Here is a 69,358-nt window from a genome sequence, read left to right on the forward strand (position 1 = left end):
AGTCAGAGAGAGGGATAGACAGGGACTAAGAGATGAGAAGCATCAATCATTAGTTTTTCGTTGCACATTGCGACACTTTAGTTGTTCATTGATTGCTTTCTCATATGTGCCTTGACCGCGGGCCTTCAGCAGACCAAATAACCCCTTGCTCAAGCCAGTGACCTTGGGTCCAAGCTGGTGAGCTTTTGCTCAAACCAGATGAGCCCGTGTTCACGCTGGCGACCTCGGTGTCTCGAACCTGGGTCCTCCGCATCCCAGTCCGACGCTCTATCCACTGCGCCACCGCCTGGTCAGGGCCCAGTCATCTAATTCTTATCAACCATTGGCTTAAAACTGGTTGAAAATGTTACGTGGTCAATGAGATTTTGACTGAGTAAGAACCGTGGAATCTCACTGAGGCCTGGAGCATGGTGGAGGTCGAGGGAGTACTTCTGAGCTGGGTCCTGACTGCAGGTCTGCTATGTTGGAGGCTGGCACTTGTCCAGGCTCAGGGACACTGAGCAATGGAGTGGGGCTCTGCAGGGTTTTCAGAAGTGTGGTTTTCCCCTTGGATGACCTCTCATGGTGGGCTGCCCACTCCCTACTCCACTGAGTCCCTCTGTGCTGCTGTTTTGGTGCAGGTTGGACACCGACATTGGCAACTTCCTGAAAGTGTGGAAGGCTCTTCCTCCCAGCTTGGCCAGCAGCTCTGAGCTAAGTGACACTGCCAGTCCAGGGCCCCTAGAGAGTCCTCAGAAAGTGGAAGAAGTCAGGGAGGAGAAGGAGGACAGACAGGATGAAGAGCCAAGAGAGAGGCAGGATGCGGGGCAGAGGGAGGGGCAGGGCACGCAGAGCCCTGCTGAGGAAGAGGACTTGGACTCCTCGCTGGCGTCGGTGTTCAAGACCGAGTGCCCTTCCCTGTCCGAGGAGATCCTCCGGTGCCTCAGCCTGCACGACCCTGCCGACGGAGCCCTGGACATCGATCTCCTTCCAGCAGTGGCTGCTCCCTCCCTAGGCATCCCCTGGGATGGGAAGGCTCCCTGCCAGCAGGTTCTTGCCCACCTGGCCCAGATGACCATCCCTAGCAACTTCACTGCGCTCTCCTTCTTTGTGGGATTCATGGACTCCCACCGGGATGTCATCCCTGACTACGAAGCCCTTGTGGGCCCTCTACACAGCCTCCTTAAGCAGAAGCCAGAGTGGCAGTGGGACCAGGAGCATGAGAAGGCCTTCCTGGCCCTGAAGCGAGCCCTGGTGTCTGCCCTTTGCCTGACGGCCCCCAATGCCCAGCTGCCCTTCCGCCTGGAGGTGACGGTGAGCCAAGTGGCCCTGACGGCCAGTGTCTATCAGGAACACTCAGGGAGGAACCACCCCATTGCTTATACCTCGAAACCCCTCCTCCCCGATGAGGAGAGTGAGGGCCCTCAGTCGGGGGGAGACAGCCCCTACGCGGTGGCCTGGGCCCTCAAGCATTTTTCCCGCTGCATCGGAGACACCCCGGTGGTCTTGGACCTTTCCTATGCTGCCCGCACCTCGGTGGACCCTGAGGCATGGGAGGGCCACAGGGTTTCCAAAGCATGGTTGATCCGATGGTCCCTCTTGGTACAGGACAAAGGCAAGAGAGCCCTAGAACTGACCCTTCTCCAGGGCCTGCTGGGGGAAAACCGCCTGCTGACGCCCGCATCCTCCATGCCTCGCTTCTTCCAGTCTCTGCCTCCTTTTTCTGACCTGTCCACTTTCGTCTGCATCCACATGTCGGGCTATTGCTTTTACCATGACGATGAGTGGTGTGCTGGCTTTGGTCTCTACGTCCTGTCTCCCACCAGCCCACCTGTCTCCCTTTCCTTTTCCTGCTCTCCTCACACACCCACCTATGCCCACCTGGCCGCCGTGGCCTGCGGCCTGGAGCGCTTCGGCCAGTCCCCCCTCCCTGTGGTTTTCCTTACGCACTGCAACTGGGTCTTCAGCCTCCTCTGGGAGCTGCTGCCCCTTTGGAAGGCCCGGGGCTTCCTGTCCTCCGATGGGTCCCCACTACCTCACCCGGACCTGCTCTCCTACATCATATCCCTCACCGCTGGCCTCTCATCCCCTCCATTTATCTACCGAACCTCCTACCGGGGCTCCCTGTTTGCTGTGACGGTGGACACTCTGGCCAAACAGGGCGCCCAGGGGGGTGGGCAGTTTTGGAATTTGCCAGCAGATGTGCCAGTCCCCATAGTGTCTCCCCATACCATGGGCAAGAGGCCCAACTTGCGGGCATTACAGCTGAGTGACAGTACCCTGGCAGATATCATTGGCAAGCTGCAGGCTGGGCAGAAATTGTCTGGCTCCTCACCCTTCAGTTCTGCCTTTAACTCACTCAGCCTGGATAAGGAGAGCGGCCTGCTGCTGTTCAAGGGAGATAAGAAGCCCAAGGTCTGGGTGGTCCCGCGGCAGCTCCGAAGGGACCTGATTTTCTCTGTGCACGACCTCCCCGTGGGGGCCCACCAGAGGCCTGAGGAGACCTACAAGAAGCTGCGGCTGCTAGGGTGGTGGCCTGGGATGCAGGAGCATGTCAGAGATTACTGCAGAAGCTGCTTGTTCTGCATCCCCCGAAATCTCCCAGGCAGTGAGTTGAAGGTAATCGAGTCCTTGTGGCCCCTCAGGTCGACTGCCCCTTGGTCGAACCTGCAGATTGAGGTGGTGGGCCCCATTACCATAAGTGAGGAGGGCCATAAGCATGTTCTGATTGTGGCTGACCCCAACACTAGATGGGTAGAAGCATTCCCGCTGAAACCCTACACGCACATGGCTGTGGCCCAGGTGCTGCTACAGCACGTGTTCGCGAGGTGGGGCGTTCCCGTGAGACTGGAGGCCGCCCAGGGCCCACAGTTTGCCCGGCATGTTCTGGTGAGCTGTGGGCTGGCTCTGGGAGCCCAGGCTGCCTCCCTGAGTAGGGACCTCCAGTTTCTCTGCCTGACAAACTCAGGGGCCTACTGGGAATTCAAGAGGGCCCTCAAGGAGTTTATCTTCTTGCACGGCAAGAAGTGGGCAACTTCCCTGCCCTTGCTGCACCTGGCCTTCAGGGCCTCCTCCCCACAGGCCACACCATTCCAGATCCTGACCGGGGGCCAGGAGAGGCTGATGGAGCCCCTGTGGTGGGAGATGAGCAGTGCAAACATCGAAGGGCTCAAGATGGATGTCTTCCTGCTACAGATGATGAGGGAGCTGCTGGAGCTTCACTTGAGGGTGGCTGACAAGGGCGGTGAGAAGGCAGAGAACAGGCGTTTCAAGCGGGAGAGCCAGGAGAAAGAGTGGAATGTGGGCGACCAAGTACTTTTGCTGTCCCTCCCCAGGAATGGCAGTAGTGCCAAATGGGTGGGTCCCTTCTATATCGGGGACCGGCTGAGCCTGTCTCTCTACAGGGTCTGGGGCTTTCCAACCCCGGAGAAGCTTGGGTGCATCTACCCTAGCAGTCTGATGAAGTCTTTTGCCAAGAGTGGAACCCCCCTGTCCTTCAAGGTCTTGGAGCAATAAACTGAAGCAATGGGAGAGGCCACACCCCCAGGGTCCTGGGCTGCTGCTTTTAGGCCTCTCCCTACCCCCATCAGTGTTCTCAAAGCCCCCATGGGGGCCTCCAGTGCGCCTTTTGTGGAGATGTTACTTCATAAAGCTTTGCTGAATTGCCTTGAACTGAGGACCAGAGTCCCTCTGGAAATGTGCCCAGATTGGGATATTGGGAGAATCTGCTGTCAGATACGGGCCTCTGGCAGTTTCATCCTGGGGACTGAAAAGCCCCCTCACTGAGGTAGGCCAGGCTCAGTGTCTTTCCCCAAGTATCCCCTTCGCCCTGTCACACGTGTGCAGGTGTGCACCCAGAATCTGACTCCTGGCTACCTAACCATGAAACTGTGGCTCAGTACCTCAGAACCAGAACCACATTTCCCTCTCAAACAGAAACCTCAAATGTGGACTCCTCTCCCCTGACCTTCATTTGGGGACCTTTTGCCATTGAAGTTGTCACAGTTGACACAAATTCATGCCAGCTTGGAGAGACAGCCTGTTCCCAGTCTCACGGTCAGCTTTTTCAGGCCACGGTAGGCCTGGCCAGCTGTCCGGAGGCTCAGAGCTGGGGTGGGAGTGTGGCCAACCACGGACAAGCTTGTCAGAAAGGCAAGGCAAGGGGGGAGATTGAGTCAGCCTACCTCATTTGACTCCAGCCAATGGAGACAACCCTGACCCTTGCTGTGATGGTCTCAAACCCACAGAAATCAAGGATCTTGGTGCCAAGTGTGGCATCTTTGCCCAAAGAGCTGCTTCAACTAGACCAAGGGGCCCAGGCCTCTGTTTCAAGGGGGAAGACTGTCTGAAATGAGCAGTGTGGCAGACGGTGAGGTGCTGATGTGGCTCTACCTCCCAACCCCTCCCCAAAGCCCACAGCCCTCTCCTTGTCCCGCCTCCACTGCGCCCTGCATCCCCAGCCCCCACATAGTGTGCGACTGCTGTGGTTGGATCACCCCCCCCCCCATCCCCTGGACCTGCTTTCTGTGTAGAGCAAAACCTGGGCTCTGTCAGAGCACTCTGCAATGATTGCTCTTGCAGCAAGAGTGAGTTCCTGTAGGTGCGTGCACTCATACTCACCCTCTGAATCGCTGCCCTCGCTGACAAAATGAACTTCAGTGAAAGCCAGCACCATATACCTCTGGCTGGGCCTGTGTTTATTTTTCCAAAGCTGAGCCAATCACCCGGCCTAGGTCAGGTTGCCAACACACTTGGCATTGCAAGAGCCAGAGTAGAACCTGCCGTAGAGTTGAATTTGTTTCATAGCCAAAGAAATGCCCAGAGAGGGGAAATGACTTGCCCAAAGTCACACAGCTAGTTTGTGGCTGAGCTGGGGCCAGGACTAAGCTTCCTGATCCTTGGTTCACCATAGACAAGTTCAAGCGAGAGAATCCCTGAAAATCCTATACTCATTCCCTCCAATTCCCCATCTCCCATATCTTGTAGACAAACTACTAGATGTTGCCCCTAAACCATTTCTAGCTGTTAATTCTGTCCAGGAACGAATGATTGGGTGACATGAGAAATTGAAAGGTGAGCTGTGGGAGTTTTAGTGGATTCCTTTTTTCCTTTTCCCCTCCCCACTTCTCTTCCCCCTCCCTCTAAATGGTATGGCCAACCTCATTCTCCCTCCTCAGTGCTATACCCATTCCCCCTGTTAACCACATTTATGACATACCCTTTTATTTGGTTTTTCAATAAACATCGATGTGGAGCCAATGTCCAGTTCTTTTCTAGCTTCAGTTCAATTATGGCAGTGAGGAGGGTCGAGGCCAGCTGTGGGGTGTGGCTGCTTCATTTTACAGGCCAACTTGCAGATTTTAAGACTTGGTTGGCATCTTTTCAAGTTCATCTGACCTGAGCTCTTACTTTACAGGTGAGACCAGCATTCAGGAAACTGATCTGAAGGCCCCACAGCTGGTTCATGGCAGGGTTGGGAGGGCTGGTGTAGGAGCATGGCGCCAGCTGAGTTGTATTGGAACAAACTAGAATTAGGTTTGAATACTGACTCTTATCAGCTACCTATGTGGCCTGTTTCCTGAGGTCTCAGTTTCCTTATCTATCAAATGTAGGATAACCATTTCTAAATTATGGACGGTGCAAGGACTATATGAAATAATCTGTGCAGAGGTTACTGTGGTGCCCGGTGTGGAGTAAGCATTCATCACTGTTATAGATTGCATGTTTGTGTCCCCCCAAATTTATTGTTGAAACCCTAACCCTGAATGGGATGGTATTAGGAGGCAGGGCTTTGGGATGTGATTAGGTTTAGGTGAGGTCATGAGGGTAGAGCTCCCATGTTGGGATTAGTGTCCTTATTAGAAGAGAAAAAAACACTAGAGCTTGTCTCATTATCAACCTTGTGAAGCTACAATGAGAAGATGACCATCTGCGAGTGAGAAAGTAGACTCTCCTTAGAAACTCGATTTGTTGGCACCTTGATCCTGAATGTCCAGCCTCCAAGACTGAGAAGAATTTTTATTGTGTAAGCCATCCAGTCTGTGACGGTATGGTTATAGCATCCTGCACTGACTAAGAGGATCACATGTTAGCTAACATTTCTCTTTTTTCTGCCCCTGGAACTCTTGCTGCTACAGACCCTCAAGCTCAGAGATAGTTGCGCTGGCAAGAAAAAGGACATGTCGTTTACTGCACCAGATGGGGAAAATGTCACGATGAGGAGGAGGGTGAATTTCTGGGTGTGGTGGTAGGAAGGGTACCTGCCTGGTTTTTGTACTGTTTCAGTCAAATGAAAGGTGAGGCCATTTGCTGCTGACAAGTAAGGGCAAAGTTGGTGGGGAAAATGTTTTAGGGAGAAAACAGAAGGCTTCACTTGGATTCTAGGAAGGGTGAGTAAAGAGGCTAGCAAAGGAAACCACGGGAGAAGTGCTTGCAGGATTGAGGACGGGGTGGCTGGAGACCGTGGATTTAGACCCACAGTGAATTCTTCATCAGCGAGACTTCTCTTTGCAGTAATGAGCTGCCAGGGCTGGGTGCAGGGAGAGCAGGGCAGTTGGGTTCTATTTTTTTTTTTTAAAGATTTTATTTATTCATTTTAGAGGAGAGAGAGAGGAAGAGAGAGAGAAGGTGGGGTAGAGCAGGAAGCATCAACTCCCATATGTGCCTTGACCAGGGAAGCCAGGGTTCTAAACTGGTGACCTCAGCATTCCAGGTTGACGCTTTATCCACTGTGCCACCACAGGTCAGGCAGTTGGGTTCTATTTTTAAGATCCTTAAAGTTTGAGGAGCTTTTTGTACCTGAAGGGGAACACAAATCCCCATCTGTATTTTATTTATTATTTAATCTATTTACTTCATATATCCATTTAAGCAAAAATTGTCTAAACATTTAAATGTGATTTATATAACATACAAAAAGTCTACACATTTTACAAATCAAATTATTTAATCATTAACTGCAAACTTAAGTCCTCTTTAGTTTGACAGAATCACCAAGATAATATGTTAGCTTCTCTAAAAACATCAAACATTTTGGTAAAGCACACGTATCTCACAAGGCTTATAAAATTTATCACATTGGCCTGACCAGTGGTTGTGCAGTGGATAGAGTGTTGACCCAGGAATCTGAGGTCCCTGATTTAAAGGCCCAAGGTCGTCGACTTGAGTGTGGACTTGTCAGTTTAAGTGAGGGGTTGCTGGCTTGATGCGGGACCATGGACATAATCCCAAGGGCACTGGTTTGAGGCCAAGGTAGCTCGCTTGAACAAGGGGTCACTGGCTCTGCTGAAACCCCCTCCCCCCAATCAAGGCACGTATGAGAAACGATCAATGAACAACTAAAGTGAAGCAACTATAAGTTGACATTTCTCATCTCTTTCCTCTGATCTCTCTCTTTCTGAAAAAAAAAAAAAATTATTGCATCGACATTTAAATTCACTAAAAAAATCAGTTTGTAGACCCAAGAGAGATATAATCTCAGCTGAGACCGAGTTTTGAATTTGGGTAGCCAAAAGTATATTATTTCAGTGCAGATCAAGTTTTATATTATCAATGAATAAATTCCTATTCCAGCTATATAAAGGAAACTGCAAAACTGTCTTTCTCTAAGCATTTGAGATCTTGCTTTCCAGCATGTTGTCAGTTTGGCTCAAATACACTTTTATGAAAATTTAAAAAAAAATTGTTGGTTGGGACCTAGAAACTGGTTTACCTTTTAACATAATTAAAACCTGAGATAAACTTGTGTATCATGGGACTCCTTCAAGCTTACATCTTTTCCATGCATTTAGAGCAGGGGTAGTCAACCTTTTTATATATCTACCGCCCACTTTTGTATCTCTGTTAGTAGTAAAATTTTCTAACCGCCTACCGGTTCCACAGTAATGGTGATTTATAAAGTAGGGAAGTAACTTTACTTTATAAAATTTATAAAGCAAAGTTACAGCAAGTTAAATCATAATATAATTACTTACCAAGTACTTTATGTCGGATTTTTGCTAAGTTTGGCAGAATAAATCTTTTTTTTTTTTCAGAGACAGAGAGAGTCAGAGAGAGGGATAGATAGGGACAGACAGACAGGAATGAAGAGAGATGAGAAGCATCAATTGTTAGTTTTTTGTTACACCTTAGTTGTTCATTGATTGCTTTCTCATATCTGCCTTGACTGTGGGGCTACAGCAGACTGAGTAACCCCTTGCTCGAGCCAGCGACCTTGGGTCCAAGCTGGTGAGCTTTTGCTCAAACCAGATGAACCCGCGCTCAAGCTGGCGACCTTGGGGTCTCAAACCTGGGTCCTCCGCATCCCAGTCTGACACCCTATCCACTGTACCACTGCCTGGTCAGGCACAGAATAAATCTTTAAAAACAACTTACTATGGTTAAATCTATTTATTTATACTTTAGTTGCTCCACTCCCACCCACCATGAAAGCTGGAACGCCCACTAGTGGGTGGTAGGGGCCAGGTTGACTACTACTGCATTAGAGGAAACTGAGTTAACCCAGTTAATTGATCTTGCCACGGACTCCCAGACGCATCTTCTTTGTGTTCATAAGGTGTTTGTCGAGATCTCAGTCTTTGTTAATTAGTGTGTGAGTGGAAAGTGGCTTGTAAACACCTGAGAGGCCCCTGAGTGATTGGTTTGGTGTGTGAATGGGATTCTCTGGTGTCTAAGTCTGAGCTCTGGGAACGTGGCTAGCAGAACCCCTGAGAAACCCCTGAAAGTGGAACCCTTCCCCTTGTCTATTGAACTGTGTATTGCTTTTTGTGATTTGTGTATGTGAAGTCTTTGTTTAATGTGTAACTGTGTAAGGCCTGAATTTTTATGCATGCAAAATTGGAAATTCCCAAATTAAAATTAAATTGGAAGTTTCTGGGCAAAAGTAAAAGGAAATTTATAAGCTTCATATTAGGTTAGTGGCTGTCAGAGCTCACAAAATATAAAATCTCTTCTCTTGGATCCAAGTCCTCTAGCTTCAGGGCTCTCTGTCTGGCTTCCCCTGCCCTGATTCTCTTCTAGTGGCTTCTTCCTCTCGTCTCGTATCTGGGTACTAGTTAACTGTCTGTCTTTCTTGCTTTTATTGGTGTGCTAATTTCTGCATTTTTTGGACAGTTTCAATTTTGTATATTGGTGGCTTGAACTATTAAACATGGGAGGAGGACCCAGTACACAAAAGACTCCCTTAGGCTGTCTCCTAAAGCACTTTCAAGAAGCTTATGGAGACTACTGTGGGTAAGGAATTAAATGGTCAAAAAGAAGGCTTTGCACGCTCTGTGAATCAGAATGGCCCACCTTTGGGGTAGGATGGCCATCAGCCGGGACTTTTAACCTCCGGCTAGTAAGGGCAGTTTGGAACATCATAACTGAGGATCCAGGCCACCCTGAGCAGTTTTCATATATTGACCAATAGCTAAATTTATCAATGAATCTGCCACATGGCTAAAAGCTTGCTCCATACAGAAAGGGCTCTATGTCTTTCTAGTCAGGCCGGATTTGAGTCTAGAAAAGAGAGGGGATGAAAAGGAAGCCTCAGGACTTCCTGTCCTTACAGAGTCTCCTGAGGAAATCGAGCTACCACCCTCTTGTAGGTCAAAAGCTAAAGCCCCTAATCCTACACAGCAGCTACAAGAGGAGGCTATAACTTCCAGTTATATCCCTACCACACACTCGGAGTGGATCTGAGTATGGGCAGAGAAGGGATCCTATCTTGACACTCAGAGAAGCACTCCCTTCGGGAACTGACCCTGACCTTGAGGAATGGCCCTTCCTTGTGTATGTCTTATTCTCCACCAGTGACCTATATAATTGGAAAAGCCTAAATCCCCCATTCTCGGAAAAGCCTCTAGCTCTGATAGGGTTCATAGAAACTATCCTACAAACTCATAGACCTACCTGGGAAGACTGCCAGCAACTTTTAAATATTCTCTTCACTTTGGAAGAAAGGGACAGAATTAGGCAGGAAGGTAAAAAGGCAGTTCTAGGGCTGGAAGGGGGATCAATAGAGGAAGATAGGGACCGCATCGAGAGGGCTTTCCCCTTTACTAGACCTCAATGGGGTCACAACTGCCGGGAGGGGAGAGCCTTGTTGGACGCTTTTCACCGGTATCTCTTATCAGGCCTAAAGGCTGCGGCCCGCAAGCCCACCAACCTTTCGAAGGTTTCTGGAATTTCCCAGGACCCGCAGGAATCCCCTGCTGCACGTCTTTGCGAAGCATCCCATAGACCCATAGACCCGGATGCTATCGAAAACAGCGTGGCTATTAATTTGGCTTTCAGCCCTTGATATTAAAAAGAAACTCCAAAAGCTAGAAGGGTTTGAAGGCATGAGCAGGTCCCAGTTAATTTCAATAGCTCAGAAAGTTTTTCATAATAGAAAGCCAATTGAGATAAAACAGGATAAAAGGATAGCTAAAGTAGTTATAGCAGCACTCCAAGAGACAAACTCTTTTAAGGAGAGGGGACCCTTAAGGGAGCGAGATAAAGAAATTCGAGGAGGACTAGGACTCAACTAGGAAAGAATCAGTGCGCACATTGCAGGGAGGAGGGGCACTGGAAAAATAGATGCCCCCAACTACAAGCAGCTAAGACAAGTTCTAAGGTTCTGAACCTTGAGGACTGATGGGGCCAAGGCTCCTTTTCATTGAACCCCTGGGAGCCTGTGGTAACAGCAGAAATGGGAAAAACTGGACTTTTTAATAGACACTGGAGCAACACATTCAGTTTTTTTTTAAAATTTTTACAGGGACAGAGAGAGAGTCAGAGAGAGGGATAGATAAGGACAGACAGACAGGAACAGAGAGAGATGAGAAGCATCAATCATCAGTTTTTTGTTGTGACACCTTAGTTGTTCATTGATTGTTTTCTCATATATGCCTTGACTGTGGGGCTACAGCAGACCAAGCAACACCTTGCTTGAGCCAGCGACCTTGGGTCCAAGCTGGTAAGCTTTTTGCTCAAGCCAGATGAGCCTGCGCTCAAGCTGGCGACCTCGGGGTCTCGAACCTGGGTTCTCCGCATCCCAGTCTGACGCTTTATCCACTGCGCCACCGCCTGATCAGGCAACACATTCAGTTTTTTTGTTTTTTGGGTTTTTTTTTGTATTTTTCTGAAGCTGGAAACGGGGAGAGACAGACTCCCGCATGCGCCCGACCGGGATCCACCCAGCACGCCCATCAGGGGCGACGCTCTGCCCACCAAGGGCAATGCTCTGCCCCTCCGGGGCGTCGCTCTGCCGTGACCAGAGCCACTCCAGCACCTGGGGCAGAGGCCAAGGAGCCATCCCCAGCGCCCGGGCCATCTTTGCTCCAATGGAGCCTTGGCTGCGGGAGGGGAAGAGAGAGACAGAGAGGAAGGAGGGGATGGGGGTGGAGAAGCAGATGGGCGCTTCTCCTGTGTGCCCTGGCTGGGAATCGAACCCGGGACTTCTGCACGCCAGGCTGACGCTCTACCACTGAGCCAACCGGCCAGGGCCCACATTCAGTTTTAACCAAGCCTCTAGGGCCCATTACTACACATAAAACTTCAATATAAGGGGCCACTGGAAAAACTGCCTACTACCCCTGGACCACGCAGCAGACAGTCAATCTAGGGCAAGGAACGGTCACCCACTCATTCTTGGTCAAACCAGAATGCCCGTATCCCCTGATAGGGCGAGACTTATTACAAAAATACCAAGCCACAATCTCCTTTAAGGGAGAAAATACCACCTTAACTATAGGAGCCAATAAGAGAACTCCAAAGGCTGGGTTACAGCTACTCCTAACCTGCCCCCTCTCCGAAGAATACTTTTTACAGTAATCAGCTGAACCAGAAGAAGCCCACAGCCCGTAGCTACTCCAACAGCTTCAGGAGAGTTTTCCAGAAGTATGGGCTGAAACCAACCCTCCCAGACTAGCCCACCAGCCGCCTGTGGTCATACAATTGCTATCCACTGCGATTCTAGTAGCAGTAAGACAATACCCAATGAGTCGGGAAGCTAAGGAGGGAATAGCAATCCATATACGGCATCTCTGGGGAGCAGGAATCTTGGTGCCCTGCCAATCCCCATAGAATACTCCCTTATTACCAGTCCTAAAGCCCGGAACAAAGGATTACCTACTGGTACAGGACCTTCGGGAAGTGAATGAACGGGTAGAAACCATACACTCTACAGTCCCTAAACCGTACACATTGCTTAGCCTCCTGTACCCTGAGCACTGGGTCTATACAGTCTTAGACCTTAAAGATGCCTTCTTCAGGAAAAAAAAAAAAAAAAAAAAGATGCCTTCTTCAGCATCCCACTAATGCCTAAAAGCCAACCTGTTTTTTGCCTTTGAGTGGATAGACCCGGCAGGAGAATTCTCTGGCCAACTAACAGGGACTAGACTGCCTCAAGGCTTCAAAAACTCTCCTACTATCTTTGATGAAGCCCTGAGTGCTGACCTAGTAGCCTTCCAGCAGGAACACCAAGACCGTACCCTACTCCAGTACGTAGATGACCTACTGTTGGCGGCATCTATGCAGGAGCGCTGCCTTGAGGCCACTCGAGATCTTTTAGCCCCATGATGGTGAACCTTTTTATAAAAACTGCCCACTTTTGCAGTGCTGGTCAATCTGGTCCCTCCCACCCACTAGTGGGCATTCTAGCTTTCATGGTGGGCTGGGTGAAAGTGGAGCAACCAAAGGCCTCACAACTGGCCCAACATGGAAGCTGGAATGCCCACTAGTGGGCGGGAGGGATCAGGTTGACCAGCACTGCAAAAGTGGGCAGTTTTTATAAAAAGGTTCACCATCACAGTCCTAGCCACAAGTATTAGGATACCAAGTGTCAGCTAAAATGGCTCAACTCTGCACTCTAGAGGTTACTTATTTAGGCTACAGGGTCAAAGAAGGACAAAGAACTCTGTCCTATGAACGCATTGAGGCCATACTCTGGGTCCCCACTCCAACAACTAAACAGCATGTAAGAGAATTCCTTGGGGCTGTAGGATATTGTAGACTATGGATTCTAGGTTTTGCCAAACTAGCAGAGCCTCTCTATGCCTGCACGAGCGGGTCACAACCTCTACACTGGACTGAGACAGAGCAAAAAGCCTTTGAAAACCTTAAGAGGGCTTTAGCATCGGCCCCGCTCTTGCTTTACCTTCCAGCTATTCATTCATGAGGCTCAGGGAATCGCAAAACGGGTTTTGATGCAGCCTTTGGGACCACGGAAACAACCGGTTGCATATCTGTCCAAATGACTGGACCCCGTAGCAGCAGGATGGCCTGCCTGCCTAAGGGCCATAGCAGCAACCGCAATCCTAGTTAAAGAAGCTGACAAGCTCACATTAGGTCAAGAGTTAACTCTAACAGCACCACACGCAGAAGCGCTTCTAAGGGGAACTCCAGAGAGATACGTATCTAATACCCAAGTAACCCAGTTCCAAGCTTTACTCCTAGATCAGCCCAGGATAAAGTTTCAGAAAACAACTGCCATCAACCCCGCAAGCCTACTCCCAGATGACGACCTGAACACCCCGTTACATGATTGCACGGAGGTAATCAACATCATACAGACTGCACGACCCGACTTAAAGGACTCTGAGCTGCCTGATGCCGATGAGGTACTGTACACAGACGGGAGCAGCTACATACAGGACGGCATCAGGTACGTGGGGGCTGCAGTAGTAACCCTAGATCTGGTTATCTGGTCCCGGGCACTGAGTCAGGGAATGTCAGCACAAAAGGCAGAACTAATAGCCCTTATCCAAGCCCTCAGATGGGGAAAAGGAAAAGCAGTTTCCATTTATACGGACAGTAGGTATGCTTTTGCTATGGCACACGTACATAGTGCCATTTATAAAGAAAGAGGGCTACTAACCTCGGCTGGGAAGGATATCAAAAATAAAGAAGAAATCAGCCTTACTGGAAGCTATCAAACTCCCTTAAGCCATAGCAATCATTCACTGTAAAGGACACCAAAAAGGAGACTCAAAGGTAGCCTGAGGAAACTGAGCAGCGGACCTAGAGGCCCGACAGTAGCCACAAAACCAGTGGGGCCACTCCAAGTTTTAGTAACTTTGCCTCTGCCTGAGTTGCCTAACACCCCTCACTACTCTCAGGAGAATGGTGTCTGAACTGAGTTGCCAGGGAGGGAATCATTAGAACCACTAATCTGCAGGCAGTTGGTCAGTGATAGAATCAATCGGAGTCTGAGAGACCAGGGTAACAGGCTTTATTGAAAGGAAACCTGCCGTGCTGTCTCGTAAGGGAGAGCAGCCCCGGTTCTCTAACAGGTAGGGTTAAATAGGGGACTTGAGGGTGGGGGCTTGTGGTCATTAAGGAAAAATGTCTCTTTCAGTGATTTATGTAAGATTAACTGTAAATAAGCTAGGGGATCTTCCACACCCGGGTTAGTCACCCGGATGCCTGTGGGGAAGGTGATCTGGAGCATCTAATTTGTCAATGTCCCTTTGTCCACTTAAGGGAGGAAGGAGTCATGGCCCCCACCTGCAACCCTATCAGTCAGAAGTACAATTAACAACCTGGGCTTTTGTCTGGAGTCTGACATGAAGGGAGGTGGGGGGAGTGTGTAGGACTGAATCCCTAACCCAGTGGTTCTCAAAGTGTGCGCCAGGGCACACTGGTGCACCCTAGAAGATTTCCAGGTGTGCCCTATGGTATTCCAGAGAAATATGTGCTTTTTTGGGGCCAAAAAACCAACAGGGTTTTTGGAGCTTAGATTTTTGGGGGACAGAGGTGTGGGGAATTGGCTGTAAGCTGACAGTCTGCCCAACCCCCCACCTCACTTGTCTGATTAGGTTGCAAAAGGCTGTTAAGCTGTGGTGCTGGATTGTTTACACTACCCCCCATGTCTCCCAGAAAGACTGGAGGCAAGTTTCTTCTATCCTTTGTTTGGTGTCAAGTTAAGATGATATGTATGGTGGGGGTTTTGGATTGATGATTAAACATAGGGAATTGTCTTTTGAAGCCTTTTGGATTTCTATAAAAGAAGAATATGTGGCAATATCTAAAAAACTTTGAACATTTTACTACAATTTTCAACATCTTATTTATGTGATTAGGATTTTCTACCCTCAATACAATTAAGAGTAAAAAGAGAGGAATTCTTCAATGTATTGATGAGGAAATGAGAGTTTGCCTTTCAAATATATGCCCAAACATTGAAGAAATCGCTAGAACACATGAAGCTCATGTTTCTCATAAACACAAGAATGAAAAAACACATTCACTCCGGGACCTGCTGAATTTACTAAATCGTACTAAGAATGTATCTATATATATATAAAAAGATAACTTTTTTGTCGTTTTTTAATTTTTACCCCCTTTTTTTTTTACAAATTCTAAAAAGCATAACTCAAAAAATGTAACATAAAAATGTTTTTTAATGTCAGAATAAATACGACAAATTTATACAGCCAGTATATTATTTTGTTTACCATAAAAGCACATTTGGACTTTAAATTTTTTCTTTAATATTTGACTTATTATAACATATTTCTCAGAAACTTGTATATAGCATGCCTACAATTATTTGTAGGATTTTAAATGTACCCCGAGTACTAAAAGTTTGAGAACCATTGCTTTAACCTGTGGAATCTGATGCAAAATCCAGGTCAGAAGTGTCAGAATTGTGTTGAATTGAGTCAAGTTCTTGGATATCCTGCTGGTATTTGAGAATTGCTTGGTGTTTTATGTGAAGCAAACCTCCTCTCCCCCCAGCACACACACACACACACATTGGAATTGGATTCAGGAACCCAAAAGAACAGCCATCCATCCCTGGACTTCATTTGCAGATTCTTCTACCTGAGAGAGAAATAATCTTCTACCTTGTTTAAGCCATATTATTTTGGGTTTTACTGTTACTGTAATATCATTATAATTAGTAGGGTAATATAGAGGCTCCCTTTTCCAAGAGATGAAGAATCAAGTTTGAACAGTTATCTTTTGGACTCTTGACTAATTCATCATCTTGTAACACACTGTTGGGCTTTTTTTCTTCCTAGTTGTAATATATGACCAGATGGTGCTGATCAGTCTCTTGCATTCTTGGTACAGTTCCAACCTTTCCTTGGAATTACTCACAGCTCTCTATTTCTACCCCTCCCTGCTTATACAGATAAAGAAAAATAAATGCACTTTATAAATAGTTAAAATACTTACTATATTTATACTCTTCTACTTGTCAAAATTAACTAAAAATATCTTATTATATTTATTCTTCTTCACTCAGTGTATTAACTACCTTTCTGCATGCTTCTTAGTGACTTTTCCTTTTGGAATATCACTAGTCATAAATTTTGAAAATTCACCTTGTTCTAATTAACTATATTATTTTCTTTTTGATTATTAAATTGTCACAGAATATCAGGTGGGAACCTTTTAAAATGGATTCCTTTCCTTCTCAGCTCTACCATACCCATTAAAAGGAAAGTCCTTGCTTATTGTCATCAACATGTTCCAGGTCTAGAGTTATTTAAGACATGAGTTATGCTTCAAGGAAATCTGAATCCTTTTAAAGGTTAATAATATTTGAGGCAAAGATCCAGGTGCTAAGAATGCATATCAGATTTTTTTTCTAATGTTTCTATGCTATTTTAGTGATACAGTTTGAAAAAATTATTTCTTTCAAAAACCACAAATATACATTGGTATTTCCTATTCAACTCAAGCATTACTAAATCCTTCAAAACATAACTCTAACATAGTTTCACATTTATTTTCTCTACAACATACCACTTGTATCCTGTAATCCCTGACCAAAAACTGAAACAGTATCTTCTGTCTCCTGTAGTGTCTCATCAACCATCAGTCTCTAGTTACTTTATTGATAGAGTCATGCATGCTGGGCCAATGGGACAGCAAGGTAAGAGGTTATAATACTGGCAGGATAGTGCTTGAAGGGATGAATCATTGATTTAAAAGTAATAGGAAAAATATGAAGGAGGACAAGACAGCACAGTTCAGGAGAAAGAAGAGAGGTTGTGCGATAGTCTAGAATTGGTTCAGTGAGGGTAACTGATAGAGCTGGGAGGAAGTAGGTGGTGGTCAGAGCATGGAGTGGTTCAAGTTCAGACTACAAAGGTGGAGCACTTTTAGGAGGTGGCTATGGTCACTGATGTGTTCCATGCCTGGGATGTACACTTGCCCACATGTGACCTTCTACCTCCACCTACTGCCCTAGGAAGCCCTGTATACGTGCTCTCAGCCAGAGCAAACAAGCATACATATCCCATGTCTCAGGTGAGGAGGTAAGGGCCAGAGTCCATTTGGGACCCAGTCAGATGAACACCCAGACTCACTGCCTGCTGGCTGCCCAGTGTACATGAAAAAATGTGTACCTTGTTCAGGCTGGTCACATGTCCACTTCCTGCCCTACCAGCCATAGGCTCTGGCCTGCTCAGTGGCCCTCCCCACCTTTCTACTGGTGGCTGAGCCTCCCGCCCTAGTCCATATGGTGCTGGCGCAGCTCCTGACTGTGTTGGCAGAGATCAGTGATGCTGGCACTCCTCACGGGAAGGAGCCTGCAGGGTGTGCTGAGGCTGGTCCATCTGGGCCCTTGTGGGGGCCTGTCAGGCTCACCTGTGCCACCTGTTTCCAAGTGGCACCGAGCTAGAAACTGGGGGTGGGGTGAGGGAAGGAGGAGCAAAGTCTGCAAAGTGTTGCGGGACTCTTTACCTGCCAAATCCTGCTGCGATCACAGGGCTACAGACATAGAGATGCAGTGAGAGGCTCTGAGGGCGTTTGGTAAGGGGGGTTAAGAAGGGCAAGGTCCCGAGGCACCATAGCTCTACTCATCACCTTGGGGGGTTGACACAGGGTCTCATGCAAGAAGGTGAAATACAGGCAGCCAGAGGGAGTCTTTCTGCTGCCCCAAAGATGTTGCTTGTAGGGCAGAAGAGGCATAGGGCAAGAGCTAGATTCCTATCCTTGAAAGATTTGAACCCTCAAAGTGGGAAGATGAGGAAGCCAGAGAAGCTTGAATATTTCCAGCCCCCCAGCAGGTTCCCCCGACGCAGGCGCAGAGACACCCGGTCCCCGGGGTCCAGGGGCAGTAACACAGAGCTGGTGGCTGCCTCTCGGGTCACGTCAGGGTCATTGGCAAAGGCTGAGATGACAGGCCATGTGTTCAGCATCAGGCTCACCTGAGAACAGAGCCCAGTCAGGGTATCTCCCCAGAGTGTCCTAGGACCCCATTTTTCTGAGGGCTGCCCCTCTTCCCCCAGCCCCAGAGGCACACTCTGGAACTTGGGGACCTGGGGCTCAGGGTACTCTCTTGGGGTGGCCAATATTGGACTCCACAGGTCCTCCACATTCCTCTAGACAGGCCCTTTCCTCCCTTGTTCTTGGACCCCCAGGAAACAGGCCAATGGAGAGTCTGCTCAGGAATCACCCGGGCTCTGCTTATTCCTCCCCACACCCAAACGGGGACAAAAACAGGGCCCAGTGCTCAGATCACCTGGACAGTTTGGCGGTTGTACACCTTCACCACGTGGAATCGGAAGCTGTAGACACCCCGCACAGGGGCCACGAAGGAGCCTGAGGCCCGATCAAAGCCACCTCCCTCGTTCACTAAAACCTGGGGGAAGCAGACCCTGCTGATTGGGCTGGGGACACCTGGGGCTCAGGGAAAATACTGGGTTGGGAGATGGAGTATAAGTAGGGAAAATAAGGGGTGGCAAGTACCTGCCAACAGGAGCAATGCACAGATTCAAAAAGAGAAATCATGAGAAAGGGGCAAGGAGGGGTGTGGGTAGGAGTGAAGGGAAGGGAGACAGACAGTGGGGTTGAGGAACAATTGCCACAGCAGGGGCTCTTTCCTTAACAGAGTGGGCTCGGACTGATTCTAGGTCCTTGCAGGGTGGGGGTTACCTGGTCAAAGTAGATTGCACCACTGGTGCCGTTGCCGATCTCCCCTGCTGGCTCATGGTGGTGGCTTCGGACTGCAGCAAACGCCACTCTTCCAGGGGGCGCTTCTCCCAGAGCTGCTCCCCCGGGGCCCCCTGCAGCAGCTCTGCCGGGCTCACAGACCACCAGGCACTCACCCTCAAGGAGGACAGGTTCTGCCCCCTCTTGAGCCCACCCGGTCCCCAGGGACAGAAGCATCAGGGCCAAGGTCAGGCCAGCGTTGGGTGCGAGACCTCGTAGCCAGTGTCGCTTTGATCCCAACATGGCTGAGAGGCTCTGACCCACAAGTCCTCCTGTCTTCTTGTCCTCTTTTCTGCTCCTTTCAGTTTCCACTCTTCCTCAGACTCTCAACAACCCTCACCCTGCTCCTCAGCCTTCTCTCTGCGTCTCACTGTCACCTGGTCTCAGCATCTCCCTCTCCATATCTTGCTGCGCCCCACAAATTTGTCCTGCCTCTCACTCCTGCTGTCATTGCAGTTCCCTCCTCCTTGGCAGGGCACAAAATGACAGAAGTTGAGCTCTGGGAGGGAGAGGAGAGATGAAGCCACCAGACAGGAGGGCAACAGTCAGAACCCCGGGACAGCCCCTTGAGAGAGAGCTGCAGGGTGGAACTGGGGCTATAGAGAACATGGTTGTGTGTGAGTGTGCACCTGTGCAAGAGACAGCTCCTAGAGACCCTTCCTCCTCCTCATTCCTCCCCTCTTCAAAATCCCCCACAGGTCCACAGCACTATAAGTGGCATCTGTCCACTGTCAGAAAGGAAAGCCCTTGTCTTTTTCTCACAATTGTTTTGGGAGGAAAGTGCTTGGGCCAAGTGTCAGCATCTTGTGACACTAGGCTAGTCACTTTTCCTCTTTGACTTTCCAATTACTTCATCCGAAGGGAGTGGATTAGTTCCTTTAAGGCTCTCCTAAAGTACGAACCTCAGAGTGGTTCCTCTTTCTGAACACTACGGAGAACAAGCAAGAACTCAGGAATCTGGAACGAGTATCTGGAAGCCGAGAGAACTGCGGGCGAGTGGGCGGGGCCAATCTTGTAGGCGGGGTCAGGAGCTGGGAGGAGCCCGGAGGCGCGGGTGCGGGCGCGGGCGCGCGCCGGGGCGCTGTGCAGGCCCAGTCCCGGGAGGGGCTCGGCTGACCCCGCCCACGGCCAGGAAGTGACCCAAAAAAACAGTTCGAGATGTGAAGAGAGGTCCCTGTTGGGTGAGAAATCGGGAAGGCCCGCCCAGATTCGAGCCCCTCGCCTTTCTCCCCCGGGCCGGGGCCGGGGGGCGCTGGCGGAGTCGGGCCGACGGGCACCTAGAGGCACCGGGAGGAGAGGACGCAGCGGGTGGCTGAGGCGGGTAGGGGCGCCCGAGCCCGGGAATCGGAGGCCGCAGTGCAGAGCGTGGCCGGGGGCGGTGGCGCAGGAGGCTGTGGGCGGGGCTCGGTCCGGCCCCTGGGCCCCGGGTGGGGCGCGTGGCGCGACCTAGGGGGTGGCAGCCCACGGCGGAGGGAGGGGGAGGGGCGAGAGTGGCTAGAACCTGGAAATGGCAGCCGAAAGACTCCAGAGGACTGCTCAGTTCAAACCCTGGTGAGAATCTATTTTATACAGGACGTTTTCGACGCTGTGATTGTACAGTCCCCTCGACGAGAGGGACTCTTTCGTCACCCGTCCACTTTTTTTGGCCCCAGACCGAGCTGGAGGGCCCTCCCCTCCTCTCCCTTCCTGCTCAGGGCTGTGGTCATCCTTTTACAAAGGCCAGCCGCCCATCCCAGAGAGACAGCCTTGTTTATCCATGACGTCCTCTTTGCAGAGAGGGCCCAGGCCCCTTTAACCTGACGTTTTCTTCCTACTCTCAAGATGGCCCGAGATCTCCTGGGTTGTTTACCAGATTTTAAACTAGGTGCGACCTGTTGGTAGCGGATGTAGCCCGGGAGACCAAGATTTGGGTTGTGGGTATGGCGAGGCTCTGAGCTGATTTTCCTACTTCCAGGCCTGGGCGACCAAGCAGCCATGCCTACCTGGGGGGCTGGCTCCCCATCCCCTGACCGCTTTGCTGTGTCTGCGGAGGCTGAGAAGAAGGTGCGGGAGCAACAACCCCACGTGGAGCGCATCTTTCGCGTGGGGATGAGCGTCCTCCCGAAGGACTGTCCAGAGAACCCTCACATCTGGCTGCAGCTGGAGGGCCCAAAGGAGAATGTCAGCAGAGCCAAGGTGAACGCCCCTCCCTGACCCTTCCGGGAACAATGACTCCCTCCCCCACTCAGAGGTAGGGGAGAGAAGGGGCTGGAAAGGATCTGTACTACTACTGGTAGTCTCACTGGCACTTCAGTGGTCAGAGCTGTGAGAGACTTCCCAACTTTGTATTTGTTTACAGAGTTTTGGTTTCATTTCTGCTGTGATGACCTAACTTTTCTGCCAGGGCTTGGGGACAAGTAATTCAGTTCAAATCAGTGTGTGCTCTTTGAGAGAGTAGAGAAAATTCTGTTGGGCAAGCAGGCCTCATCAAGGAATTCACTGTGGGGAGGCCAGTGTAGCGGTACCACCTACCCAAACTGTGACCTGAGCCTCAGTTTTCTTATCTATAAAATGTGATTAATAGCAGTATCAACCTCATTGTCTTACTGTGAAGAGGTAAATCATGAGTTCAGTAAAAGTTAGTAATGATGGTCATTATTATAGAAGTATGTCATACACATACACACATAAACATTTATAGAGACAATTTTATAACCAATTAATTGAAATTGTGTCTTAAAGTCATTCAAGTTCTAAATGGAAATATTAGCCACCACTGTCAGCTGGAAAGGGAAGGAAGTGAGATTCTCGATCCCTTTTAAACCCCACCTTTGTCAGGATCTGTGGGGTTCCATTGCTCTGTCCTGGCATCCTAGCGCTCAGGAGAAAGAAGTGAGCCTGAAGGAGCTGCTGGGCCACTTACAATTCCAGCAGTTTATTTTTTCCCTAGCTTTCCCTTTTTCCCCCCAGGAGTACCTGAAGGGTCTCTGCAGCCCGGAGTTGCAGGATGAAATCCACTACCCACCCAAACTGCACTGCATCTTCCTGGGGGCCCAGGGTTTCTTCCTTGATTGCCTGGCCTGGAGCACATCAGCTCACCTGGTTCCTGGGGCGCCCGGCTCACTGATGGTCAGTGGCCTGACCGAGGCCTTCGTCATGGCTCAGAGCCGAGTGGAAGAGCTGGTGGAGCGGCTGAGCTGGGACTTTCGACCAGGGCCGTCTCCTGGAGCCTCTCAGTGTGCTGGAGTGCTGAGAGACTTCTCTGCTCTGCTGCAGTCCCCGGGGGATGCCCACAGAGAGGCCCTGCTGCAGCTGCCCCTCGCTGTCCAAGAGGAACTGCTGAGCCTGGTGCAGGAGGCATCCAGGGGGCAGGGGCCCCAAGCGCTTCCCTCCTGGGAGGGGGGCAACCCAGGCCTGCTGGGGGCTCAGCATCAGGGAGTCAGAGCTCCCCTGGGTGAAGACAGGGGGTCCCTGGACACTGGACCTATAGGGTGGCAAGAGTCAAGGGGTGAGAGACATGCCATGGAGAAGGAGGGAGGGAAGCAGGGTGGTCCCAGGGAGATGGATTTGGGATGGAAGGAGCTGCCTGGGGAAGAGGCCTGGGAGAAAGAAGTGGCCTTCAGGTCACAGTTAGGTGGAGGAGAGGCAGGGCAGGAAGGGCACCCAAAGGGGAAGGCCCTGGGGAAGGGAGGGGGGCCTGAGGAAAGGGGAAGGTTCTTAATCCAGGGTGAGCCTCCTGGTGCCCAGGGCCCCTGTCAGAGGGCAACTCAGCTTCGGGGAGCCTCTCTCCTCCAGCGCCTCCACAATGGAGAAGCTTCACCTCCCAGAGTGCCTAGCCCGCCACCTGCGCCTGAACCCCCTTGGCATTGTGGAGACAGAGGAGACAGGGGAGACAAACAGCAGGCTGTGGCTCGAGGCCGAGGGTCTCCGTGGAAACGAGGCTCCCGGGGGGGCAACTTGGTGACTGGCACACAGCGTTTCCAGGAGGCCCTACAGGACCCTTTTACCCTGTGCCTTGCCAATGTACCCGGCCAGCCAGACCTTCGCCATATTGTCATTGATGGCAGCAACGTGGCCATGGTGTGAGTACTAGGTGGGGGCTGAGGGTCCTGGGGAGGGAGATGCAATGGGCAGTTTTGTTCAGCTTGGGAACATGTGCTGAGGGTTGGGTGAGCACTCCATCCGGGCGGCCAGGCCCTCCTCTGGGACCCCAGAGTGCTGACCCCTTCCCACTGCAGGCATGGCCTTCAGCATTACTTCTCCAGCCGGGGCATTGCCATTGCTGTACAGTACTTCTGGGACCGTGGCCACCGGGACATAACTGTTTTTGTGCCTCAGTGGCGCTTCAGTAAGGATGCCAAGGTCAGAGGTGAGTTGGGTCTGATCTTTTGCATCCTGAGATAGACCCATGCTTCTACCTTGAGGATAACCTCATGTGCTCCTCTGTTTTTAGAGGGTCACTTTCTGCAAAAGCTGTACTCCCTCAGTCTGCTCTCCCTCACTCCCTCCCGAGTCATGGATGGCAAGAGGATCTCCTCCTATGATGACAGGTACTTGCCTTTCTCCGGGACCCAGACTTGATATTCAAGAAGCCCAGTGGGAGACTGAGAGAGAACCAGAAGCTCCTGACCCTTTGCACTGTTTCTAAGTCTGGGTATTGGGCAAAAGGCCAGTTATGCCACCCTGTGCCTATAAGACTGGCAGGTAAACCTACCCCACAGGAGAGATGAAGTGGACAGTAGACAATAGTGTTTGCCCATTCATTCATTTTTCATTCATCAAATTAAATAATGCTTTCTATTTATATAGTCCCTTACTGTCTAGAAAATATTGGTTTGATGGAAAGATAGGAAAGCTGATGACATGAATAGCTGACATACGCCTTTTTACAACCTAAGTTTCCGAACACGTAGATAAAATTCCCCTCAACATTCTGGAAAAACCAGAGTAAATGTTCAAAATAATAAGTCAAATGAAAAAACTCAACCCATGCCTAATAACAAAACAAAGAAAATATGGCATAATAGATCACAGGACCTAGAATTTGATGGTCTGACTTGGAACCCAAGTTGCACTACCCATTGACTCTGGACCAGTCTCTTTGTGAATTAACCTGTCTCAGGGTCCTTTTGCATTCATTCATGCTCCTGTGTCTGTCAAGGTAAGTCATGTGCAATTCTCACTCAAGGTGCTAGGCTAGAATACAATCCTTAGCTATTCATGAACCCAGTCAGGTATGGCAGAGGGTCTTAATCTCGTACAGAAATGGAGCAGAGGGTAAGAGTGGTTAACACTCTTGGCAAAGGCTAGTAAGTGGCAAGGAAAAAATGAGAATTTAAGGCTGCCAGATTATTTAAATGAAAAGCAGGACACATTCCATCCTTGGTGTACACATGTGATGTGGACAGGTTTTGAAAGCTAATTAACCAATTAAAAATGTTTACAACTAAAGTTTTTGTTTTTTTTTAACACTGATTTTTGAGAGAGAAGGGGAGGAGGGAGAGTGAGAAGCATCAACTTGTAGTTGCTTCACTTTAGTTGTCATTGATTGCTTCTCGTATGTACCTTGATGGGGAAGGGGGGCTCAGGCCAAGCCAGTGACCCCTTGCTCAGGCCAGCGACCTTGGGGTCATGTTGATCCTGCGCTCAAGCTGGTGACCCTGCGCTCAAGTCAGCAACATCAGGGTTTCAAACCTGGGGCCTCAGTGTTCCAGATCGATGCTTAATCCACTGCGCCAAAACTGGTCAGGCACAACTAAAGTTTTTTATTCTACAGGATTTTCAGATTTAAATAAAAAACTAGTTTTCAACCTTGATTATATATTTTATTTTTGCAAGTACTTAACTTTTTCTCCCTAACAAGTGAATGGTATTCTATGAAAAAGCAGTTCACTGGCTCCCGATACTATTGTATATCTAGAATTCAGATTCTCTATGATACAGAACCTTCTTTTCCATACCAGCATCGACACAGAACTGAAATGGAAGGTCGAGTCAGTTGTTATGAATTTTCTTCATTTTTTTGTGTTACAGAAACAGAGAAAGGGACAAATAGAAACAGACAGACAGGAAGGGAAAGATGAGAAGCATCAATTCTTTGTTGCGGCTTCTTAGTCTCCTTAGTTCATTGATTGCTTTCTCACGTGTGCCTTGACGTCGGAAGAGGGCTACAGCAGAGTGAGTGACCCCTGCTCAAGACAGTGACCTTGGGCCCTGGCCGGTTGGCTCAGCGGTAGAGCGTTGGCCTGGCGTGCGGGGGACTCGGGTTCGATTCCCGGCCAGGGCACATAGGAGAAACGCCCATTTGCTTCTCCACCCCCACCCCCTCCTTCCTCTCTGTCTCTCTCTTCCCCTCCCGCAGCTAAGGCTCCATTGGAGCAAAGATGGCCCGGGCGCTGGGGATGGCTCCTTGGCCTCTGCCCTAGGCGCTAGAGTGGCTCTGGTCTCGGCTGAGCCACGCCCCCGGAGGGGCAGAGCATCGCCCCCTGGTGGGCGTGCCGGGTGGATCCTGGTAGGGCGCATGCGGGAGTCTGTCTGACTGTCTCTCCCCGTTTCCAGCTTCAGAAAAATACAAAACAAACAAACAAAAAAAAAACAGTGCTTGAACAACAACAGTGCCCAGCAACCTTGGGCTTCAAGCCAGCGCCATTTGGGCTCAAGCCAGTGACCATGGGGTCATGTCTGTGATCCCACACTCAAGTTTGCGACCCCACACTCAAGCTGGTGAACTTGTGCACAAGCCGGATGAGCCCACGCTCAAGCTGGTGACCTCAGGGTTTCAAACCTGGGTCCTCCACGTCCCAGTCTGACGCTCTATCCATTGTGCTACCACCTGGTCAGGCAGTTACGAATTTTAAAGGCATGTGTTTGCATAGTTATATAGGTGCCGGTAGGCTGACAGCACAATATGAATTTGGCATTCTGCCTCGTTACAGTGACTAACGGTAGTGCATAGCATAGGCCTACTGGGTGAATACTGCTGAGCCACATGATAATGGTAAATATGCTTAGCCTGAAAATATATATTATATTACATGATACCATATACAATTGTATGTCATCTTAATTTGTTTATCCCAACAGAAACTCAGAACCAGACGTGTCACACCTAATTCTGATCACTAGTCCCCTCTATACCACACTGTCTTCAAATACTGACTGCCCACTTAGTGCTAGGTGTGTGGCCTGCAGAAGGAGGTGGGGATGCTGGGAATTTGGTTTTGAAGAGACAAAAGAAACTAAGTCAAACACTTCAGGAACCTGGAAGAAAGGGAGCCTGCTTCTGGCTAGGGTTTTGTGGGAAGGGAGAGATTTTTGTGTTTTATGATATAGAGAAGGAATGGGCTGGATCTCTTGGTTTCTAAACCTGTTTAAAAAGATCTCCACCCATGTCTTCATGAGTGTCCTCCTGGTTCTGTGGAATCAGGATTACTCAAGTGGGGCCCAGGCATCTTTTTTTTTTTTTTTTTTTTTTTTTTTTTTTTTTTTTTTAAATTTATCCTGGTGATTCTGTTCATCAGTGAGGTTTGGATCACCTTCTAGATGGAGGAAATAGTTTGAGAAACATGGAAATCGGCATGTTTGAAGAACAGGATGTAACCTGATCATTTTGGCATGAGTTCAGTATCTTTGGGAATACCAGGAGAGAAGGCCATAAAGGTGGCTGAATCTGGGTTCTAGAGGGGTTTAGCTGCCGGGCTTGGGCATGTGCACTTTATTTGGTAGATAAAGGGCAAGTATAGAAGAGATTTATGTAGCCAAAGAACATATTCTTTTGGGGGAGGGCAGGAGAGACTGGATGGCAGTAAATGGCAGGGGTCAGGGGACCTCTTAGTATCTCACTTCATTGTCTGAACTGCTAAGGTGGTAATGGTGGGACTGGACAGGAAGGGGATAGAATGGAAGTCATTTCAGAGGAAAAACATGATTTGTGACTGATTGTAGGTTGGAAGAAAACAGCCCAGGGCTAGATCTTATTGTCCTTTTGATGAAACACAAAGTTTTGGGTGAAGGTTTGTGGTAAATGCAGGGGATGCTTTTGGGATTCCATGTTTGGATTCATTTTTTTTCCTCTGTAACCCATGGTACCTGAATCCAGTCAGTCCCTGGTGGCTGGGTCAAGGTGAGGGGGAGTGGAGCAGTGAGGGACAGATGTCCATCACCAGAAGTGGGTCATGGGAGCCAGCATTCTTTGGGGTTGAGGCTTTGGAGAATCCCAGAATGCTGCCGTGGTTTTCGAGACAGGTTCATGGTGAAGCTGGCTGAGGAGACCGATGGGATCATTGTTTCTAACGACCAGTTCCGGGATCTGGCGGAGGAGTCCGAGAAGTGGATGGCAATCATCAGAGAGCGGTGAGGGGGCATCCCCTGAGAAAAGGGCTCGGACTCAGACCTTTCTCTAAAACCAGTTCTGCTTTGCCACCGGGTGAGGACTGGGAAGGGTCTTGACTCTGGCTTAAAGGACTGTAGCTGATAGCTTCTGGTGGAGTTGGTCTCAGCTGTCTGGAAGGTGAGCAGGGGCTCCTCTGTGACCATTACAGTTTCTGTCTCTGTCTAGCCTGCTGCCCTTCACCTTTGTGGGAAACCTCTTCATGGTCCCTGATGACCCTTTAGGGCGAAACGGCCCCATGCTGGATGAGTTCCTGAAGAAGCCTGTCAGGTAATGCCCCAGACTCTCCTAGGCAGCTCCCAGCCCTAGCCCCCTTCTGCAGGGACTTTCCAGGCCTGGAGACTTGGGGGAAGTGTGACTACAATTTGAGTCAGCTTAATTCTGTAGTGGTTTAGGTCGCCTTGGCCTTGGTCCTTAACTGCTTTCCTGGAAATCCTGACACAGACCCTATAGGCTAGGAGGGAAGCTCCTGCTTCCTGTTTCCCCTAGTCAGTGTTTACAGGAATTATTTGGAACATGGTTGCTTTTACTTACAGCCACTTGTATTCAGCACACCCTCTGCTGGACCATTAAGTACCAGATTAAATTATTATACTAGATCTAGATTATAATAGTGGCAGGGTTCACCTTCTTGGTTTCAAAGGAACTTTCTGTCTCCCCTTCAGAAGTGGGTTGATACTGCCGCTCAGTGGTCAGCGTGGGGAACTTCAGAGCCAGGAATAGACAGGGCCTTTAACAGCAGTGGAGTTGGGAGGTGCACTGAGCTCTGACTTCTCTCCAGGACGCACATGACCTCTTCTTTCTGCTTCTTTCCAGGGCACAGGGATCTTCTAAGACTCAGCATCCTTCTAAGAGCTTCGCAGAACAAGGTAATCAGCAGCAGGGGAGAGAAGAGGAGGAAAAAGGCAGTGGTGGCATTCGGAAGACCCGGGAGACAGAGAGGCTCCGGCGCCAGTTGCTGGAGGTGTTTTGGGGCCAGGATCACAAGGTGGACTTCATCCTGCAGCGGGAGCCGTACTGCCGGGACATCAACCAGCTCTCTGAGGCCCTGCTCAGCCTCAACTTTTGAGCCTCACCTGCCCAAGTGGCTGCCACCCCATCAGCTCCAGCCTTGCCTAGCTTAGTCTCTCCTGTGAGGGTCCCTGTGATGCTCAGATTCTGACCCAGACCCACACTGAGTTGGTGCATTGGGTCAGGGAAGCACTGAGGAAGAGTGTTCGTGTGTGGGGAATGCTCTTGCCTGGGGCACTTTTGGGGACAGGTCCATAAAGTGACATGATCTCCTTTTGAGTCAGGACCTCCACCAGCTCTCAAGAGGTTCTGTTCAGCCTTAACTCCTCAACCTTGCTTTAGTGCAGGGTTTTCTTAGGGAGTGGGGCTGTTGGAAAGGGTTGGTCCTGGAGATTGGGACAGATTGGGGCTGCTGGTTCCTCCTTGAAGCCGAGTTGGGGGTGGAGGCTGGGGTGGGCAGGAGGGAAATGAAGACAGGTGGCAAGGAAGCTGAACCTTTCCTAGGCCTGGCTGCTGCTTTGGGTAGCCAGAGGTCAGATGCTTCCCAGGTGTGGCAGGGTTCCTGGGAGCCTTGAGGGGACTGTGGGGTCTTGGAAAGGCTAGTGTGATGGAGTCTGGGTCACAGTGGGCAGCAGGGAGCTGGTGGGGAAGGTAGAGGGAGACTTGATTTCTGGTTTCAGCTCTGCCTGTGACCTTAATTGAGCTACTTGGCCTTTACTATAAATCAGATGTAAAACTGCCTGTTGGGAGGAGAAATGAGAACAGGGAGGAGGGCTCCTTGGAGGAAAAGTACTTGGACCAAGTCTCAGGTGTGTCTGTCTGTGGCTGCACAGGCTTCCAAACAAAAACCTCACTTTTAAGAGAACTTAGGGTTCTCTGTCCCCAGGGCCTGTGCCCTAGATTTTAACACTGCACCCTCACGATGTGCCCTATAATGGCTGCGTCCCTTTTGGGCAACCCCCAAATCCACATTTACAGAACAGTTAGTTAGGGGTGACTGTTTGCATTGCCAAAATACTCTCAGGGTTCCTCTAAATGGCAGCTCTCCTGTTGCATTCAAGTGTTTACAGATTAACGAATGTGTCAGAAAGTCCCCTGTTCAGTGCACTTGCTGTGGTGTTGCGCATTTACCAAACCGATGGAAGCCATGCTCTGTAATGACAATGTTAATGTGATCTGACCCTAGCATTTTCTCTACAGTACAGAACACATGTTGCATAAAGCAAGGCCCACTCTGCTTTGTGTGTGTGTGTATGTGCATATGGGGGTTACAGAAGTGGTATCTAGATGAACTAATTATCTGGGAAATGAAAACTGAAGAATTAGAATAGGGAGAATCAGATCAATTGCTGTCCCATCAGAACATTCTCTCTGCCCTGATTCCTACAGGTCATTGTCCTGTATCTGCTTGTACTCCTGTGCCAGTTTACTAGTCCTTACTTTAGTGAAGTCCCCAATATACTCTTCTGAACTTCTGTCTTTGAGACCAGTCATTCCCCCAGGAACAATATAAGGCTAGTCAACTTCCTAAAGAGTACAAGACCAGGTAAAGACGACGGGTAGGTGCGTCAGGGTTCTGTGTTATCTTGGCCCTCCAGCAAGTCCCTGGACATGATCCATTTCAGGCTCTGGCTTTGTCTCCCTGAGCAGTACAGGGAGTTGAAAACTGGACATGCCAGTCCCTCATTCCAGCAACTAGTGGTAGCTCAGTGATGACAGAGAGGGTCCCTTGGTCCTAGTGTCCTTGTCCCTCCTGCTCGTTGGTGATACATACATATCGCTAGACCTTATTGACTTTGGCTGGGACAGGTGTGTTGGAGAGAGGCTAGTCAGGGAGGTGACTGACTCAAAGTCCCCTTGGAAGATTTGTTATTATTGCCCAACTTGGGCTAGAGGAGCTACTGATCACGTTGTGGCAGATACCAGGAGATAAAAGTGGAGAGGGTCCTAAATGAACACCCCCCCCATAGGGTTGTTTGTAGTTTTTGGTATGTTCCTTGCCCCTTTCGCTTTAGGTGATGGTGGGTGTGCAGTAGGCCAGAGCCATCTTCTGTCCTCCTGTGCCTGGGACTCTGGTTGACTGAAGTGGCCTCAATCAGATGAGGCCAGTCCTAAGCTTCTTATAGATAGGGGCATTGGCTTCTGCAGCTTGATGAGCTGGGACCTGTCTTTATTAATTCACTGACATTCAGCGACAGATGGAAGGCTGTCCTAGCCTCGGGCCTCATCTCTTCCTCTGCTGGCATCCTAATGGTACTGTGTGAACAAGTACGCAGAGTGGCCATAAAACCTACTGGAAGTGGGTTATCACTTCTCGTCTTCTAGTCTGTCTTCATCATAACGTCATGCCCCAAATTTCTTACCAGCTCTTTTGGAAGTGGAGGGAACCAATAGGGATATGTTGCCCATTGTAACTTTCAAAACACCACATAGAGGGCAGAGTCATCTAGGGTAACAGTTCTTGAAATAAATTCAAGGAGAATCTAGGCCAAAGAGATGAGCCAGAGCTAATGAGATAATTTATCTTTATTGCCTAAACCACAGAGCATTCACTACACACCAAAAGAGAAATGAGCCAGGAATGGGACACAGGGAAATCAAACTTGGAAACTTTCAAGGAGTTGAAGAGGTTAAGGTTCTAACTTGATGAGATTGTAACCTTGATATAGTGGAAAGCTGAAGTGCAGCAACAGAATAAATAAGAGGACAGGGAGAGGGATCCCTATGAACCAGGTGGTTGCAGATCTCAAGTAGAGTACCTGATCCCATTCGCAGTCTAACTGGGAAGCCTCTGTTGAGGGACAGACCTTAGGCCTTGCCATAAACCTCCCGTTAGGCTACGACTTCCTCTAAGGCAGCCCCCAGCTCTGGGAAGGAATACTGGTAGCCAGTGGCCAGTGTCCGCCGTGGGACCACCTTCTGGCCCTCCAGCAGCATGATGGCACGTTCTTGCCCAAAGACAGCTTGCACAATGGTGCTAGGGAGAGGGATGAAGGCTGGGCGGCCTAGGGCTGTACCCAAGGCCCGAGCAAACTCAGCATTTGTAGTGGTGGAGGATGGAGCCACTCCATTCAGGACACCCTGCACGCTGCTTTCTTCAAGGGCATGGACCAGGATTCCTGCCAGGTCCCCAATGTGAATCCAGGGGAAGAATTGTTGGCTCGACCCAATAGGGCCACCTAGGCCCAGGCGGAAGGGCAGCAGCATGTGACGAATGGCACCGCCCCCACGGCCCAGCACAACCCCTAGAACAGGCAAGAAGGATGTACAGGGAGGTCTCTCAGACTCCAGTCAGCCCCACTATTCTCATTTCCCCTTTCCTCTTTTCCCATGCTGGCTTAGCCTCTGTATCAGTCCAGGGGAATGGTTCTCTTTGGGATTCCCCATCCTCCCTCTGCAGGTTGACCAGAAGTGGTAATATCCCCACTCAGTAAGTTCAGCATCCCTTATCTCCAACTCCCCCAGCCCAGAGAAGATAATCCAACCCTGCTTGATACGCAGGCCCCTTGTTCTTACCAGAGCGCACCACCACCTGGCGTGTAGCATCTCCAGGAAGCCTGGCTGCAGCCTCCCATTTGGTTACGAGGTTGGAGAAAAAGTCAAAATCCCCTCCTGGGCTGTTCTCGTCATACTCAGCAGTCAGGCTGGGCTGGTAGTAAGCTGCAGGTGGGACAGCACTTGTTTGCCTTGGCTGTCCTTGGCCCTGCCTGGTCCTTTGCAGTAAAGGCCTCCCTTGGCTTAACCCTCTTTGGCCCTTGGAATCTCCCATGGGACAGAGTGGTGGGTATTTTCCCTTTGAGCCTTTTCATTAACTGCCCTGTCCTGGAGTAATTTTTTTTTTTTTATTAATTTTTTTTAGAGAGGAGAGAGAGAGAGAGAGAGAGAGAGAGAGAGAGAGAGAAAGAGAAGGGGGAGGGAGGAGCAGGAAGCATCAACTCCCATATATGCCTTGACCAGGCAAGCCCAGGGTTTTGAACCGGCGACCTCAGCATTCCAGGTCGATGCTTTATCCACTGCGCCACCACAGGTCAGGCTGTCCTGGAGTAATTTATCTTTAGCTGCAGGGCTAAACTGAGAGGATGCTAGAGTATAGTGGTTAAGAATAAAGATGCCACCTGACCTGTGGTGGCGCAGTGGATAGAGCGTCGACCTGGAAATGCTGAGGTCCCTGGTTCAAAACCTTGGGCTTGCCTGGTCAAGGCACATATGGGAGTTGATGCTTCCTGCTCCTCCCCCCTTCTCTCTCTCTCTCTCTCTCTCTCTCTCCCCTCTCTATAATGAATAAATAAAATCTTAAAAAAAAATAATAAAGATGCCAGGCTGACTGATTTTTCTCATGTGTGGCCTGACTGGGGAACGAACCCAGGACGTCTGCATGCCAGGCCAATGCTCTATCCACTGCCCCAACTGGTCAGGGCCCAGGCTGACTGATTTTTAATCTTAGCTCCACCGTTTATTAACTATGACTTTAGGCAAGTTGTATAACCTCTTTGCAGAATTTCTGCATCTTTAAAATGGGAATAGGGTTCGATTCCCGGCCAGGGCACACAGGAGAGGCGCCCATTTGCTTCTCCACCCCTCCGCCGCGCTTTCCTCTCTGTCTCTCTCTTCCCCTCCCGCAGCCAAGGCTCCATTGGAGCAAAGATGGCCCGGGCGCTGGGGATGGCTCTGTGGCCTCTGCCCCAGGCGCTAGAGTGGCTCTGGTCGCAACATGGCGACGCCCCGGAGGGGCAGAGCATCGCCCCTGGTGGGTGTGCCGGGTGGATCCCGGTCGGGCGCATGCGGGAATCTGTCTGACTGTCTCTCCCTGTTTCCAGCTTCAGAAAAATGAAAAATAAAATAAAATAAAATAAAATGGGAATAGTACCTACCTCAGATAGTTCTTGTGAGGATTAAATACTACAATATGTGTAAACATTTAGTGGCTGGTATAAATGCCAAAATCATTTGCAATTCTTTGGTCCCAAAGGTGAAATACAAGAATCAGAAATTCTGTTCCTGAAGAAGTGTGCTGTGAGAAACAAGGGACTTGGGAATAGGTGGAATTCTTCCTGGCTGGAGTAGTACCACTCCAGCCTCTTTCTCTGAAGGTCCCTGTTCTTCAGTGAAAGTACACAAAGGTCAGGAGAAACATGTATGGATCAAGGGCCAAGGAAGAAGACCTCTGGGCATGTATAGCTAGATGGCCCCCCTTCTGCCAGCTAATGTAAGTTGGTGATTAGAGCATACCTACACCTGTGACTAAGACCCAGGCCTGAGGGGGTTGTGGGGCCTTGGTGATGGCTCTAGCCAGTAGGCGGGTGGTTTCTAACCGGCTTCTGAGAACCTCTTTTTGGAAGGCTTCATTCCACCTGCAGGAGAAATGGGGGGGGGGGGGTATAAACCATTAAATACATACATGCATATATCCCTTTCTCTTTCCCTGGGGACTATCTATACTCGTTTCTAGTAAAAACCCTGTATTATGGCTTAGAGAAATTGTCCATCTCTCCTATTGAGGGAAAAGTCATATCTTTTTTGGTCATCCGGAGATAAATGAGGACTAGAGTCAACTGGCTGAGTGGGTATAAGGGAGGGTGGGTTTGAAGGAGTAGGGCGTGATGAGTAATCTGGGATCCAGCAGCTCCACCTTCACATCTCAGAAGTTCTCTCCTTCTGCTCTGAAGGATATCAGATTTAGGGCTCTGCACCGACTGACCTGCGGAGAGGGTTGAGGATGTTCTCTCCCGCCAGGTTGACTGTGGCATCGCAGGGTGGTAGCCCCGACGCAGAGAGCTCATCCTGTCAAGAGAAGGTACACAATGCCCACCTCGCCCTGCACCGCCAAATCGGGCCTTTCCTCCAGCTTCCTGAGGGTGGACATACCCACGTGATCCGACCCGGCCCAGGCTTTCTGGAGACCAGCGTCACATCGTGGCCTCTAGCTTTCAGCAGCTGGGTTAGGGCTGTCCCAATGAAGCCCGTCCCACCACCTGATCAGAAAATACGAGGTGTTTATCCTCCCGGGGATCCCTTCCGTTCCCGCATGTGGCCCCCTCTTCTGGTACCATCCCAGTTGACCCCAGCCTTCTCCCCTCTTTCTCCCCCATCCCAGCAATACACAGATGACACAGGTCACACGGAGATTCGGCTTCTCTAGCTGGGCAGCCAAGGCCAGGTTTCCAGCGCACGAGATAGTGCCCTCCCTTGGCTCAATCTCTGGCTCAACATCCTTTCCATAAACCCGCTCCCCACTCTCCCTCTTTGCGTTCCCTCACCCACAAGCACCCTCATAGCAACCAAGACCTAATGCGCCTGCGTAACATGGGGCGGCTTCTGCGCATGCGTCCTTCCGGAAGCGCGCTCCAACTGGGAAATGGGATTGGGAGGGGGCGTGGTCCTGGCCAGCGACTTGGAAATATTCATAAGGAGTTACGTATACGTATTTCATCGCAAAGCGTGCCCAGGATTATGGGGTGAGGGGTGGTTCAGGGAGGGGTGGCAGTGAGGTATGGCGGAATTGGCCTAGGGCAGCGGTTCTCAACCTGTGGGTCGCGACCCCGGCGATATGTATTTTCCGATGGCTTTAGGCGACCCCTGTGTTTTGGTCGTTCGACCCCCACCGGGGTCGCGACCCACAGGTTGAGAACCGCTGGCCTAGGGGCAAGGAAAGAAGCAGAGGAGGCGGAGAAGCGAAAGTTAAAAAGAAAAAAGAGGTCAGTTTTAGTGTAGAAAAACACCCTTGACCTACAACCAGAAGCTACTCAAACCGCCAAATTCTGAGGTCCATTCAGCTTGTTGAGTCAGTAGTCCGTAAGAATCCGTCCACCATTACAATATATTTCTTTTTACTTGGACTTTTTTTTACCCTCTTTGTTCCAGCCCCTTCCTATCGGCATTTAAACATTTTAAAGCTCTGGTCGGGTCTCAGTTGATTAGAGTGTACTGCGCATATGCCAAGGTTGTGGATTGGGTTCCATCCAGAAGGTCAGGGCCCAAACAGAAATCAACCAATGAATGCATAAATAAGTGGAACAACAAATCATCTCTCTCTCTCTTTCCCTTCCTCTCTTTCTAAAATCAATTTTAAAAAAAGCTGTAAAAATCATTCTGGAAATCTCAGCAAACAGCTGGAGATGCAGTGGTGCAGGAGAAGCTCAGAACCCAGGCCCAGCGGAGCCAGGCAGTGGCAGCACGTGGTGCAGGTGGCCACTGGGAAGCGTTCTTTGTGCACCACTCAGACTACACCTTCTGGGACAACCTCCACAACCACAAGAAGTACCTGAATGAGCTGGAGCATCTCAAGGCCAAGAAATCCTGGTATGACATGTTTTGAGATGCAGCTGCCATCTTGCTAGAACAAGTGACCCTGCACTAAGCTTCTCTTGACGGGCCAGTATGACTTTGGGCCCAACTACAGATTTTCCCACATATCAAGGGGAACTGTGCAGGTGGGAGAGGAGGGGTGGACCAGGGAGTGGCATCTAGATATTACTGAACTTGGTGAGGTCCATGTGGAGGACTGGCTGGAGAAAAGAGCTAAATGACTGAGTTCAGCTCAGAGTGGCAGGGCTGAACCCATTAGAGCCACTGTCTTCCCTGCAGCCCAGGAACTGGTGGGGCTGAGTCCCTCATCCTCAACTGACCCCCTTCGAGTCAGCTCCCACTTCAGTCACAATTAGGTGACCAATTGTCCTCCTTTAGGGAGGATAGTCCTTCTTTTGTAAGTTACGTCCTCTCTTGAAAAGTGAAAAGTGTCCTCCTATATGTCCTCCTTTTTGATACTGGAAGACTAATCTGTAAATGTCCGTATTCAATCGATTCAGAGTTGATCCATTGCATGTGATGTGATGTATTTATATCTAAATGAGTACTTTCTTACAATTTTTATTAAAAATTAATAGGCATGTAAGCATAATTACAATATAAAATATTATAAATGTTTTTATTATGCATTTATCATATTATAGTATATTATTGCAAGGAATAAAATGCTTCTTTTATTTACGATATTGTTTTTTTCAATTTATTTTTGTCCTCCTTTTCATTGTAAAGAAGTTGGCCACCTTAGTCACAATAAAGAAAAGGGCTCATACTGAGCCCCTCTCCCACTGTGTCCACCCAAAGCAAACAAAAAACATTCTAAAGTTTCTCAACTGAGTGGTGTCCAGCTAGGTCTTTGAGGTGTCAAGGAACTCCTCCTCTCTTCAGTCACATCCTTGTTATTGACAGTCCCTTCTTTCTCTCCTGGTTCTGTCTTCTCTTCCAGTGAGATTGGGAGGTAGGAAAGAGGGAGAGGAGATTCTGCAAAACTGGATGACTTTAGGTCACAGATTCAGGAGGGTGAAGTTCCATCAATATCTTCATGTTGGAAATTCCTTCCAGAACTTTATACCCCTGTAGGAGGAGATATACACAGGGACAGTCTTTCTTTAACCTCCCCTTTAACAACTTAACTAGTTAAACTTTTAGCAGTTTTCACGGCCAATCTCATACATTCAAATCTGAGTCAGACAAGACACAAGAAATTTCTGTCTAAATATCTGGGTATAGGGGCAAATGTAGTTGGTTTGTCCTTCAGGAAGTCAGGGGACCCTTCTGACTCTGCAACAATTGCAAGGACTTCATTCATTAAAATGGGACTGTTTCCTCCACAGTTGTTTCCTGAAACAGTAAAAGTTGCTGAGCACATTCCATCTGGGTGGCCCGGTCATCACTACTGGGCAGGACAGGAAGCCAGGAGTCTGGGAGGGATCCTAGCTGCTCCCCTCAGCATGGCTTGGGTAGAATGGGGTAGAGGTTTGCTGGTAACAGGTGCTTCTGCCCTTCCACCATGCTACCTTACCTGTATGATGCTCTTGTCAGACCCCTATCCAGACGTCTATTCTCAGTAGAACTTTACTCAGGAGTTGATACCTTCTCACCTCCTGTATCAGCCCCATCTTTCGCTCTTCGTTTGAACCTGCTGTGAGGACCAAGTGCTCCTGAGATCCCTGGCTTATAGTTTCCAGTGTGGTAAGTGAGAAACGAGCTAAGGATTGCTCTGTGCTCTGGCAGTGCTGGAGTGCGTGCGTGTGTGTGATATTGAGAGACTGAGAAATAGAGAAGCAGAGAGAAAAAAGAGGAGGAAAAGAGATAGAGAAGTATAAGACCTTGGCTGGTTGGCTCAGTGGATAGAGCATCGGCCTGGTGTATGGACGTCCTGGGTCTGATTACTGGTCAGGGCACACAGAAGTGACCATCTGCTTCTTCCTCCCTCTGCCCCTTCTCTCCATCTTCCCCTCCCACAGCCAGTGGCTTGAGTGGTTCTAGCATCGGCCCAGGTGCTGAGGATAGCTCATGGGATCTAGCGTCAGTCTCAGGTGCTAAAAATAGCTTGGTTGATTGGAGCATTGACCCAAGACAGGGGTTGCCAGGTAGATCCCTGTTGAGTACATATGGGAGTCTGTCTTATTATCTCTCCTCCTCTCACTTAAAAAAATAAAAAAGAGGAAAGGTATTAGTCTTTGGTTAAGCTAAAAGGAACTCTTCAGCATCAGCAGCTCTTCTTACACCACCAGGGGCCTCACTAGCCCAGACATTCCATTTCCTACCCATTCAAAGTGAGGGCTGCAGGCAGCAGACTGTTGGCTAGTGTTCAGGTTATCAGGAGGCTTTTGCTGGGTTTGTTTTTCTCCTGCCAGCATAGCAAATAGATGCAGGCAGAAAAAATCAAGCCAGTCCAGGTGAGAGAAATGGTTCTTCTATTTTATAGTTGGGTCATGAATTATTAAACAGGGGATTTGAAACCCTTAGTGGCATATGAGCAGCTTATGAGGGCTTCCCTAATCAGAGATTTAAGGGGAAGATGGTCAATGGGATAAAATTCCACAGTAAATGAAGGATATGGTTAGGCAGATGAGAGTGAAGTGGCCCTGTATGCAGGGAAGACATAGATAATCTTACAGTAAAACCTGACATAATGTCTATGGGAGGAAAATCACATTTTTACCTGATTTTCAGAATCATATTCACACACAATAAAATGTTTGCTGATTTTATGACACAATATACTCTCAGAATTTGCTTTAGAAGACAGATCATTATCAGATACAAAAAACTTATTTATTCATTGACCTTCTAGAACTATTTGATATTCTTTTTGAGAATTCTTGGGTGGTTGGGTGAGGTGGTGGAAAGAAGTAGACTTTATTGCTCAAGGTTGAATGGATGAAAGAATATACAGTGAATATAAAAAAGTGGAGAACTCTCTCTGGTGGATCACCTGACAGGTCCAAAGAGCAGAAAGCAAGGGTAGAGAAGCTGTGAATTTAATACAAACTGTATTACTTAAGGAAACAAAATGTGGAAAAATGCTTAATTAGGGTGGAAATTAGAGGTGATGTTTTGCCTGACCTGTGGTGGCACAGTGGATAAAGCATCGACCTGGAATGCTGAGGTTGCCAGTTCAAAACCACATACGACAAGCAATCAATGAAAACTAAAGTGAAGCAGCTATGAACCTGACCTGTGGTGGCGCAGTGGATAAAGCGTCATCCTGGAATGCTGAGGTCGCTGGTTCAAAGCCCTGGGCTTGCCAGGTCAGGCACATACAGGAAGCAACTACTATGAGCTGATGCTTCCTGCTCCTCCCCCACCACCTTTCTCTCTCTCTCCTCTCCCTAAAATCAACAAATAAAATCTTAAAAAAACAACAACAAAAAAAGAGGTGATGTTTTTACTGAACATTTGGGGATGTGCAAATAGACATAACCAGACCAGGTGCTAACTGTAATTCCTTTAGTAATAGTGTTTATACCCAAGTAAATCCAACATCCTTGTGGAAGAGGGAGACAATTGAGATAAAATAGGAAAATTAGTTAATGAAAATGGAAAGATAGAATATTAAAAGGCAACAACCCATAAGAACTCTCTAAATTAAGAAATAGAATTCTTGGATTGTTTCCAGGCACTTAAGGTAATCCTCCTTAGTGCTTAATCAGCATGGTCAAAGAGGCTGGCTGCTACAGGTAAAAACACAGTTTTTAATATATTTTTTTTAGAGTTTATTTATTCAGTTTTAGAGAGAGGGGAGAGGAAGAGAGAGAACGAGGGGAAGAGCAGGAAGCATCAATTCCCATATGTGCCTTGACCAGGCAAACCCAGGGTTTCGTACCTGCGACCTCAGCATTCTAGGTTGATGCTTTATCCACTGCGCCACCACACATCAGTCCAAAAATTCCAATTTTTAATTGCAGTGTAACGTTAATGTGACTCAGAGAGTTATCATAGAATGAACATATTTATATAAGTGTGGCTCCAGTCAGAAAAGAACAGTACCAGCCTCCAAAAGCCTCCCATTCCGCAAGCTACGCCCTTCCTAATTCCTGCCTCTTCCATCCTCACCAAAGGTGACTACTATTTTGACTTTTAACACCATAGATTAGTTTTGTCTGGTTTTTTTTTAGTTTTGTCTGGTTTTGAACTCTGTGTAAATGGAATGACCAATAGTCTTTTTTAAAGTGTGACTTCTTTTTTCTCTCAACATTATGCTTGTGAGATTCATCCATGTTACTATATTTTTACTGAGGATTTAAAAAAAAATTTTTTTTTTTTATTAAGGGTAGTATCCCCTGTGGTGTTACCATACCAAAAAGGTCATTTTTTATTCTACTCTTGATGAGCTTTTGGATTTTTTCATATATCAGGTTGTAATGAGCATTCTTGTTCATTCTTTAAGATGCAGATACTTCTTTTGGGTGTATTCCTGGCAGTGGAATTGATAAATCATAGGATATGTGCATTTCCAGTTTCTCAAAGTGGTTGAATCAATTTACATTCCCTCCTGCCATGTATGAGAGTTCTTGTCACTCTCCTGGGCAATATTATCAACCATTTTTTTAATCACCATTTCAGTGAGTGTATAGTGGTATTTTATTGTAGTTTATGGTATTTTATCTTTACTTTCCTCATTAGTAATGATGTTGGGTAGCTTTCATATGTTTATTGGCCATTTGGATATCTTATTTTGTGAATTTCATGTTCAAGTCTCTTGTCTGTTTTTATTGGGTTGTCTGATTTTTTCTTATTGATTGATATGCATTATTTAGAAATTCTGCATATGAACCATTTGTTGGTATATGTGATAGAAAGATCTTCCTCCACTCTGTGGATTGCTTTTTCACTCTCTTAAAGATGTATTTTGATGACTAGAAATCCTTCTTGTAGTCCAGTTTATCAAATCATTTTTCCTTTAAGACTGAAGTTCTCAACTGGAGTGATTTTGTTCCCCAGGTAGGGTTATAGGATAATATGTGATGCACAGTTAAGTGTGAATACCAGATAAACAATGAAAACAATTTTAATTTAAGTATTTCCCAGGTAATATTTAGGACATACTTAGACTATCTTTTTTTGTTGTTTATCTTAGATTTAAATTCTGTCCCAGAATTTAAATTTTGGCAATAGGACACACAGGGTACATTTGACAAATACCTTGGAGACATTTTTGGTTGTCAAAACTGGGATGATGGGGTTGTGCTATTGGCATCTAATGGGAAGAGGCTAGGGATGCTGTTAAGTGTCCTACAATGCCCAGGATACTCCTTCATAACAAAGGTTTGTCAGGTTCAAACTGTCAATTATGCAGGGTTGAGAAACTTGCTTTAAGGTTAGTGATTTTTGTAGGCCTTGAGGAAATTTTTCTAAATTCCAAGATAACAAAGATACTCCCTTGTCACCTCGTCTAGAAGTTTTATTGTTTTACCTTTCATGTGTGGACCACCTGGAATTGATTTTTGTGGGGTTGTGAAATAAGAAATTTCCTCTTTCCTCGTGGATATTCACTTAGGCCAGCAATGTGTACTGAAATGACATTTTTCTCCCTGTTGTTCAGTTCCTCCAGAAACTCAGTATCTATCCATGATTGAATGTGCCGGTTTCTGGACTCCATTCTGTTTCATTATTCTAATTGATTGCCTTTGCATCAATATCACATTGTACAGTAATTTTGTTTTTAATTTCTTTTTGATTTAATAAAGTTTTATTTTCAAAATATACAGCAGGTGGAAACTGTTGTCCATGCCTCTCCACCAGCAGCTGGCGCCTCTCCACCTTCAGTGTTTCCGGTGTTAACTACTTGAGCTCTGTGCTTTCAAACTAGTTTAATAAGTCTTTTACCAAGTTGCTCCTGAGGGTCTGCCCTGACCAAGAAAGAGTGGATTTGCAGTCTCTCAGAGGTAACAGTTGGGGTTATAAGCTTATAGTTGGGACCTTCCTTACAGAGTTTTTGTCATATGTTGCCTATGTCAGACACAGCTAGGATATTGAGTTTGTTCCAAACTTTGCATTTGGACCACTTCTTTTTGGCCTTGCCCCAGATTTGTTCACTGGGTCTTTGCCTTTCTGGCCAATTTTCCAGCATATTTCTTCTTGTCATCCTTGGGCGGCAGACCAAAACTCAAAGAGCAGCTGCTACCACTGCAACCTTGATAAGCTGTTGAACAAAAAGGCCTGTAGTTTTAAATAAATCCTGATGTCTGGGAGTATCTTACATTGGGTTGCCCGAGAAACAGATTCTGATACAAAGATATGAGTGCAAGTAGTTTAATTGGGATGTAATTCCTGGAAGCATCAAGAAAAGTGAAGAAGTGAAACAGAAGCAAAGAAGGAAAGAGAATACAGGGTGTATTGATGAGCAGGTTGCCATTGTGGACATTGGACCTTCATCATGCATGGGACTGTTGGGAGATGGTAATAGACATGTCTCAGATTTGTCCCACCAGAACACTATTATCAACCAGTTCCCATGCATCATGGGTTGAAGCTACTTTCGGGGCCATTTCTGATTTGCTGCATGCTCTGGCTAAGAATGCTGTTACATGCTTAGGGAGAAAGTTATGGGTGACTGGAGCAAGAAGCCTTCTGGAGAGGGTTGCTTCAGTGAACAGTGATGGAATATGGGTAGGACAGTAACAGTATCAGCTATGCTCTTCCCTCTGACATGGTCTGATCTGCTCATGTCCTAAAGTCAGTTTATTTCATCTGGTCACTGATTCTCCTATTGATTCTCCAAGGTAGTGATCATTTCAAATGATAACAACAGCAACAAAATATGTATATATAAATAGATAAAGATATATAGACAGAGAGTCAGTCAGGCTGAAAATCCAGGTAAGAGTGATGTTGCTTGCAGTCTTGAATTTAAATTCAATAAGGCAGTAAGCTGGAAACACAGGCAAGGTTACTAAATTGCAGTCTTGAAAAATTTCTTCTACTTCAGGAAACCTCAGTCTTTGCTCTTAAGGCTTTCAACTGATTGGATGACGCCCACGTGCATTTTGGAGGTTTATTCAAAGTCTAGCAATTTAAATGTGAATACATTAAAAAATGCCTTTATAGGGACCGCTCAAATCCCTATTGTTGCTGTTGGTCCTGTGGTCATTATTTTTATTTTTTTTTACAGAGACAGAGAGAGAGTCAGAGAGAGGGATAGATAGAGACAGAGAGACAGGAATGGAGAGAGATGAGAAGCATCAATCATCAGTTTTTCGTTGCGACACCTTAGTTGTTCATTGATTGCTTTTTCATATATGCCTTGACCATGGGCCTTCAGCAGACTGAGTAACCCCTTGCTCAAGCCAGCAACCTTGGGTCAAAGCTGGTGAGCTTTGCTCAAACCAGATGAGCCTGTGCCCAAGCTGGCAACCTCGAGATCTCGAACCTGGGTCCTCCACACCCCAGTCCGATGCTCTATCCACTGCGCCATGGCCTGGTCAGGCGGTCCTGTGGTCATTATTAACAGTTGTTATCCTTTTCCTCTATCACCTACTTACTCCCAGCTTCTCACACCCCAACCCACCCCTTGGCAAGCGTGGCTGCTGGTTTAGGTTGCTGCCCTATTAGGTTGCAAAGGTACGACATGCAGAATGACAGCAGTGATTGGGGTACGGTTGGTGAAGTTAATGGTAGTCCATTGTCATCTGCCATGGCAGATCTGGTGCTCCAGAGCACTATCCCCTGCATACTTTACATCTTTGAGGGTGCCACTAAACTAAGCCATTCCACCTAGAATGTTGCATAGTTTCTGAGTTACCATTTTGGCCAGAGGTAAGAGGGCAGCTACACAGGCTTTTCTGCCAAAATAGGCCTTACTTCATAAATCAGAGAATCCTTATGAGAGTCTGTCAGCTCCTTAAGTACTGTATGTACATTCCATGTATGCCATCAGGGATCAGGGAATTGACTACAGGCTGGGAGTCAAGGACCCACATGACCCACTCTTAGAACAGACATAGGTGAGGACTCCATTTGTCACTTGGTATCTGCTAAGTCCCAACTCTAACAAATGGGCCATGATTGCATTTTGGATCCCCAAATATTAGTATTAGCTCAGGTCCAGTACACAAAACCCCTCAAAACTGCTGGATATTACCTGACTGGTGGTGGCATAGTAGATAGAATATTGACCTGGGATGCTTAGGTCCCAGGTTTGAGACTCAGAGATTGCCAGCTTGAGTGCAGGATCATCTACATGATCCTGTGGTCGCTGGTTTGAGCCCAAGGTTGCTGGTTTGAGCAAGGGGTCAACTGGCTTGGCTTGAGCCCCCTAGTCAAGGCACATATGAGAAACAATCAATAAACAACTAAAGTGACACAGCAACAAGTTGATATTTCTCACCTTTCTCTCTTCCTCTCTCTCTAAAAAAAAGAGTGCTGGATATTTTGTAGGTCCCTTTGGCAAAGGGCTGGAAAAAGGTCAGGTCAAGTGTAGTGGAGAGGCCCTGAGGTGAGCAGTTCCATCAGGAACTAACGAGCAATGAGAGACTAGAGAAACTGTTTATAAAATGCTGAACAAAGATGGAAAACACATAAGGCAGAAGAGATACCAGACACTTTGCTCTCCTGTCACTGTTAGCTGAGCTCTGATTAGTGTCACCTCCCATTTCCCTGCACTGGAGTGGGTTCTCTCTCTGTGTTGGAATGGTAGGGGTGTCAGGAGTAAGTTGTTACTTAGTGATCAAAAATAGCTTTCTGCCTCCTGCAATATCTCCAACCCCTTTGGTGGCTTCCGGGACCAGATGTCCCCCTCTTGAGGGGTTTGCCTCATAAAAGTAGACCTTCTTGCCTTGCATAGATGTGAATCACAACAGTAGCCTTCCTGGGCCTGTTACTGCCCCTGCACCCAAACTGCTTTAGGCCAGGCTTGAGAATCTAAGCCTCAGTGATATGACATTTTCCTTTTTCTTCTGTCTTCGGAGAGAAAGAGTTGAGGAGTCTGTTGTGTGTAGAGTGGCATGTGGCTTTAGGACTTTCAACCAAAGACATGCGAGAGAGAACAGGCCAAAGGATTCTATGGAAGGTTCTCTGAGGGGTTGGGCATAGGCAGGAAAGGGTCCTGAGTGATTATTTCCCACTTATCCCTCCAGGTCCACTCTTTATTCTGCTCTGGGGCCCACCTTCTGGCTGATTCAACCTTCTACCCTGGTCTTCTGGCTCTCAGTGGGGATTGGTCAAAGGAGCACTAGCAGGAGTTGGGGGGTATGAAGACTGAGATGGTGAAACTTATTCACACAATCTCTCTCTGCCAGATCACTGATTGCCTGTGGGTCCTTCCTCTGCCATAGCTCATACCTACTGCCCTGCAACTGTAATGAGAGCTAGGGGCGCAGAGCTTTAACCCTTATTCTGGGTTCCAGTAACCACCCCTTCCTCAAGCCCCTTCATGCCCAAGAGACAGTGGTAGCTTCTTACTCAGGCATCACTATCTCTTATTGGTTTCCTGTAACTCTGCTCCCCTTGCAAATGAATCCTTCATTAATCTTTCCTAAATTCTCCTGTGTGATTGTGCCATCTGTCACTGCTGAGACCTGACAGACAGACTCTGAGGATAAAGGTCCAAAGGACAAGTTGACATGACTGTTCACAGTCCAGAGGTGGGGTTGGCAATGGAAAACTTGTGGTTGGTCATGATGCGCTTTCCAGAACCAGCAGGCCCAGCAAAGATAAGCTCCTTTGCTAGATGGAAATCAGAGAAGATTTTTATCACAAAAAGAATCATGAAAACTAGCAAAGATCTTAGCTTCCTGACTACCTCTGCCCAATGATGCAACTATTGAGGAAAACAACCCAAAGTAACGCAGCCAACTCCTCTTCTGGGAAGCCATGGTGTCTGATAGCCCTAAAGGTATGTTACAAAACCAAAACCAAAAGACTTCAAACACTTCAACTATCCCAATAAGTTGAAAGTACTGAAGGTTGAGTAAGGACAGAACTCTTTCATCATTTAATCAAAAACAGAGACTCAGTAATTAATGGTCTTAACCACAAATCACGTAATATGGGCAGAGATCTGTCAACTTCTACTTAATCTCTCCCTGGCCGGGGGGCTAAGGTGGGAGGTGCAGTCATGAGATTGTTTACAGTGAGAAGAGGAAATGTCCAGGTCTTCCCAGGAAAACAGTCCTGCCTTAGAGCCCCCATCCTGACACAGATCCACCCCCTCTTATTACATGCACAGCTCTGTGTTTTGGCATGTAGTCAGCACTCAATGTGTTTTGATTTGAGCAGTGTTGGCTTCTTTCTCTTCCCTTAGTTTAGGGCACTTAGCTGGGTCAGTGTGTGTGTTGGGCAGGCCTGGGACATGTCTTTCCCTTGGATTGGATGGAGCCTCTTTTGCTGAGGAATGAATCTCACACAATTCCCTGCTTTTGGTGATTAACACCAGATAGGTAGGAGCAAGTAACAGGTAACAACCATAAGATTTCAGAATCAAATTTCTACTGCTGGACCCTTGTGTCTTTTCTGACTATAGACCCATATGAAGTTTGTTTGATGGGGCTGAATCAAAGCATTGGGCCCTGGGCGGTTGGCCTTGGCAGTGTCCAGTTTGGGTCCCCTTACATCTGCTCCCATGAGGGGCTCCCCTAGCCCTGGGTCTGGAGGGTCATGAGTCTCTCCTGTATTCCTGTCCTCAGTAGCATAGCGAGGGAGGGGCAAGGGGTCTATCATGTCCCGGGCACGCCACTTGCAGAGGGGCACCAAATGGTCTCCAAGACAAACAAGAAAAGCATAGTAGAAGGGAGGGAGTGCCAATAAAGTGTCTTGCCCCGAGTGCCAGTTATGTTCGCTATGCCACTGCCTGTCCTGGGGATCTGGGTCCTATGTTCTCTCATTCTATGTTGTTCTGGAAAGTCTTTTTGGTGTATGTGCTCTCCATTTTTTTCTAATGCATACACAAATATACATTTACAAAATTGAGATTCCACTATAGAGAGATTTTTATATAGCTTTTAAAAAGCATTGCATTATATGGAATTTTTTCATATAATTAAATGTTTTTAAAAATAAAATTCAAATGAGTTCAAAATATTCAATTATATGACTTTATCATTTAAGCTTTGTTCCATGTCTAGCATTTCTGTACATCAACATCAGATTTTGCTACGTAAGATCTCTCTGTAGAGGCTATAGAGAAGTCAAAGGCTATGGTTTTTATCCTCTCATATTGATGTGGTTGTAGGATTTCATTCTTATTTTTATTTCTATTAAAATTAAAAAAAATTATTGATTTGAGAGAGGGAAAGAGAAACACCAATTTTTTCCCACTTATTTATGCATTTATTGATTATTTTTTTTATTGTACCAACGTGGGTCATATGCTAATTCTTTTTATTTTTATTAATTTTAATGGGGTGACATTAATCAATCAGGGAACATAGGTTTAGAGAAAACATTTTCAGGTTATTTTGACACTTGATTATGTTGCATACCCATCACCCAAAGTCATATAGTCTTCCATCACCTTCTATCTGGTTTTCTTTGTGCCCCTCTTCTCCCCCCTCTTCTCCCCCCCCAACCACCACACTTTTATCCATGTCCCCGAGTCTCATTTTTATGTCCTACTTATGTGTAGGATCATATAGTTCTTAGTTTTTTCTGATTTACTTATTTCACTCAGTATAATGTTATCAAGGTCCATCCATGTTGTAAATGATCCGATGTCATTATTTCTTATGGCTGAGTAGTATTCCATAGTATATATGTACCACATCTTCTTTATCCAATCATCTATTAAAGTGCTTTTTGGTTGTTTCTATGTCTTGGCCACTGTGAATAATGCTGCAATGAACATGGATGGGGCTGCATGTGTCTTTACATACCAGTGCTTTTGAGTTATGGGGTTTTATTCCCAGTAGAGGGATTGCTGGGTCATATGGTAGTTCTATTTTTAATTTTTTGAGGAACCACCATACTTTCTTCCATAGCGGTTATACTGTCAATACTTTACATTCCCAGAAACAGTGGACGAGGGTTTCTTTTTCTCCACAGCCTCTCCAACATTTGTTATTACCTGTCTTGTTGATAATAGCTAATCTAACAGGCGTGAGGTGGTATCTCATTGTAGTTTCGATTTGCATGTCTCTAATAGCTAATGAAGATGAGCATCTTTTCATATATATGTTGGCCATTTGTATTTCTTCCTGGGAGAAGTGTCTGTTCATGTCCTCTTTCCATTTTTTTATTGGATTGTTTGCTTGTTGTTGAGTTTTATGAGTTCTTTGTAATTGATTGATTCTTCTATGTGTCCTGACCAGGGATCGAACCTGTAACCTTGGTGTATCGAGATGACACTCTAACCAAGCTACCCAGCCAACCCTGGGCATTAAAAATATTTTCTTGAAAATTATTATTATTTAAATTTATTTATTAATTTGTTTAGAGAGAGAGGAAAAGAGAGAGAGAAGGAATGCAAAACATTGATTTGTTGTTCCATTCATTCATGCATTCATTTGGGGACTCTTGTATGTGTTCTGACAAAGATTGGAATTATGTTCTAACCAACTGAGCTACCAGGCCAGGGCCATTTAAAAAATTATTAAAAATAATATTATTAAAAATGGTGAGGTTAAACTCTGTATTCATGACTTAATATTTTTTAGTTTAGAAATTAAATTTAATAAGGTGACATTGATCAATAAGTACATAAATTTCAGGTAAACATCTGTATAGCATTTGAATTTTTTAAAAAAAATTTTTTTAATTTATTATTTTATTTTTTTATTTATTCATTTTTAGAGAGGAGAGAGACAGAGAAGGAGAGAGAGGAGAGAGAGACAGAGAGAGAGAAGGGGGAGGAGCTGGAAGCATCAACTCCCATATGTGCCTTGACCGGGCAAGCCCAGGGTTTTGAACCGGCAACCTCAGCATTTCCAGGTCGACGCTTTATCCACTGCGCCACCACAGGTCAGGTGAATTTTTTTTTTAATTTTATTTTTTTTATTATTAAATTTAATGCAGTGACATTGATAAATCAGGGTACATATGTTGAGAGAAAACATCTCCAGATTATTTTGACACTTGATTGTGCTGTATACCCCTCCTCCAAAGTCAAATTGTCTTCTGTTACCTTCTATCTGGTTTTCTTTGTGCCCTTTCCCTCCCTCACCCCCTCTCTCCTTCCTCGCCCCATCCCCCCTCCCCCCACTCCCCCTACCCCCATTGCCATCACATTCTTGTTCATGTCTCTGAGTATCATTTTTTTTAAAATTTGTTTATTGAATTTAATGCAGTGACATTGATAAATCAGGGTACATATGTTGAGAGAAAACATCTCTAGATTATTTTGACATTTGATTGTGCTGTATACCCCTCCCCCAAAGTTAAATTGTCTTCTGTCACCTTCTATCTGGTTTTCTTTGTGCCCCTCCCCTCCCCAACCCCTCTCTCTTTCTTCACACCATACCCCCACCCCTGTTGCCATCACATTCTTGTTCATGTCTCTGAGTCTCATTTTTATGTCCCATCTATGTATGGATTCATATAGTTCTTAGTTTTTTCTGATTTACTTATTTCACTCCATATAATGTTATCAAGGTCCATCCATGTTATTGTAAATGATCCGATGTCATCATTTCTTATGGCTGAGTAGTATTTTATAGTATATATGTACCAAAGCTTTTTAATCCACTCATTCTCTGACGGACACTTGGGCTGTTTCCAGATCTTCACTGTTGTGAACAATGCTGCCACAAACATGGGGGTGCATTTCTCCTTTTGGAGCCGTTCTATGGTGTTCTTGGGGTATATTCCTAAAAGTGGGATAGCTGGGTCAAAAGGCAGTTCGATTTTCAGTTTTTTGAGGAATCTCCATATTGTTTTCCACAGTGGCTGCATCAGTCTGCATTCCCACCAACAGTGCAGGAGGGTTCCCTTTTCTCCATATCCTCACCAGCACTTATTCTGTGTTGTTGATGAGAACCATTTTGGCTGTGTGAGGTGATATCTCATTGTGGTTTTAATTTGCATTTCTCTAATGATTAGTGATGTTGAGCATTTTTTCATATGCCTATTGGCCATCTGTATGTCCTCTTTGGAGAAGTGTCTATTCATTTCTTTTGCCCATTTTTGGATTGGATTGTTTGTCTTCCTGGTGTTGAGATTTATAAATTCTTTATAAATTTTGGTTATTAACCCCTTATCGGACGTATTGTCAAATATGTTCTCCCATTGTGTAGTTTGTCTTTTTATTCTTTCTTATTGTCTTTAGCTGTGCAAAAGCTTTTTAGTTTGATATAGTCCCATTTGTTTATCCTGTCTTTTATTTCACTTCCCCGTGGAGATAAATCAGCAAATATATTGCTCCGAGAGATGTCGGAGAGCTTACTGCCTATGTTTTCTTCTAAGATGCTTATGGTTTCACGGCCTACATTTAAGTCTTTTATCCATTTTGAGTTTATTTTTGTGAGTGGTGTAAGCTGGTGATCTAGTTTCATTTTTTTGCAGGTAGCTGTCCAATTTTCCCAACACCATTTTTTAAAGAGGCTGTCTTTACTCCATTGTATTTCCTTACCTCCTTTGTCAAATATCAGTTGTCCATAGAGCTGTGGGTTTATTTCTGGGTTCTCTCTTCTGTTCCATTGATCTATATGCTTGTTCTTATGCCAGTACCAGACTGTTTTGAGTACAATGGCCTTGTAGTATAACTTGATATCAGGAAGTGTGATACCTCCCACTTTATTCTTCTTTTTTAAGATTGCTGAGGCTATTCGTGTTCTTTTTTGGTTCCATATAAATTTTTGAAATATGTGATCTATATCTTTGAAGTATGTCATTGGTATTTTAATTGGTATTGCATTGAATTTATAGATTGCTTTGGGTAATATAGACATTTTAATGATGTTTATTCTTCCTAACCATGAGCATGGTATATGCTTCCACTTGTTTGTATCTTCCTTGATTTCTTTTATCAATGCTTGTAATTTTCCGAGTACAAGTCTTTAGTCTCCTTGGTTAAGTTTACTCCTAGGTACTTTATTTTTTTGGTTGTAATAGTGGATGTGATTGTTTCCTTAATTTCTCTTTCTGACTGTTCATTGTTGGCGTATAAAAATGCCTCTGATTTCTGAGTATTGATTTTATATCCTGCCACTTTACTGAATTCATTTATCAGGTCCAGTAGTTTTTTGACTGAGACTTTAGGGTTTTCTATATACAATATCATATCATCTGCAAATAATGATAGTTTTACTTCTTCTTTTCCAACTTGAATGCCTTCTATTTCTTCTTCTTGTCTGATTGCTGTGGCTAGGACTTCCAGGACTATGTTAAATAGAGTGGTGAAAGGGGGTACCCCTGCCTTGTTCCTGATCTTAAGGGTATTGCTTTTAATTTTTGCCCATTGAGTATGATGTTGGCTGTGGGTTTCTCATAGATGGCTTTTATCATGTTAAGGTATGTCCCCTGTATTCCCACTTTGCTGAGAGTTTTGATCATGAATGGGTGCTGGATTTTATCAAATGCTTTTTCTGCATCTATTGACATTATCATATGGTTTTTCTCCTTGTTGTTGTTTATGTGATGAATCACATTGATTGATTTACTAATATTGTACCAGCCTTGCCTCCTCAGAATAAATCCCACTTGATCATGGTGTATAATTTTTTCCATACATTGTTGGATCTGGTTTGCTAATATTTTGTTGAGGATTTTAGCATCTATATTCATTAGAGATATTGGCCTATAATTTTTTTTCTTTGTGTGGTCTTTGCCTGGTTTTGGAATCAGAATTATGCTCGCCTCATAAACAGAGCTTGGAAGTTTTCCTTCCTCTTGAATTTTTTGAAATAGTTTGAGAAGGATAGGAGTTAGTTCTTCTTTGAATATTTGGTAGAATTCAGTTGTAAAGCCATCAAGCCCCAAACTTTTCTTTGTTAGGAGTTTTTTGATAACTGTTTTGATTTCATTTGGTGTAATTGGTCTGTTTAGGTTTTCTGATTCTTCCAGATTGATTTTTGGAAGATTGTATGTTTCAAGGAATTTGTCCATTTCATCTAGGTTTTTTAGATTTTTGGCATACAGTTCTTCATAGTATTTTCTTACAATATTTTGTATTTCTGTTTTGTCAGTTGTTATTTCTCCACTCTCATTTCTAATTTTATTTATTTGAGTCCTCTCTCTCTTTCTTGGTGATTATAGTTAAAGGTTCATCAATCTTGTTTACCTTTTCAAAGAACCAGCTCCTAGTTTCTTTTTTTTTTTTTAATAAATTTTTATTAATGGTAATGGGATGACATTAATAAATCAGGGTACATATATTCAAAGAAAACATGTCTAGGTTATTTTGTCATCAAATTATGTTGCAAACCCCTCGCCCAAAGTCAGATTGTCCTCCGTCACCCTCTATCTAGTTCTCTGTGCCCCTCCCCCTCCCCCTAACTCTCTCCCTCCCTCCCTCCCATGTCCTCCCTCCCCCCCCACCCTTGGTAACCACCACACTCTTGTCCATGTCTCTTAGTCTCATTTTTATGTTCCACCAATGTATGGAATCATGTAGTTCTTGTTTTTTTCTGATTTACTTATTTCACTCCTTATAATGTTATCAAGATCCCACCATTTTGCTGTAAATGATCTGATGTCATCATTTCTTATGGCTGAGTAGTATTCCATAGTGTATATGTGCCACATCTTCTTTATCCAGTCTTCTATTGAAGGGCTTTTTGGTTGTTTCCATGTCTTGGCCACTGTGAACAGTGCTGCAATGAACATGGGGCTACATGTGTCTTCACGTATCAATGTTTCTGAGGTTTTGGGGTATATACCCAGTAGAGGGATTGCTGGGTCATAAGGTAGTTCTATTTGCAGTTTTTTGAGGAACCACCATACTTTCCTCCATAATGGTTGTACTACTTTACAGTCCCACCAACAGTGAATGAGGGTTCCTTTTTCTCCACAGCCTCTCCAACATTTGCTATTACCCGTCTTGTTGATAATAGCTAATCTAACAGGAGTGAGGTGGTATCTCATTGTAGTTTTGATTTGCATTTCTCTAATAACTAATGAAGTTGAGCATCTTTTCATATATCTGTTGGCCATTTGTATCTCTTCCTGGGAGAAGTGTCTGTTCATGTCCTCTTCCCATTTTTTTATTGGATTGTTTGTTTGTTTGTTGTTGAGTTTTATGAGTTCTTTGTAAATTTTGGATATTAGGCCCTTATCTGAGCTGTCGTTTGAAAATATCAGTTCCCATATAGTTGGCTGTCTGTTTATTTTGATATCAGTTTCTCTTGCTGAGCAAAAACTTTTAATTCTGATGTAGTCCCATTCATTTATCTTTGCCTTCACTTCTCTTGCCATTGGCAGCTCCTAGTTTCATTGATCCTCTGTATTGTTTCTTTAGCCTATATGTCATTGATTTCGGCTCTGATCTTTATTATTTCCTTCCTTCTACTACATTTGGGCTTTACTTGCTGTTCTTTTTCTAGTTCTTTTAGATGCATGGTCAAGTTGTTTATTTGAGCTTTTTCTATCTTCTTAAAGTGTGCCTGTAGTGCTATGAACTTCCCTCTCAGTACTGCTTTTGCTGTGTCCCATAAATTTTGAGTTGTTGTATGCTCATTGTTATTCATTTCTAGGAATTTTTTTATTTCTTCTTTGATCTCATTCTTAATCCATTCATTATTAACAACCTGCTATTTAGTTTCCATGTGTTTGAGAATTTTTGAGCTTTTCTGTTGTGGTTTATTTCTAGATTACTGCCGTTGTGATTGGAGAAAGTGCTTGATATGATTTCAATCTTCTTATATTTGTTGAGATCACTTTTGTGCCCTAACATGTAGTCTATCCTAGAGAATGTACCATAAGCACTTGAAAAGAATGTATATTCTGCTACTTTAGGGTGAAAGGTTCTGAAGATATCTATTAAATCGAGTTGATCTAGTGTATTCAATAAGTCTGCTGTTTCTTTGTTAATTTTCTTTCTTGAGGATCTATCTAGTGATGTTAGTGGGGTATTGAAATCCCCTACTATTATAGTATTGCTGTTGATCTCGCCCTTTAAATCCATCAAAGTCTGCTTTATATATTTAGGTGCTCCTATATTAGGTGCATAGCTATTTATAATAGTTATATCTTCCTGTTGGATTACTCCCTTTATCATTATGTAGTGGCCTTCTTTATCTCTCACTATATCCTTTGTTTTAAAGTCCAATTTGTCTGATATAAGTATTGCTACCCCAGCTTTTTTTTCATTTCCATTTGCATGAAATGTTTTTTTCCATCCTTTTACCTTCAATCTATATGTATCTTTTGTTCTAAGGTGTGTCTCTTGTAGAGAGCATATGTATGGGTCCTGTTTTCTTATCCACGCAGCTACCCTATGTCTTTTGATTGGATCATTTAATCCATTTACGTTTAAGATTATTATTGATATGTAGTTGTTTATTGCCATTTTCTTCTTTAAAGGTGTATTCCTTTTTTGCTATATTCTTTTCCCACTTTGATCTGTTTACAACAGGCCCCTTAACATTTCCTGCAGCACTGGTTTGGTTGTAATGAATTCCTTGACTTGTTTTTTGTCTGGGAAGCTTTTTATTTCTCCTTCGATTTTAAGTGATGGCCTTGCTGGATAAAGTAGTCTTAGTTGTAGGTTCTTGTTCTGCATTACTTTGAATATTTCTTGCCATTCCCTTCTGGCCTCAAGTATTTCTGTTGAGAAGTCGGATGTCATCCTTATGGGGGCTCCTTTGTAGGTGATAGCTTTTTTTTCTCTTGCAGCTTTTAATATTTTCTCTTTATCGCTTAGCTTTGGTATTTTAATTATGATGTGTCTTGGTGTAGGTTTCTTTGAGTTTCTCTTTAATGGAGTCCTCTGAGCTTCTTGAAGTTGTGAGAGTTTCTCCTGCATTAATTTAGGGAAGTTTTCAGCTATGATATGATTGAACAAAGTCTCTATCCCTTGTTCTTTTTCTTCTTCTTCAGGAACCCCTATGATGTGGATGTTATTTCTCTTCATGTTGTCACAGAGCTCTGTAAAATTTTCCTCAGACTTTTTGAGTCTCTTTTCTTTTTTCTTCTCTGCTTTTATGCCTTCATTCCAGTTGTCCTCCAACTCGCTGATTCGATCCTCTGCTCTATCTATCCTGTTTTTAATTCCTTCCATTGTGGTCTTTATTTCTGTTATTGTATTTGTCATCTCCGACTGATTCTTTTTTATACTTGCTATTTCTTTATTTAGTTGTTCATAATGACCATCCATTATTGTTCTAAGATCCCTAAGCATCCTTACAATCATTATTTTGAACTCCACATCTGGAAGTTTGATTATTTCCATATCACTCAGTTCATCTCCTGAAGCTTTCTCTTGTGGTTTCATTTGGATTGCACTTTTTTGTCTTCTCATTTTCTGTGTTTGGGTGTTTTGTTTGTAGAGTTGGTTTAGTCTAGGTTTGGTGTTGTGTGCCTTCGGTTTTCAGTTGTGTTATTTCTAGGTCTTCTTGGGTTGGTATCAGCTATTATTTGTAATCCACTTTCAGATTTGGGCAGCTTTGAAGTCTTAATTTGTTTGTTTTCTTAACAGGTGATAGTCTTGTTTACTGATCTCAGCAGGGGGCTTCCTTGAAACTGTATCCAGGAATGGGATGGGTGTAACCTGAGACTCTGAAGGCCTCTTCCACCAACTAAACTCTGTGGGGGCAGGGTGTTTTCTCAGCTTCAGTAGGGGGAGGTGTATCTCAGATCTCCATGGAGATCTGAGTTACTGCATCTCCTCCCCACTTCTTGTTTTTAGCTGTGTCTTGTTGTGCTGATTGGAGTTGGAGAGATGTCTGGAGATCTGTGATCCAGAAGCAATTCAGTACTGTTTTGTGGAAGGATCAGTTTCTCCCCCAGCTATGGCCGCCTCCAGCACAGATGAATCAGCTTTTTTAGGTTGTCTCCTGCATTCCTTAGCCCCTCACAGTCTGTCCCTCTCCCTCTCCTTTCCACTTGGGAGATAAATTCGTCTTTTCAATACACCTTGTTCCCTGGTCGCCAGGCAAGTGGCAGTGAGCAGTATTTTCTGCTCTTTTTCCTGGAGTGAGATCCCCTCTGGGCTCTCAGCCTCACCCTCCGGCCTCCATTCCTGTAAGCAGGGGAGATTCAGGCACTCCCTACCAGGTTTGTTGTGGCTTCTTTGCTCCTTGGTTTTTGAGAGCTGTTCTTGTAGTCCAGAGTTGGTTTTTCATGCTGATTTTTCCTAGATTTATTTGTATTCCAGTTTGGTGGTGTGAGCTGGGCATCTGCGTCCACCTACTCTGCTGCCATATTAGCATTTGAATTATTGATTGCATTATATGCCCGTCACCCACAGTCAAATCATTTTCTGTCACCATATATTTGTCCTTCTTTACTCCCCTCTCTGCTACCATGCCTCATAACCACTTTGCTTTAATCTATGTCTATGAGTCTCAGTTTTATACATATATCCCAGCTATGTGGGATATATAGTTGTCCATCTTTGACTCATTGTGTATATCTCTGAGTTTTTCTCTCTCTATTTTTTGATTTTTTTCTTAATTTTTAGAAGAGTTCATTTGATGGAAGGGATCCCCCCACATACCTCAGGGTGAGGAGTACTGTCAGCTGCAGGCTCCTGTTGTTCCTGTTCCTGTCCTGTCCTGTGTTTTCTCCTCCAGCAAGTCCCTCAGCTGGCAAGAGTTTGTGCTGAGCAGGCTCCTGCTGATTGTGGTGTAGTTTTTTGTGGTGTTACTTGTGCAGACCTTGTGATGCTATCCCTCCTCTTATCTGTTCCAGGTATCTGCTTTGCAGCAATGAGTGAGAGGTAGTATTCTATATCTCATATTAAAGCTCTACAGATGGTAGATATTTTCTTTTTTTCTTAATTTATTATGTTTACATAGATTCTAATGTCACCTATGTTCCTCAGTACAATACCCCTGTCTCCCTCCCCCCTTTCCTTCAGGATTTGATTTTCTGCTCTCGTCCCATCCTATCACCCTGTCATCCCCTTTCCCTCTGTCTGCTTTCCTTCTGGATCCTTTGATCCCGCCTCTGTCTCTATTCCGCTTCTCAGTTCATAGTGTTCGTTAGATTTGTCATATGAGTGAGGTCATATGATATTTTTCTTTCTCTGCCTGGCTTATTTCACTTAACATAATAGTTTCCAGTTCCATCCATGTTGTCGCAAAAAATAATATTTCCTTCTTTTTCATGACCCCATAGCATTCCATTGTGTATATGCACCAAAGCTTTTTAATCCAATTGTCCACTGACAGACACTTGGGCTGTTTCCAGGTCTTGGCTATTGTAAACAATGCTGCCATAAACATGGGGGTGCATTTCTTCTTTTCAAACTGTGCTATGGTATTCTTGGGGTATATTCCTAAAAGTGGGATGGCTGGGCCAAAGGCAGTTTGATTTTTAATTTTTTGAGGAATCTCCATACTGTTTTCCACAGTGGCTGCATCAGTCTGCATTCCCACCAGCAGTGCAGGAGGATTCCCTTTTCTCCACATCCTCGCTAGCACTTACTCTGTGTTGTTTTGTTAATGAATGCCGTTCTGACAGGTGTGAAGGTATCTCATTGTGATTTTAATTTGCATTTCTCTAATGATTAGTGCTGTTGAACATTTTTTCATCTGCCTATTGGCCATCTGTATGTCCTCTTTGGAGAAGTGTCTATTCATCTCTTTTGCCCATTTTTTTTTTGTATTTTTCTGAAGCTGGAAATGGGGAGGCAGTCAGACAGACTCCCACATGCACCCAACCGGGATCCACCCGGCATGCCCACCAGAAGGCGATGCTCCACCCATTCGGGGTGTCGCTCTGCCGCAACCAGAGTCATTCTAGCACCTGAGGCAGAGGCCATGGAGCCATCCTCAGCACCCGGGCCAACTTTGCTCCAATGGAGCCTTGGCTGCAGGACGGGAAGAGAGAGACAGAGAGGAAGGAGAGAGGGAGGGGTGGAGAAGCAGATGGGTGCTTCTCCTGTGTACCCTGGCCGGGAATCAAACCGGGGACTCCCGTATGCCAGGCCGATGCTCTATTAGTAAGCCAACCAGCTAGGGCTTGCCCATTTTTTGATTAGACTATTTATCTTCCTGGTGTTGAGTTTTACAAGTTCTTTATAAATTTTGATTATTAACCCCTGATCAGACATATTGTCAAATATGTTCTCCCATTGTGTGGTTTGCCTTTTTATTTTGTTCATATTTCTTTAGCTGTGCAAAAGCTTTTTAGTTTGATATAGTCCCATTTGTTTATTCTGTCCTTTATTTTTCTTGCCCGTGGAGAAAATCAGCAAATATATTGCTGCGAGAGATTATTGCTTATGTTTTCCTCTAGAATGCTTATGGTTTCATGACTTACATTTAAGTCTTTTATCCATTTTGAGTTTATTTTTGCGAATGGTGTGAGTTGGTGGTCTAACTTCATTTTTTTGCAGGTAGCTGACCAATTTTCTCAATACCATTTGTTAAAGAGACTGTCTTTATTTCATTTTATGCTATTACCACCCTTGTCAAATATCAATTGTTCATAAATGTGTGGGTTTATTTCTGGGTTCTCTGTTCTGTTCCATTGATCTATATGCCTATTCTTATGCCAGTACCAAGCTGTTTTGAGTACAATGGCCTTGTAGTATAACTTGATGTCCGGAAGTGTGATACCACCCACCTTATTCTTCTTTTTCAAGATTGCTGAGGCTATTCGTGTTCTCTTTTGGTTCCATATGAATTTTTGGAATATTTGTTCTATATCTTTGAAGTATGTCCTTGGTATTTTAATAGGAATTGGATTGAATTTATAAATTGCTTTGGGTAATATGGACATTTTAATGATGTTTATTCTTCTTAGCCATGAACACAGTATATACTTCCACTTGTTTGTATCTTCTTTGATTTCTTTTATCAATGTTTTATAATTTTCCAAGTACAAGTCTTTAACTTCCATGGTTAAATTTACTCCTAGGTATTTTTTTTTGTTGCAGTAGTGAAGGGGGTTGTTTTCTTAATTTCTCTTACAGACAGATCATTGTTGGTGTATAAAAATGCCTCTGATTTCTGAGTATTAATTTTATATTCTGCCATCTTGCTGAATTCATTTAGTAGGTCCAGTAGTTTTTTGACTGAGACTTTAGGGTTTTCTAGGTACAGTATCATACCATCAGCAAATAATGATAGTTTTACTTTTTCTTTTCCAATTTTGATGCCTTTTATTTCTTCCTCTTGTCTGATTGCTGTGGCTAGGACTTCCAGAACTATATTGAATAAGAGTGGTGAAAGGGGGCACCCCTGACTTGTTCCTGATCTTAAGGGGATTGCTTTTAACTTTTTCCCATTGAGTATGATGTTGACTGTGGGCCTGTCATAGGTGGCCTTTATCATGTGGAGTTATGTTCCGTGTATGTCAACTTTGCTGAGGGATTTGATCTTAAATGGGTTCTGGATTTTATCAAATGCTTTTTCTGCATCTATTGATATTATCATGTGGTTTTTGTCCTTTCTTTTGTTTATGTGATGAATCACATTGATTAATTTGCAAATATTGTACCAGCCTTGCCTCCCCAAAATAAATCCCACTTGATCATGGTGTATGATTGTTTTCATGTATTGCTGGATCTGGTTTGCTAATATTTTGTTGAGAATTTTAGCATCTAAATTCATCAGGGATATTGGCCTATAGTTTTCTTTCTTTGTGTTGTCTTTGCCTGGTTTTGGAATCAGAATTATGCTCGCCTCATAAAAGAAGCTTGGAAGTTTTCCCTCCTCTTGAATTTTTTGAAATAATTTGAGAAAGATAGGAGTTAGTTCTTCTTTGAATGTTTGGTAGAATTTGCCTGTGAAGCCATCTGGCCCAGGGCTTTTGTTTGTTGGGAGTTTATTGATAACTGTTTTGATCTCATTTGGTGTAATTGGTCTGTTTAGGTTTTCTGATTCTTCCAGATTGATTTTTAAAAGATTACATTTTTCAAGGAATTTGTCCATTTTACCCAGGTTGTCTAATTTTTTGGCATACAGTTTTTCATAGTATTTTTTTTATAATCCTTTGTATTTTTGCTGTGTCTGTTGTTACTTCTCCACCCTTATTTCTAATTTTATTTATTTGAGTCCTTTCTCTTTTTTTCTTGGTGAGTCTGACTAAAGGTTCATCTATCTTGTTTGCTTTTTCAAAGAACCAGCTCTTGGTTTCATTGATCCTCTCTATTGTTTTTTTAGTCTCTATGTCATTTATTTCTGCTCTGATCTTTATTATTTCCTTCCTTCTACTTCCTCTAGGCTTTACTTGCTGTTATTTTTCTAGTTCTTTTAGTTGCAGTTGTTTTTTTTTTAGCTTTTTCTAGCTTCTTAAGGTATGCCTGTAATGCTATGAACTTCCAACTCAGGGCTGCTTTTGCTGTGTCCTACATGAGCACTTAAAAAAGAATATAGACCTGTGGTGGCGCAGTGGATAAAGCATCGACCTGGAAATGCTGAGGTTGCCGGTTTGAAACCCTGGGCTTGCCTGGTCAAGGCACATATGGGAGTTGATGCTTCCAGCTCCTCCCCCCTTCTCTCTCTCTGTCTCTCCTCTCTCTCCCTCTCTTCTCTTAAAAAAAAAAAAAGAATGTATATTCTGATGCTTTAGGATGGAAGTTTCTGAAGATATCTATTAAGTCTGGTTGATCTAGTGTATCCCTTAATTCTGTTGTTTCTTTGTTAAATTTCTTTGTTGAGGATCTATCCCTTGATGTTAGTGAGATATTCAAATTCCATACTATTATAGTATTGCTGTTGATCTTTCCCTTTATGTCCGTCAAAATCTACTTTATATATTTAGGTGCTCTATAATAGGTGCATATATATTTATAATAGTTATCTTTTCCTATTGGATTGCTCCCTTTATCATTATGTGGTGACCTTCTTTATCCCTTACTATAGTCTTTTTTTAAAGTCTATTTTGTCAGATATTAGTATTGCCACCCTAGCTTTTTTTTCCATTTCCATTTGCATAAGATTTTTTTTTCCATCCTTTTACTTTCAGTCTATGTCTATCTTTTGTTTCGAGGTGCATCTCCTGTAGACAGCACATGTATAGGTCTTGTTTTCTTATCCATTCAGCTACCCTATGTCTTTTGATTGGATCATGTAATCCATTTACATTTAAGATTATTATTGATATGTAGTTGTTTATTGACATTTTATTCTTTAAAATTATATTCTTCTTTTACTATATTCTTTCCCACCTTTGTTCTGTTTACAACAAGCCCCTTAACATTTCTTGCAGCATTGGATTGGTTTTAATGAATTCCTTGAGCTTTTTTTTGTCTGGGAAGCTTTTTATTTATCTTTCAGTTTTAAACAATAGCCTTGCTGGATAAAGAAGTCTTGGTTGTAGGCTCTTGTTCTGCATTACTTTGAATATTTCTTGCCATTCCCTTCTGGCCTCAAGTGTTTCTATTGAAAAGTTGGATGTCATCTTTATTGGGGATCCTTTGTAAGGTGATAGCCTTTTTTTCTCTAGCAGCTTTTCATATTTTCTCTTTATCACTTAGCTTTGGTATTTTAATTATGATGTGTCTTGTAGTTTTTTTTGGTTTCTCTTTAATAGAATTCTCTGTGCATCTTGAACTTGTGTGACGTTTTCCTGCATTAATTTAGGAAAGTTTTCAGCTATGATTTCATTGAACAAGGTCTCTAACCCTTGTTTTTTCTCTTCTTCTTCAGGAACCCCTATGATGCAGATGTTGTTTCTATTTAGGTTATCACAGAGCTCTCTTAGAGCTTCCTCAGAATTTTTCAGTCTCTTTTTGCTGCTCTGCTTCCGTGCTTTCACTTATCTTGTCCTCTAAATCACTGATTTGATCTTATGCTTGCTTTTTTTTTTTTTTTGTATTTTTCTAAAGTTGGAAACAGGGAGGCAGTCCAACAGACTCCCACATGCACCCAACCGGGATCCACCCGGCATGCCCACCAGGGGGCAATGCTCTGCCCATCTGGGGCATTGCTCTGTTGCAACCAAAGTCATTCTAGTGCCTGAGGCAGAGGCCATGGAGCCATCCTCAGCGCCCGGGCAAACCTTGCTCCAATGGAGCCTTGGCTGAGGGAGGGGAAGAGAGAGAGAGAGAGGAAGGAGAGAGGAAGGGGTGGAGTAGCAGATGGGAGCTTCTCCTGTGTGCCCTGGCCGGGAATCAAACCCCGGACTCCTACACGCCAGGCCGACACTCTACCACTGAGCCAACCGGCCAGGGCTTATGCTTGCTTTTAATTACTTCCAATGTAGTCTTCATTTCTGATATTGTGTTTGTCATTTCTTTCTGGTTCTTCTTTATGATTTCTGTGTTCTTTTTGATGCTTTCAATTTCTTTACTGAAGTGTTCATTAAGTCCACCCATTGTAGCTTTTAGATCTTTAAACATCCTAAAAATAATTTTTGTATACTCTGCATCCGGTAATTTGATTACTTCTCATTTGTCCAAGACTTTATCAGAGGATTTATGTTGTTGAAGCATATGACTTATGCTTCTCTGCTTACACATTATTCTCTATGACTTGTAGGCTTCTTCCAGCTGCGATCTCCTTACCTAGTAGATCCTCTTTGAAGTCTTGATTTATTTGTTTTCTTCTCAGTTTTCTTAACTCAGTGGTTGTCTTGTTTACTGATCTCAGCAGGGGGCTTATTTAAAGCTGTATCCAGAAATGCGGTGGTTATAACCTGAGACTCTGAAGGCCCGATCTGCGCTAGCTTCTCAATGAGGGCGGGGTGCTTTCTCTATTTCAGCAGGGGGAGGTGTATCTCAGATCTCCATGGAGAACTGAGTTACTTCCCTTCCTCCCCACTTCTTGTTTCCAGCTGTGTCTTGTTGCTTTGATTGAAGCTGGAGAGGTTTCTGAAGGTGGTTCACCTGGAACCACTTTAGGCTTGTGCTTTGTTGAGGGTTCAACCCCTCCCCTAGCTATGGCTGCCTCTGCACTGGATGAGTCAGCTTCTCAGATCATCCCATGCATTCTTCTGTCCATCACCATCTGTCTCTCTCTCCCCACTTTTCTTTTGGAAGACAAGGCAGCCCTCTCAGCTCACATTGTTCTCAGGTCCCCAGGTAAGTGGCTGTGAGCGATATTCTCTTCTCTTCTCCTTGTAATGAGAGCCCTTCCTGGCTCTCAGTCTCACCCCACCTTCGTTCCTGGAAGCAGGGGAGACCCACCACACCTTGGCACTCCCTACTAGGCTTGGTGTGGCTTCTTCTTTGCTCCTTAGTGTTTGAGACCTGTTCTTTTAATCCAAACTTGATTTTTCATGCTGAGTGTTCATAAATTAATTTGTAATCCAGTTTGGTGGTGTGATCTGGTAGTCTGTGCATCTGCTTACTCCGCTGGCATCTTGGTTTTCCAGATCTTTTCTTATTGAGATGGTCCTATATGGTACCATCCAGTGATAAAATTCAAATAATTTTTTTTTTTTTTTTTTTTTACATTTTTTCTGAAGCTGGAAACAGGGAGAGACAGTCAGACAGACTCCCGCATGCGCCCGACCGGGATCCACCCGGCACGCCCACCAGGGGGCGATGCTCTGCCCACCAGGGGGCGATGCTCTGCCCATCCTGGGCGTTGCCATGTTGCGACCCTCCTGGGTGTTGCCATGTTGCGACCAGAGCCACTCTAGCGCCTGGGGCAGAGGCCACAGAGCCATCCCCAGCGCCCGGGCCATCCTTGCTCCAATGGAGCCTCGGCTGCGGGAGGGGAAGAGAGAGACAGAGAGGAAGGCGCGGCGGAGGGGTGGAGAAGCAAATGGGCGCTTCTCCTATGTGCCCTGGCCGGGAATCGTCAAATAATTTTTTTTTTGTATTTTTCTGAAGCTGGAAATGGGGAGAGACAGTCAGACAGACTCCCGCATGTGCCCGACCGGGATCCACCTGGCATGCCCACCAGGGGGCGATGCTCTACCCCTCCAGGGCATCGCTCTGTTGTGACCAGAGCCACTCTAGTGCCTGGGGCAGAGGCCAAGGAGCCATCCCCAGCACCCGGGCCATCTTTGCTCCAATGGAGCCTCGGCTGCGGGAGGGGAAGAGAGAGACAGAGAGGAAAGAGAGGGGAGGGGTGGAGAAGCAGATGGGCACTTCTCCTGTGTGCCCTGGCCGGGAATTGAACCTGGGACTTCTGCACACCAGGACGATGCTCTACCACTGAGCCAACTGGCCAGGGCCCCAAAATTCAAATAATTTAACAACTGGTTCTCTGCCCTAATGACCATTTTAAGTATAAAAAAAAGATATACCCAAGGGTAGCTTATTATTTCATGCATTTAATACTTAAATAAGAACAATAAAAGAAGTACACAAAACTAGATTGTGTTATAAGAAGGAGTTTTAAAATATTAATAAAATATATTAAATAATGCCTGACAAAAAACAATAAAACTGTTATTTAAGACATTTCCATATTGCTTTCTTTTTATTTATTCAGTTTTAGAGTGAGGAAAGAGAGAGAGAGAAAGGGGAGGAGTAGGAAGCATCAACTCCCATATATGCCTTGACCAGGCAAATCCAGGGTTTCAAACAGGCGACCTTAGCATTCCAGGTTGATGCTTTATCCACTGAACCACCACAAGTCAGGCCCACATTGCTTCTTGATCAGCATCCTCACTTGCAATTTTTTCCCTTTTTTCTGAGCATCATCTGCTGTGTGATTTATCTTTTTTTTTTTTTTTTCAGAGACAGAGAGAGAGTTAAAGAGAGGGATAGATAGGGACAGACAGACAGGAATGGAGATGAGAAGCATCAATCATCAGTTTTTTGTTGTGACACCTTAGTTGTTCATTGATTGCTTTCTAATATGTGTCTTGACCATGGGCCTTCAGCAGACCAAGTAACCCCTTGCTCAAGCCAGCAACCTTGGTTCCAAGCTGGTGAGCTTTGCTCAAACCAGGTGAGCCCATGCTCAAGCTGGTGACCTCAGGGTCTCGAACCTGAGTCCTCTTCATCCCAGTCCGATGCTCTGTCCACTGTGCCACCACCTGGTCAGGCTGTATAATTTATCTTTAACAACCTTTTCACTGTAGGAGTAGGATCCCATTTCTTTAGAATGTAAATTTGTGACTTCCATACTGTATGGCTGCCCAGGCACTCACCTTAGAGAGAACCCTGATTACAAGTGCCATTTTAACCAGTTTGCCAAACTCAACAAAAAATTAGGTATCAGTTCTGCTGAACCGGGGCCAACTGGCTGAATCCCACCACTGGTACCAACTGCATTTACTATATTGTGTATCTAAATCAGTGGTTCTCAACTGAGGGTGATTCCTACACCACCTACCCCTGGAGGACATTTAGCAATGCCTGTAGACATTTTTAGTTGTTGCAACTTGGCTGTGGAGGGATTGCTACTGGCATCAAGTGGGGTGAGGTTGGAGGTGCTGTAAATACTGTACATTTTGTTTGCAATTCAAAATGTTATTAGTGATTCTGAATATTGCTAAAGATAAATTTTGGTATATGGTTGATAATTAAGGCAAGGAAGGATCTGGTAATTTCTTGTTTAAGTTGAAAATATGGATCCTGTCTCTCAGAGAATCCCTTTCTCTTCTTCCTTTCCCTATTTTTCTTCGTTATATTTTTCAGTCTCTTTGTCTCTCTCACACACTCCCATACACGCACCTCTCTCAAAGCGTACAGCCTTACTGGGCTCGGCATCAGGCTGCTATATGCAAGGAGGAGAGAACAGTAGAGGGAGAAGACACTCATGGGTGGAAGTTGAGTCTTTATTGAGGTTTGTTGAGAGTTTTGTGACGTAGAGGAACTTCTTGAGAGTTAGAAGTGTGGCAGTACTGTAGCAGGGACCAGAGGCAATTCTGGAGTATGTGGCACAAAGAACCGGCTCAAATCTGGTTCATATTTCCTCTTGGGCTGGCTGAGGCTCCAGGGTTAATTCTCCTTCAGAATCTCATTGATCCAGGGTCAGTAATGGGAGATCTGGGTGAAGACAGCAGGGGGCTTTGCATTCTTCTGTCCACAGGAGAAAATGCCCTGAGCTACCCCAGCACATGGAAGAGGGCTCCCTTAGTCTCCTGATTGGGGGGGGAGAGAAAGAGAGAGACAGAGAGACACAGAGAGAGAGAGAAAGTGGAAGATGAGTCATTCACTCTTGCCCTTGGGTTCTAGGGTTGGACCCAGAAACTTTGGATCCTTATGGGGTTATACATCTTGATCTGATGCCCCCTCTTCTTTTCCTTCTTGTTACCCCATGTGTCCTGTTTAGCAGACTGAAGGGGATGGATAGAGACTGCTTAGGACCATGGGAGAATGAATCCACAGAGGGACAATTCCAGTTTCCTCTGTCCTTTGATCTCAAACCCTGTCATTGGCTGACAATCTGCTGACTCCATCTCATTCCAGGAGGTGTCTGGACCCTGAATAGTGATTTGTGAAGAAGAACCCTAGTCAAAGGATTACCATAAATATAGATTTTGTCTTTTGGGATGCCTCCACACAGCTGGAGATTGTGGTAAAAAGTTTTGAATTGTCTGCAGGCCTGGGGATCCATGAGCCTCAGCTTTACCTCTTGCAGAGTATTGGAGCCTGATTTGTCCACTTCTGTTATTCCTCAGCCAGCCACCCAGCCCACTCTCCCAGGTGGGATGACATTGAACTGGAAGAGGGAGTGTCCCTGCAGCAAGGGTCACATTGACTTTCTCATTCAATTGTAAGGGGCATAAGATGTGATTACTGCTAGGAATGTACTGGGATCCAGCTGGAACCAATCAGGGAGGTACATACACTATACTTCAAATATGAGCTCTGTTCAGAAGGGTGAATTTGAGGGTGGTGAAATCCAGAGGCAGGCTGGAAAAACTTCAGGGCAATGGGGATGTGAATGAAAAGCCTATGAGATCTGGAAGTAAAGTAGGGGAAGAAAGATGTTGTCATTTTTAGTAACATGATGTCTTGATGAACAAGAGTGTAATCAAATTTTGGATGAGGAAATTGTTTTGTGACTTCAAGCTTCTGCCATGCATCTTCTTTCTTTTTTATATTCTAGGCACCAAGGGTGACCATTATATACCTGTTGCAAGGGAGGAGGAAGGTCAAGGAGAAGCAGTGGCAGTCTGGATCTTCTCCTGAGATATCCCTATCTGAAATAAGAAGTCTCTGTAGGTCACAGGACTCTACTTCCTTCCCTTTTCTTGGACCTCTATGGCATTTGAAAAGCTCAGGTTTTACTCAAGGAAGGTTTTTCCCAGGGAAGAAAGATAATTTTTAAGACACTTGGGAATTGCTGGAGACTGAGTAGGACATGGAGAACCCAGGGTTAACACTTTCTAATTCAGGAGCCTTCTATGGGAGCCAGCCCTCTGGAGCAAGAGATAATCAGAAAGAAGGAGGAAATGGTGGGGTCTCAGGTCTTAGGTGGAGTCTCAGAGATCCTGCCTCCCGTGGAAAGGATGGATTCAGGTCCCTGAGAACTAAGGCTCACTGTTCTTGGAAAGAGCACAAAAGAAGTGGCCTGTAGAACTGGGTGAGGCCCTGAGAAGCAAGTGGAACATCTTATGTGTTGTGATCGGGGAGAAGGGGAACTACTTTTAGAGGAGGGATGCTTGGATGTGGTCTCTTGTTCATTTGTAGGGGAGCTGAGTGCACAGTGACTGGAGGATCATGCTACCCATTCAATCATGAGAACAATTTCCTTTGCCCAACTCTTGCTTCTTCTTAAGTGACCCAGGCCCAGGTACCCCTCCTCAGGCCCCACTTGTGGGTGTGTCCCTGGTTGCTACCCTGGAATATTTATCTCCTGTTTGGAAATAAACAGGACCTTGTTGTTTTACCTTCCTGCACAGTGAGCAGCCATCAGTACAAAGGTCTGTCTTATCAAGAAACCACCATAATACATCACTTTCTTTTGGGAGAGACAATTTCCCCTCATATAGGGCTCCCTGAATTAGGAAGTGCTAACCCTGTCCCCTGGGTCCTCCATGGCTTGCTCTGTCCCCAGCAATTCCTGAGAGTGGCCCATATAGGGGCGGGAATGAGACTTGTACTCTGTGCCCCTGATGATCTGCCCTGGAACAGAGAACCACAAGGCCTGAACACAGGCACTGGTACTTTGTGCAGAGAATGCACTGGCTGGGTTAAAGTTGAGAGAGGTTCTTTTTTAATCCATCCTCACTCTGTGTTCTGCTTATCTTACCTCTCAGGTGTCTCTGGTATCTGATTTTCCTAGGCAAAGCCTTCTACTAAATTCTGGTCACTTCCTCCAGGCACAATAGCCAACCAGTCTCAGGTGACATTCAGGCATTTTCACCTTAGATTTCTCCCATTCCCATTCTGCCACTGCCTCAACCCTCTGTCACCATGCAGGACAAACTCTCCAACTTACTGTCCTGACCTTCTTCACAGCTCATGCTGTGTCACAAAAGGGCCTAATTAAAAGATGATGTGTAGCTCAGAAGGTGAAGAGAACACAGGACTTTATGTGCATGATCACTATGTTAGAGAAGATACTCCTTTTTCTCCCAAGTGCTCTGGGTTTTTCCCAATCAATGCTAATTCCTTGTTCCTGTGAACTACCATAGGCTGCCGACAATGGGTGGGTGCACCCCAAGTGGAAACTTCACTGTGGACTCTCGAAGAAAGATCCTGCTCTTCTCTTGTTTAAGTCATCTATATTCAGACAAAACTTTGTTTTTTTAAGAGCTGATCCTAAATCTTTCAGAGGGAAAGACATCAAGACTCATTGGCTTCAGATCTGGAGCATTGGAGAAGGAATAGCAAGGGGAGAGGAAGATGACCTGTCTTCTCAGAGAGGCTGCCCATGGCAGGTGATGGTTCTGTTTTTCAGTCTCGGGGTTTATAACTCTCAGAAAGAGAGGAAAGGCCAGGGTTGGTAACCACAGAATCTGGGTGGTCATGTTTTATTTTTCTTATTCTAAGCTGGCTGTCTTTTTGATCAGAAGTCTCCTCAGAGTTGCCCTTTGCTTCACTGGAGGTGAAGCTGAGGTCTGAACTTTAAAGTCCTGGCTTCCAGGATGAGCTCTCTACTATGGTGTCTTATTTGGAGTGGGGGTTGGTGAGGAATCATGTCTTTCCCAGTTAAGGCACTTTGTTAGAGGCCCATCAGAAACATGGGTGGGGAAGATTTGCTACACTGAGCATTCAGAAGCATATGCATTTTTATGGCTATAGCCCTTAGTAGGAAATGCATTTTGCAAAAAAGACTCAATGTCATACACATGCTATGTGTTAGTACAGGAGCACAAACATGCACACATATAAATAAGTCAAAAGTTTTGGGAAATAATATTTACCCTTATCATGTACAGTGCTGTCTGTTAGATTCCATTCCATTCTATTCTGTTCCTTTCCATTCTGTTCCAGTCCGTGTTAAAGTGTGAGCTGCACCCACTGAAAGGATTATTGCCTGTAATTTGAAAAACATTGATCTAGCTCTCTCTCTTTCTCTAAATTGAATGTCCATTGGCAGAAGAGAGAGATTCAAGGAGAGTAGGCGAGGAAAGGGAACATATCCTGTTTTAGGATTTTGCATAAATTATCACAAGAGCAAATGGGATTGGAATTAACATTTTTTTGAGAGTTTATGCATATCATTTATTAACTATTTTCCTCACAATCCTGTGAAGTAGGTATTATTATTTCAATTTTATGTATCTTCTAGCTAGGCTTATGGTTCAGAATTACTTTTTGGATTCCAAATTAAGAGTCTTTTTGCTTTACAACCTAAGGAAAATACAGAAGTGGATGGGGATGTAAATGTAGAAGGATACTTGCTTCTTGGGGGGTGGGGTTTCCTACTCTCACATTAAGAATCAAGCTTGCCTGACCAGGAGGTGGCACTGTGGATAGAGCGTCGAACTGGGATGCAGAGGACC

General features: G+C 45.4%; 5 protein-coding genes and 1 pseudogene across 9 annotated transcripts in view; 2 read left to right on the forward strand and 4 right to left on the reverse strand.

The window, feature by feature from the left end:
* Positions 1-5,226, forward strand: part of NYNRIN (NYN domain and retroviral integrase containing) — a 23,222-nt gene extending 17,996 nt beyond the window's left edge. Inside the window, exon 9 of the mRNA XM_066277583.1 lies at positions 621-5,226. Coding sequence (XP_066133680.1) covers positions 621-3,495 — 2,875 coding nt within the window. The 3' untranslated portion in view covers positions 3,496-5,226. The remainder of the gene's footprint in view (positions 1-620) is intronic.
* Positions 5,227-15,382: 10,156 nt separating this feature from the next.
* On the reverse strand, positions 15,383-19,887 carry CBLN3 (cerebellin 3 precursor). Its single transcript, XM_066277591.1, has 3 exons — positions 18,835-19,887; positions 18,422-18,541; positions 15,383-18,107 (listed from the first exon to the last, which is right to left on the reverse strand). Exons 1-3 carry the CDS (start codon positions 19,132-19,134, stop codon positions 17,910-17,912), a joined length of 618 nt encoding a protein of 205 aa, XP_066133688.1. The 5' UTR covers positions 19,135-19,887; the 3' UTR covers positions 15,383-17,909.
* A 54-nt stretch (positions 19,888-19,941) lies between these two features.
* On the forward strand, positions 19,942-29,507 carry KHNYN (KH and NYN domain containing). Of its 5 annotated transcripts, none has more exons than XM_066277585.1 (9): positions 19,942-20,072; positions 20,846-21,066; positions 21,841-22,952; positions 23,109-23,239; positions 23,324-23,420; positions 25,954-26,046; positions 27,115-27,222; positions 27,428-27,529; positions 28,076-29,507. In XM_066277585.1, the coding sequence occupies exons 2-9, from the start codon at positions 20,866-20,868 to the stop codon at positions 28,326-28,328; spliced, it is 2,097 nt and encodes a 698-aa protein (XP_066133682.1). In that variant the 5' UTR covers positions 19,942-20,072; positions 20,846-20,865; the 3' UTR covers positions 28,329-29,507. The 5 variants fall into 5 exon arrangements, with proteins under 5 accessions (XP_066133682.1, XP_066133683.1, XP_066133684.1 ...); XM_066277586.1 differs by lacking the exon at positions 19,942-20,072 and adding an exon at positions 20,080-20,212; XM_066277587.1 differs by lacking the exon at positions 19,942-20,072 and adding an exon at positions 20,293-20,442.
* Positions 29,508-30,778: 1,271 nt separating this feature from the next.
* SDR39U1 (short chain dehydrogenase/reductase family 39U member 1) lies at positions 30,779-34,573 on the reverse strand. Its single transcript, XM_066277590.1, has 6 exons — positions 34,528-34,573; positions 34,136-34,242; positions 33,969-34,051; positions 33,500-33,621; positions 31,787-31,930; positions 30,779-31,515 (listed from the first exon to the last, which is right to left on the reverse strand). The coding sequence occupies exons 1-6, from the start codon at positions 34,541-34,543 to the stop codon at positions 31,103-31,105; spliced, it is 885 nt and encodes a 294-aa protein (XP_066133687.1). The 5' UTR covers positions 34,544-34,573; the 3' UTR covers positions 30,779-31,102.
* Positions 34,574-41,276: 6,703 nt separating this feature from the next.
* Positions 41,277-47,491, reverse strand: LOC136335504 (small ribosomal subunit protein eS25-like; annotated as a pseudogene).
* A 17,908-nt stretch (positions 47,492-65,399) lies between these two features.
* On the reverse strand, positions 65,400-68,285 carry CMA1 (chymase 1). The gene is given in 7 exon segments (XM_066277943.1): positions 65,400-65,542; positions 65,928-66,124; positions 66,126-66,177; positions 66,404-66,537; positions 67,298-67,376; positions 67,461-67,532; positions 68,195-68,285. Coding segments are annotated over 7 exon segments (768 nt in total).
* Between the last annotated feature and the right edge of the window lie 1,073 nt (positions 68,286-69,358).

This window comes from Saccopteryx bilineata, chromosome 4 (genome assembly GCF_036850765.1).
Source record: "Saccopteryx bilineata isolate mSacBil1 chromosome 4, mSacBil1_pri_phased_curated, whole genome shotgun sequence".
NCBI classification, from domain to species: Eukaryota; Metazoa; Chordata; class Mammalia; order Chiroptera; family Emballonuridae; genus Saccopteryx; species Saccopteryx bilineata.

Bases quoted from the DNA above. Each gene is read 5' to 3' on its own strand.
- CBLN3 (XM_066277591.1), bottom strand. From the start codon at position 19,134: ATGTTGGGATCAAAGCGACACTGGCTACGAGGTCTCGCACCCAACGCT. The intron at 18,542-18,834 runs GTAACCCCCACC...TGCTTCCCCCAG, and splicing joins GTGCAATCTACTTTGACCAG to GTTTTAGTGAACGAGGGAGG. The intron at 18,108-18,421 runs GTGATCTGAGCA...CTCTGTTCTCAG, and splicing joins ACAACCGCCAAACTGTCCAG to GTGAGCCTGATGCTGAACAC.
- KHNYN (XM_066277584.1), top strand. From the start codon at position 20,713: ATGGCCCGAGATCTCCTGGGTTGTTTACCAGATTTTAAACTAG. The intron at 26,047-27,114 runs GTGTGTGGCCTG...TTTTCGAGACAG, and splicing joins GACTGCCCACTTAGTGCTAG to GTTCATGGTGAAGCTGGCTG. The intron at 27,223-27,427 runs GTGAGGGGGCAT...GTCTCTGTCTAG, and splicing joins ATGGCAATCATCAGAGAGCG to CCTGCTGCCCTTCACCTTTG.
- SDR39U1 (XM_066277590.1), bottom strand. The intron at 34,052-34,135 runs GTATGTCCACCC...TTCTCTTGACAG, and splicing joins GGCCGGGTCGGATCACGTGG to GATGAGCTCTCTGCGTCGGG. The intron at 33,622-33,968 runs GTCAGTCGGTGC...TTTCTCCTGCAG, and splicing joins ATCCTCAACCCTCTCCGCAG to GTGGAATGAAGCCTTCCAAA.